The following is a 72,089-nucleotide window of genomic DNA, read 5'->3' on the forward strand; positions in this document are numbered from 1 at the left end:
AGAAGAAGAAGACACAGCCTCTAGTCTAGAGGGCAGAACTGCCAGGCCAGCCCCCTAATGGCAGCGGGACACTTACTGGATGCTCGGCCCTGAAAGCTAGCTCTGCCTGCATGTTCTCATGTACTGCTGAGAACAACCTCATGGAGCAGGTTGTTTTTCCTTTCAGATTAAGAATCTGAATGCAAAAGGGTCAGTCACTTGTTCCTCCTCCTCTCCCATAGGCCCTGTAGAGATCATTTTGATTGAGTTTTTCCAAATGCTCATCCACTCCTGTGCCTGCAGTCAGTGTGCAGGCTGGAGCTAGGCTGGTTTGAGGAGCTGCCTTGGCCACTGCCAGATGAATGGGTATGCAAGCAGAGTCTTTTTGGACAGGAAAGGGCAGTGGACAAACCAGCCTTTTGAGGTTGCTGGGGGCCTGAATGAACCAGTCGTTTGAGTGCATCCCTGGGCTCTGCCGTGCAAGCAGAGCCATTTATTACCTAGTGAACCTGGTCTATATCTAGGACCACCCCATTGTCAAGGTAGCTTTGGACTTGGAGATGAAGTTCCCTGTGGAAAGCAGGCTGACCTGCCTACCTGCCATGAGCGTCCAGATCCCAACCCCAGCCTCTGGAGCTTCCTTGTCTCCCAGCCCTGGTCACTGTGCTGCCATCATCAGACTAACCTTCACTTCTTCCTTCAGACTGTGGGCTCCTTGGGGCACAGGCCAAGTTGTCGTCATCTTAGCATGGGGCCTGGAACTGGCCAGGTCAATGTTTTTCCCGTGGATTGAATGATACTGAGCTCTGGCCTGTGTCCTGAAGATGCTTTATATTCCCAGTCTGGCCTCAGACTTGTTGAGGTTTCAACAGCCCCTCAGACATTCAGCAGCCCTGCCCTGACCCCTCTGGCCTCTCTGGTCCTAGAGTCAGCACTATCTGGCCCTCTGTTTCTCTAAGCCCAGGCCTTTCACAGGTTCTGCTTCTTCAGCCTGTGTGTAGCTGTCAAGGCTTCTCTGACCTCAACTGGCCCCATAGCCTTCTCCACTCTAACTTACTTGCTTTTCAAACCCCAATTCTCTAAGCCAGACTCTTCTTGGACCCTTAATTTTTTTACTAGCCACTTTTGGGCCAGTGTATACCCTGGTCCAATCAGCTGGGACTGGGCTGGTGAGGCCATGTGGCAGCCCAGGCAGCAGAGGATCTGTGCTGGCCAAGTCCCACAGAAGGGCATGGAGTGGGCAGGCTCAGTGATCTGCACCTCTAACCCACTGACAGCCCTCTGCACATGGACGTGGGACTGGGCTCCTTCACCAGCCTAGACTCTGTGGGAGTGGTACCCACATCTCATTTACATCTGGATCTTCAGTGCTTAGCACAGGGTCTGGAGCACAGCACATGAGTAGCCTGAAAACCATGGCAGTGATATAGATTGCTGCATGGTGGGCTGCAGGTCCTCCAGCCAGCTCCTCGAAGACCCAGATTGCTGCCTGAAGCAGAAATGCCTGCTTTGACTGCGCCCACCTGACTGTAGGCCATCAGGGGCCCAGCTCTGATCTGCACAGCTTAGGCGTGGGCACTTTCTATAAGTGTCAAAGTGGCAGCTGTTGCTCAGGAAGGTCTCATTGCTTGAATATTTCAAAGCACTCAGAGCGTCTCCCAATTCCTCCCCTGCCTGTGACTGCATGTGCAGCACAGAGAGAGTAGGCAAAAGACCTTCTGCCCATGGCCCCTGCTCACTTTAACAGGCAGCTTCTCTCACAGATCCTCCCCCTAGCCCCCTGGGAGTGCTACCCAGGGGCCACCTGCAGAGAGGGGAGGGGAATGCATCTGTGCTCCTAGAAGACAGTGTTTTTCCTGTCCCCTGGTCACCATCACACCAGCAGGGAGACCTTTTCAAGCACCTGCAGCTGCTCCTGGGTGGTGGTTACCTGACAGAGTCCCTCTGAGGTGGACCTGGGAAAACTGGGGATGTCATGGAAAGGCCTTTGGTACTGTACCTTCCTAATTCTTAGGATCTGCAGCTGGTGGTCCTCTGAGGGACTCAGGGTTAAGTGCCATCCCCTCCAAGGAGATTTGGATGTAGAGGAATGGGATGGTGTAATGGAAAGGGTCAGAACAACCAAGATTTGAACTGGGGCCCTGGGCAACTAGAGCACACCCCTCTCAGAGCCTCAGTTTCCTCCCCAAGATTATCTTGAGGACACAGAAGTGTTTTAAGTTTTGTAAGCCTGTGTCCTAAGGTGGAGTGGGGGTGGAGCACCCTGCACTCCTACAGTTCAGAGGTCAGTAAATTAGTCTGGGAAAAGGGGAGTGGGGCTCTCCTCTTGGGACAAGGGAGGGGCCCTCTCTGAGTCCCTTTAGTTAAACTGTGAACTCCCCTCAGAGCAGGTATGATCCGTTATGAGAGCCTGGTTGGAAGACCCAGGAGTGGCAGGACCCAGGATGGATCAGAGTGAGCTGTGGGGGCACACGCTGTGGGACTGGCCCCTGCTGGGTCACAGACCCTCAGAGCTCTGGGTAGAACCTGCAAGCAAAAGGGTATCCCAGTGATGTAAATCAGACCAGTGTGCAAAAGTAGATATCATCAACGTGCATATTGAGCAACTACTGTGTGCATCTGGGGAGAATGTTGGTACACTGACAGGCTGTAAGCACATGTGAAAAGCTATGAACTGTATCAGATAGTTGGCGGGTGTGGGGATGTGCAGGAGGATTCCAAGGGGAGGGGTGGTATGTGGGTGGAAGGGGCCATAGCTTAGTGGTGCTCTGCAGAAGCTGATTTCGGTGGGGGAATCATGGAGGGGCAGAAAGAGTGTGCAAGGTCAGGAGGGTGCTTGCTGTGACCCAGGAACCAGATGTGGGGAGTTGGGTCAGGCCAGCAGCAGTGGGAAAGAGAAGGTGCGAGGAAGGAAAGGAATTTGAGAGGAGCAGGAAACCAGTCATGGTTGCCTGAGCAGAGGGAGCAAGGGTGAGGACCAAAAGAAAATTCCCACATGTTATGTCAGGTGCAGGGAGAGAGGCAGAGCTGACAGGACTAGGTACGCTGGCCCCCAAGTGAGAGGTGGGATTGGAGTTGCTGGGAGAGCTTGCTTATGGGCCAGAGGATGTCTGGCTCATCTCAGTACTGCTCATGGGGCGGAATGAATGCGAAGTCCCCCCAGATGGGGACACCATGTGGCAGAGTGGGACCACTCTGGCTTTGATGCAGTCTCGCCATACATCTCTCAGCTGTGTGACTTCAGGAGCAATCCTTAACCTTTCTGAGCTTATATCAGCTATATCATCTCCCTCCACCTGACCTTGAGATGGCAATTACAGTGGCTGTAGTCCAGTTTATCAATAGAAAGGAGCCATGGCTGGACAGACATGGGGACATGGGGCAGTCCCATTTCACAGGCTGGAAAACAGAGGCCCTAAAACAACACAGCTCCCTTACACAGCTGGCCTTTGGGGCTGCTTGGTCCTAGCTCTGGATCCTCCACAAGGATCCTCACACTGTGGTGCTGGAAGTGCCTGGTGGCCTTGTGGTGGCCGCTCCCACCTCCCTATCAGCTGTTAACCTACAAATGCCCTAGTAAGGAAAATATTTTCATTCTTTTATAACACCATTCTCAGGACTGCTTAATCATATTTTTCTTTGTCTTTGAAAACAAGCTCCTGTGTGGTTTTCTATTTTCTTGCTGCTCTTCTAAGGATATTCTAGAACTGAACCTTGCTGTCTGGCACTTCATGCCTTTTTAATTGTGTCACCGTCCTCTGGCTACTTTAGATGGGGTTAGGGTGGGCAGGCGCTAAGCCCCTCCAAGTGCCTCACACCACACTTGACCTCACTTCTATTCTGGGACAAAGGTGTCACCTCATTTTGCAGAAGAAACGGATGTTCAGAGAGGTTAAGTATCCTCCTCAAGGTCACACAGCCTTTTTGATGAGAATTCAAGCCATTTTGATCTCCAAGCCAGGGATAAGTCTGTTAATAAACCCACTCTGCCCTGATCTCTGGCACCAGCCTGCTGTGGTGACCTCAAGCAAGTCCGTTAAAGTCTCTCTGCCCCATGTTCTCTGGGTGTGACAGCCTATTGTGAAAACAGGAGAATGAGGATAAGAGTGACTGTCAACTGGCTATGTGAGCCATTGGTCAGTTTTCTGAAGGGTCTGCTATATGCCCGCTGATGCTGTGGTCTCCCCAACCAGATTATTAGCATCCTCACACCCCTTGTATGACTTGACCCACAGAGGGGCTCATCAAAGATGTGCTTGTGTTGGATTCTTTTTGTTATTGTTATTGGATCTTGATATTATATACTGAAGCCAAGTTGTGACTGATGGAAGAATCTGTAGAGGTGTTTGCTGGAAGCTAAGGGACTGCATGGGTGGGTGGGTGGGAAGGGGAGTTTCTTCACAGAAAGGAAGAAGAGGAACACGTTGCTGTGTGCTCGTGGCACATGGCCTGTTGGGTCCTTTCGCAGTCCTTTGAAGCAGTTGCTTTTACTGTCCCCTGTTTTACAGAAGAGGAAACAGCCAAGGTGACTTAAGGGCAGAGCGCCAGCAGGTATGGAGCCTGAATTTAAATGCAGGTCTGCATACTGCAAGCACCTGGGTTCTCTCCACCCCTCCTCTGGACTCCCATTTGTTCTCTGTCAGTGACTGAGAAAGGGTGGGTGGGACTAGGAACTCAGCTTCCGGTCCATGACCACATCCATGGAATATGGGAGGAAGAGATCAAATCACAAATCTTGGGAGTGAGGGAGAGACACATCCTTGGGGCTACTCAAGCCCCCCATATCCTTTGCATACCTTCTTTATCCCTTTTCTACCCAGTGGATTTGGAGGGAGTGGGCTTGGGATACCATCAGACAACGAGAAACACGATTTGCAGGACTGTGTGGAGGTATCCAGGCCTGAGGGCCCTGCTCCAGAGCTCCCCTCCTCACTCTGTGGCTGGAACAAAATCTCTTCCTTGTGTGGCCTTGGCTTCCCTAGCAGGGATCCCAAAACATGGGATCTGGCCATGCTGCTCAGTCCTTGGGTTGATTTCTTTGAGCTCCAGCTTCTCTGAGCATCCCCTCTGCTATCCCCACATCCTGATAGCCCCTCTGGGAGCTGGGGCCTGGCCTTTCTGCCCATTCTCAACAAACACTCTTGTCTGGAGACAGGCAGGACAATGGAGAGCTACCTTGTCCTGCTGCTGCCCCTGCCACCAGAGCTGCTTATGTGTGACCAATGGGGTTGAGAGGGGCAAGAGTTCTGTGGAGAGAGTGGAGGGAGGGAAAGAATTTTTTTTTTTTTTGCAATGCACAGTTCCTCCCAGCAACCTTCCCTCTCTGACCAATGGGGCCTCTAGGCTCTGCCCTTCACGTTGGGGTCTTCCCCCACCTCCGGCCCTTTGGTTTTGATATGGCTAGTGACCAGCACTGACCACCATCCCAAGCTGGGAAGAGCAATTGGTGAAGAGTGTGTGTACTATTTACTTTCTTCACCCTTGCCCCTTTATTCTCAAGGTCTTTTGATTGTGAAGCAAGGCCCGAGGCCTTGACTGGTGAGATTAGCCCGGGAGGTGGTGGCTCCCTCCTGCTCTCTGTGGTGAAAGCCAAGCACACTTTCCTAAAACCAGCGTCGGAAGCTGTGCTGTAGCCTGTAATTACTGACATGAAGGTCCCCACACAGAGTCTGGATGGAGGCTGCCCTGGAAGCAGCCCCGGGCTGGGAAAAGGCTGAGTGTCAACAGGCCTGTGTTTGAATCCAAGTCACCTGTGTTCTCTGACAGGTCACTCAGTTCCTCCGGCCACAGCTGCCCCTCTGTGAGATGAGGTAACACCGCTTACCTCTTGGTGTGGCTATGAGGATTGATTGGGCTGATGTGTAGAAAATATGTAATGCAGGGCTTGTCCTGGAGGTGATGTTAGGTAATGGTGAGGTGGATGTTCCCTGTGTGGTCCCTCCCTTCGTGTGCCCCTGCCCAGCCTCTTGGCACCTCCTGTTTACTCCCCGAGCCCCCAGATTCTCACCTTTGCCCAGAGCCACATTCGGGCTTGTCTTCCTCTTCCATGTCCCCGCATGCAGAATCCTCTCTTTCTTCTGCCAGGGTTCTTCCTCTCCAAGCCCTCCTCTGAACCAGCTATCCCTCTGGAACGCAGCTGACCAAACAAATTCCCACTAATGTAACTGGTAGTATCTTAGAGGTGAACTCTCCTGTGGGCATTTTATTTGTATCTTAGAAGAATTTTTGTTTTAAATCTTATTTTTCCCAACTGGCATATAGTAGGGTGCTCAGTAAAGGTGGGTTGCCTGAATAAGTGAAAGAACCTAAGGAACAATGTCTAATGGTGGAATTTCAGTCATGTCTTCATGCTTTCAGCCTCTCTGCAAACATTTATTTTGTGTGCTAGATACTGGAGATATGTTGCTGGATAAAACAGCCACAGTCCTTGCCCTTTGGAACTTCCAGTATAGTGGGGACAATCAGTTAATAAGCAAACAAACACATTTCTATTTATAAATGGTGATAAAATTCCTTGGCTAAAAGAATATTGCAGAGTCTATGATACTGTATAACAGGGGCTTCTAATTAAATTTAGGGGATCCTGATGCCACTTAGCAGTGGGATTTCAGAGGACCTTTCAGAGGAGCTAAGGTAAGATGAGATGGAGGCAGAGTGGGGCAGGAAAGATGGCTTAGGGGCCTCTTTGGGCTTTGTGACACTCCCTCTCAGGCCAAGACCTCCAGCCTGTGCCCCGGGCTCTGCCCACATGGTGCCCCTGCCCTGGGAGCCCTCACAGTTTACTATGGGGTCCAGCACTGCAAGCTCCAGGGGCTAATGCCTAAACTCCTGGTGCAGCGGCATCCCCCACTGCAGGCCTCCCCGAGTCTCCAGGCTGCACATTTCACCCTGGCCTGCCTATGACCTGCCCAGCAGATGTCCATGGTGCTCCAGAGGAAGAATGGGTCGTCCTCCACCCACCCAGCGTCTTTTTAAGCACTTGTCATGTCCGGCTTTGATTGCTGTCCTAGATAGCCAGCTTCTAACCAGAGATCAAACCTCTTCGTTCATGCCAACGTGAACAGACATTAGACAACAGACCATTACTTGAAAATACATCTCTTCTCATCTTAGCATTTAGCCAGGGATCACTGGCAGAGTCTTTAAGGCTGTCTCTCCCAGCCCTGAGGGTCAGGCTGCTTGCCACCTCTGCAGCACTGTTCCTCTGCCCTTTAGGCCTGTGGCCATGTGACAGGCCATAGGAGATTTTCTAGCATTTTCCCTGTTCTTGTCTGTGCTGCCTGTAGGCTCCTCTTTATGGAAGCACCACCCAGATTGCTTCCCATCTTCCTCCCTCAAGCCTTTGCTAGTCATCAATCTAAGTGGGTAGGACCTGAGCTTTGAAGCCTGGGTTCTAATTAGAACTGGGTTCTAATCCTGTGTTGAGCACTCGCTAGCCTTGCAAGTGGTAAAACAGGGTAACCACATAATTTAGCATCTCAAGTAGAATCCTTTTGAGAGTGAATTTGACAGAGATAACAGGTATAAGCCAGTGCTGTCCTGGGCAGTGGGAATCTGCTCATCCTTCATTATGTACACAAAGGAGCAACAGCTTCCCCAGATAGGTTTTTTTGGGGGCAGGAGCTGGTTTGGTCTCATCTGGCTCATGGTTCCTTCCTAGTGTCCTGTGCTGGTCACTGGGGGCTATCAGCTGAGTGGGACTGGGCCCTTGCGCTCTTGTCCTTCGCTCCATGCAGTGGGGTCTGGCAGCGCCTGCCTAGGGCAGAGCAAGGTGGAGGAGGTGGGCTGAGAACCCAGCATGTGCGGCAGCCCCAGATGAGCTCCCAGGTGCCCCTTTCTGCTGATAGAGAAGGAGGTAGGAGGGACTGAGTGGAGGGGTGTGAGCTGGGTTAACAGATATGCCGCTTGAGTCTGGTTAAGGGAGACTGGTGCTGTAGCAAGAGACTGAGGCCCGGCAGATCCCAGAAGCTGGGGGGCTGCTGTGCCTGCCATGGGCCACTTCAGACCTTTGGCCTTTTCCTCTTGTAGGGGTCAGGTGAAAGCCAGACCAGCACTTTTTCCTGACATTAGGGGTCTGAACTGCTCCATCCCCCGCCTTCTAATGCAGTGGGGCTCCCTGGGTTTCCATCCTGGGCAGTGATATTCCCAAGGCCGAGGGCAGGCAGGGGGCTGGGCCTCAGTCTGGTTTCAACCTGCTCAGCATCTGGGGGCTGTGCCCAAGGCCCAGGGCTCACTCTGACCCCTACGTCTGGAAGCAGGGCAGAGCGAACCTGATCTCAGGGAGTTATCAATGGGAGAAGCAGCCACCCGAGATTGTGGGGGAGAGGGCAGTGGGACTAGCCGGCTTCTCCCAAGTCTTCAGTCGCTGTGAAAGCCTTCAGCCTGGGCCAGGAGGGGAGGTTCAGCACTCCTCCAGCAGCCCAGCCTGCTCTCTCTGCCAGGTGGCATTCAGATTTGAAGATAACCCTCAAGGGACTCTCAGTGATGGAGACACACCAGGGAGTGAAGTTGGGAGGATGAAATTTTACTTATTCCTGCTCCTCTCCAAGGGCAAGCCTTGTCCCACAGTGGCTGTTGCTGAACACACTGTGTCATCCCCATCTCCATGTCTTAGCAGTGGCCGGATACCATTTGCCTTAAATACATTCCCTTTTCTGCCCATCAGTCAAGGCCCAACTCTAGGCCTGTCTTTCTGGGAGCTCTTTATGCCTTTCCCAGCCCAAAGCCTTTTTCTGCTTGGAATTCCTCCTGGAATGTGTGTCCAAGTGATACAGCATTCGGGCCCATGGCTTGTGCACGTCCCTTGCCATTCCATGAGGGTGTAGTCTCCATAGCCCCACAGGAGCCTCCCACAGCACCAAGATCCATACCCACAGCAGTGAGCAGGGACCAGACCCAGTGCTGACTGTGGCATATGCGAAGCCCCAGGATTAGAGGGGTCATGGGCAGAGCTGTGGGCTGGGCACATCCTCAAATGGGACCTCTCAGAGGTGCCTGTGCAACCTCAGGCCCCGTGCTTGGAGGGGCCAGATTGTTTTTATTCTGTTCAGCATTTGTCACTTGACCAGTTGGCTTATGGGGTTGGTAGCAAACACAGCCCCATCCTACCCAGTGCACTGAGGAATGAACCCACCCTGTCCCAGTTCTCCAGAGGGGCCATTTGTCCTCCTGGACCTGTGCTTGCAGTGCCTCTATTGTGGTATCAGTGGCAGCAAGTTGGCCAGCTGCTCTGCCCTTGAGAAAAGGGTCAGATCACAGGGGCGAAGAGCAACCTTGGAGAGTGATGCTCTGGCTTTAGAGTTCAGGGTTTCTTGGTATAATTAAAGGAAATTAGTTTGCTCTGTATGGGTCAAATATAGGCATATTCTCATGATTGTCATGTTTCTTTCTCCCAGCATTTATCAACTGCCGCTTATTCATTGCCTTGATTTTCTTCAAAAGACAACTATAATCATTCAAAAATTCCAAGTTGGGTCCAAAATGTCAAAGGTAGGTATTGGACTCTGCCATGTGCCAGGTCATATGCCTGAGTCTGTGTCCTTCAACAGGCTGTCCTTATGATGTTCAGCAGGGCTACAGCCAGGATGCAAATGAGCTCCCAGAGCTCCTCATCTAAGAGTGTGAGGAGTGCTAGGTGGAGGAGCTGCTCTTAGCGGGGCAGCCCAAGCATTTCTTAGCATAAGCACTTCTGGGCCACCTGGAGCTTAGACCATCTGTGTCCTGGTCTCTAGCCCCTCTCTTGCCACGGAAATGGTCTCCTGTACAGGTGCTTCAAGTGTGAGGCAAGCAAGGAACCCTAGCCTGATCCATTCGGAGCACGACCTGCTCTCCAGGCCTCACTTTATATGACAGATGGTGGTGATGGACATGTTCATTTGAAAGGCCAGGGGGCATGGTGATTTTATTCTGCCTATATCTGCCATTATTTCTCCTGGGAATACCCCCAGAGTATGCCTACTTTCAATGCTAACACACCCCAGACTGATTAGAGGAATATTGTTGACTGCTTTTGGAAAAGAGGAAGAAAAGCACATTCCAGAGGATACATACCTCTCTTGATACCAAAGTTTCTCCTGTGAAGGTTACCTTGGTTAGCTTTTGGTTGCAGAGTTGAAGACATTTCAGTCTACAATGTTGTAAAAGGCTTTAAAAAATCCTCCTTTGGTATGTTTCTAATTTAACACTGAAAAAATATTTCTATTGTGCCATATATAGTGTAACTTAAAACCTAATAAAAGCTCCAAATTAGGGTTGAGCAGAATGGTTTGAATTAAGTTCAGGTAGAGGCAAGGACACTGTATCTGTAGGCTGGGGCTGCTGGCTCTCAGGCCAAAAGGCAGATTCACACTGGGAGACTGGATCTGCCAAGTCTAGAGAGGAATTGTCTCTTCTGCCAGATTCTGATGCTCTTGGCCCTTGGCCCACAGGACTTTGATGCTGTTGGCACCTGCCCCCGGTGCAGGAAGGGCCTGGCTGTTGCTGTTCATGTCATCTTGGTTGCTTTGCAGGTTTCTCACTGGGGCCGACTTTATTAGATTTGCTGGTTACGTTTTCACTTTCAGGAGGTGTCTTTCAGCTTTTGCCTAGCCACGAAGCTTCCTTTTGAGAAGCTGCTTGTGTTCTGGGCCCCCACCCATGCAGCGAATGAATGAGTGTTGAAGTTGAGTTTGGACGTGGTTGCTTCAGTATCCAGCGGTCCTTCCCTAGCAACACAGGCCATTTAGGAGCACCACCTAAGGCTTCTTCCCCTTCCTACAGGTATGAAGAATGGGCAGGGTTTCATTTCCTCTGCAAGCAGGCAGGGTGGCTGGACACTGTATTCTGGAGCCTGGGGTGTCATCATCCTCAGGCTGCAGAATCAGCAACACTGTTCCATCTCCTCCTGTTCAGCCACAGCAGCCTCCTGGCTTCCAGGGCCTCCTTGTCCCTTGGCTTCCTTACAGAAGCCCTCTGTGTACAGCTAGTCTCCCAGACCCCTGGGAAAAGTCTCCTTTGCTGAGGAGGGATTAGTAATGCTCTTCCTCCTCTTAAAGTCCTCTGCCATGATCAGTGACAGTATTTCTGCTCTGTTACACTGGCTGGAAACATTTGAACCTGAAAGCATTAAGTTCTTTTTTTCCTTTTTTTTTTTTTTTTTTGAGATAGGATCTCACTCTGTCACCCAGGCTGGAGTGCAGTGGCACGATCTCAACTCACTGCAACCTCTACTTCCTGGGCTCAAGTGATTCTCCCACCTCACCCTCCTAAGTAGCTGGAACTACAGGTGTGTATCACCATGCCCAGCTTGAATTTTTTTTGTAGAGATGAGGTTTTGCCATGTTGCCCAGGCTGGTCTCAAGCTCCTGAGCTCAAAGTGATCCTCCTGCCTTGGCCTTCCAAAGTGCTGGGATTACAGGTGTGAGCCACTGCGCCCAGCCTGAAAGCATTAAGTTCTGACAGATCTTCCCATAGTCTCTAAAAGGCAAGGAGGGGTTCTCCTGCTTGGGATCCTATGTTGTATTTAATTATTTAAAAGGATGTGGTCTTACCCCACCCATGTAAGAGGGATGGGGCAGAGTTCCCACTGTTGAGGGAGAGGGACTGTCTGGGTTTTCCATCCCCTGTAGGGTTGAGAACTATCCTGGCCTCTAGCAAATAGCCTTCCTGACCATCTTAGAGCTGTGAACCTCCTTGGTGCTGCTGGGATTTTTCAGGCATCACAGCCAGAGACCTTCTGGAAAAGGCTGTTTAATCTTCACAGCAACCTAGTCACAAAGACGTTCTCCCATTTCACAGAAGAGTAAACTGAGGTTCGGATGTAGGAAACTACAAAACTGGGGAATAGCTGAGCTAGAATCTGGCTAGAGTCCTCCCCACGTTTCCTGGAAATGTGTGACTGAGTCAGAGACCATATGCTGGGGTAGAAGGGGCTGTAGCAGGACCCCAGGGGGGCAGAATTTCACAGGGCTGAAGGCAGAGAGCAGGGATTTGGGGATGTGTTGTAGATAGAGAGATGGTGGTGGTTGGGCCAGTTAGCCTTGTGTACAGGTGCGAATTGAGGGGGGCAGTGAGACATCCCAAGGTAGACAGAGTCTCCCGTTATTGCTTATTTTGTATTTTTCTTCACAAGAAGCAGCCACAACTTTCACATCTCTGGATCTTAAGACCATCTCCCTGGGGCTCACGGGGGAAACCTGTGAGGGCAGGACAGACCCCGGCTCCCACTAGATGGCACTGTTGCAGGACGTTTTCACCCAGGAGCTCTTCTCCGGGTGTGTGTGTGTGTGCACGCGTGAATACCTGAGCTGGACAGAGAGCGTGGGTGTGGTGTGCGTGTGTGTGTTGGGCAGCCCTGGGGTGGGTCTGGCAATGCCCTGGCCCACACTTTGTGCCTCCACTTCTCTGGAATTTTTCCTTAGGACAGAAGTTTCTGCTTCTGAGACATCTTCCAAGGCTTCTGTGGGTCCTGGGTTGTGGGCACCAGATGCCAGGGAGTTATGGAGTGACCAGGACAGGTCCAGCTTGCCTGATGGTCCAGACATCTGTGGGAGATGAGTGAGTCCTGAAATCCAGCCTCAGAGACACTGCAGAGCCCCAGCAGGCCCCACACCTGGGTGGGGCGGTATTGGAGGATCCTGATGAGGACAAGCTTTTAGGGTCTTGAATGTTTCTAATACAAATAGTTGTATTTATTTGTACTGGTCGATTGGTAGTAGCTACTGGAGTGCTCTGTAGAGAAAGCTTCTGAGGCTGGGTCTGTCTTAGAAGGAAAGAATGCTGTTGTCAACCAGTGATGTCTGCCAGAGGCTTGGGACAAGAGTAACACCCATGATATAGATTTCTTCCTTATGTAAGTGATAACTTATATATGAGGATGAACCAGTATGTCAGAGAATCCTAGATATTTAGGACGTTAGAAATTATCCAACTCTATCCAACTCACTCATTTATTTCATAACTGGAGACATTGAAGCACAAATAGGCAAAATGAGTTGCCCAAGGCCACCTGGGTAGTAGCAGAGAGAAGAGTAGAAGGCAGGTTCTTGACCACCAGTGCCTGTGTCCTTCTGGACACACCCTGCCTCTCCAGTTGGTCCAGTTCCATGTTCAGACAAGGTCCTAAATACCAGATTAACTTATTTTATCTGTTGTTTGGGAGTCTTTACACATGGTTGCCAAGAGAAAGCCTCAAGTGAAGAACTCTTTGTGTTTTTATTGTGTCCCCAGAAGATTCTGGCTAGGGCAGATTTGTAAGGCTGAAGCTTGGAGAATAAATCTTAAGAGAGAAGAAAGGAAAGAAACTGGGCTCTGGATATTTGGGAGAACACAAGAACAGAGACATGGAATAGATGTGGTTAAGGGTGGCAACTCCAGTTAAGTCCAAAGAAGCAGGCTGAGCAGACCAGGAAGGTCTGGGTTAGAGGTAAGGAAGCCTTTCCTGAGGGTGCAGGGAGCTGCCTCTGGCATGGGCGGCCTCACAGGCCCTTCTGCACAAGTGGACCCAGTGGGAACCTGCAGAGCCCTGCTGAGTAGAGGAGTTCTTAGGAGTTGGAGCCAGGAGCTGCAGGTTCCAGCTCATCTCACGCAAAGTGTATCATGGGCTGTGCCTGTGCTTCACTTTCCTTCCTGGTGCATGGGGTTAGCCACCTGCTACTGCATGATGCAGTGAGAGTCAAAGGAGATAACGGTGGTCAGTCTGTGTGGGAATAAAGAGTTGATTTAAAAGCAAGCATGGAGACTTCTCCTGAGGCCTCCGTGAAGCGAACCGTAAGCCCTGTTTAACAGTCTTTGTGTTTATAGATTGGACAGTGTGGACATGGGTGTGTACTATAAGAGGGAATAACATTGAATTATTGGAACTGTCCTGTTGGGAGTAGCGATGAGCTGCGTTAGGCACTCTATCTCATTTCATTCTTCTAATAATACAGTGACACATGTAGTATTATTATCCCCATTTTCCAGAAGAAAAAGCTAAGGCTCAGAGAAGTCAAGTTGCATGTCCAAGAATATGCACTCAGTAGGTGGCAGAGCACTTACCCCACCTGCCTGCCCTCAGGGAGGCTGCCATCTGTAAATTAGTCTGAGGGAGGACTGGCATGAGGTCACCTTGTCCAGGACCTTGTACCCATTTCCAATTGTATGTATCATCTGGACTTACCACAGGTGTCTGTGGGTGAATAAGGACCTAAAGTTTACTTGTGGGTGGGTATCATCTGTGTGTGTTTATGCACCCATGCACCTTAGGAAAGGGTGGCCAAGGTAGAATCCAGAACAGGGAGGGAGATTGTATTAGGGCTCTCCAGAACAATAGCGTCAATAGAATGTGTGTGTGTGTGTGTGTGTGTGTCACACACAGTGATGTGCTGCGTAATGATGTTTCAGTCAATGGTGGACTGCATATAGGATGCTGGTCCCATAAGATTATAACAGAGGTGAAAGATTCCTATTGCCTAGTGACGCTGTAGCCATCATAATGTCGAAGCACAATGCATTACTTGTGTGTCTGTGGTGACACTGGCATAAACAAATTATATAATATATACAAATTATATATTATATATAAAATTTATATATAATATATAAAATATATTTAATTATATTTAAATATATATATAATTTATATATAATATATAAAACAAATTATATAATATATACTATATATAATATATATATTTTATATATTATATATAGTATAATATAATATATATTATACTATATAATATATAATATAAATAATATATAATATATATTTATATTTATATATTTTAATTTTTAAAAATATACATATTTTAATATATATTTAAATATAAATATATAATTTTTATATATTTATATTTATATATAATAGATATAATTTATATAATATATAATATATTATTAAGTAATATATATAATATATTATATAAGTAATATATAATATATAAGTAATATATATAATATATTATATAAGTAATATATAATATATAAGTAATATATATAATATATTATATAAGTAATATATAATATATTTATATATTACTTATATATTATATAAGTAATATATAATATATTTATATATTATATATATTATATAAGTAATATATAATATATTTATATATTAATATATTATATATTTTTATATTTTATATATATTTAAATATAAATATATAATTTTTATATATTTATATTTATATATTTATATTTATATATAATATACATAACTTATATGTATATAATTTATATATAAATATATAAGATATAAATTATATAATATATATAAATTATATATTATATATTTATATAATATATAAAAATATATAATATAATATATTATATACATTATATATATAAATATATATATTATAAATATATAATATATGTTTATATATTTTATATATTATATATTTATATATATTATATATTATAAATATATAATATATGTTTATATATTTTATATATTATATATTTTTTATATATATTATATATTATATAAATATATAATATATAATGTAATATATTAAATGTTAAATATAGTATAATATAAATATATAATATATTATATATTAATATATTATATTATATATTATATTATATATGTTATATATTTATATTATATTATGTATATTATATATTATATATTATATTATATATAATATATATTATATAGCTGCACACACACATTGTGCAGCTATGCAAAAATATTTTCTTTATATTCTTATTTTGTAAGCCTTTTTCTGTTTTTAATTTTTTTAACCTTTTAATCTATTTTGTTAAAAACTAAGACATGAACACACGCACAAGGTTAGAGTCACCAATATCACTGACTTCCACCTCCACATCTTGTCCCACTGGAAGGTCTTCAGGGGCAGTAACATGCATGGAGCTGTCATCTCCTATATTAACAATGTCTTCTTCTGGAATTCCTCCTGAAGGACCTGCCTGAGGCTATTTTACATTATATATAATATATACAGTTTTTTGAGACGGAGTCTCGCTTTGTCACCCAGGCTGGAGTGCAGTGGTGCGGTCTCGGCTTACTGCAACCTCTGCCTCCCAGGTTCAAGCAATTCTCTGCCTCAGCCTCCCGAGTAGCTGGGATTACAGGCACCCGCCACCATGCCTGGCTAATTTTTTTGTATTTTTAGTGGAGATGAGGTTTTACCATCTTGGACAGGCTGGTCTTGAACTCCTGACCTCGTGATCCACCTGCCTCGGCCTCCCAAAGTGTTGGGATTACAGGCTTGAGCCACTGCGCCCAGCCCAATGTGTGTTTTAATCTAAGTGTTATTACAAAAGCGTCAAAAAGTTAAAAATTGAAAAGTTTATGAAGTAAAAAAGTTACAGTAAGCTAACGGTAACTTATTATTGAAGAGTGAACATTTTAAAAAATAAATTTAGTATAGCCTAAGTGTACAGTGTTTATAAAGTGTACAGTAGTGTACAGTAATATTCTAGCCTTTCACATTCACTCACCACCCACACACTGACTCACCCAGAGCAACTTCCAGTCCTGCAGCCTCTGTTCAGGGTAAGCAAAAATTTTAAATCTTTTATAGGGTGTTTTTACTGTACCTTCTCTATGTTTAGATACATAAATTCTTACTGTTGCATTACAATTGCCTACAGTATTCAGTGTAGTAACATGCTATACAGGTTTGTAGCTAGGAGCAATAGGCTATACCACATTGCCTCGATGTCTGATACACCATGTAGGCTATACCATCTAGGTTTGTATAAGTACACTCGATGCTGTTCACTCAATGATAAAATTGCCTAATGATGCATTTCTTTAGAAGTATCCCTGTTGTTAAGCAATGCATGGCTGTGTGTGTGTGTGTGTGTGTGTGTGTCTGTCTGTCTGTGTATGTGTATGTGTGGAGGGGCAGGGGGAGAGAGAGAGACAGACAAGAGAGAGCAAGTAGGCTGCAGGCTAAAGACCCAGGGAAGAGGTGATGTTTCAGTTGAGTCTGAAGGCAGTCTGCTGGCAGATTTTCTCCTCCTTGGGGGATGTCAGTCTAAGGCCTTCAACTGATTGGATGAGACCCATTCACATCGGGGAAGGTAATTTGTTTGATTCAAAGTCTAGTGATTTAAATGTTAACGTCATTCTAAAAATACCTTCACAGCAACAACCAGACGTGTTTGACTAAAGATCTGAGTACCATGGCCCAGCCAAGTTGACACATAAAATAAACCGTCACAGAGACTAACTGACATCTCTCCATCCTGGTCATTGGAAAGCTTAGGAGCCTCTTGTTTGTGGACCATAGGTGGGCAGTGGGGAGATTTCTCCTGCAGACAAAAACGCAGCATGCTGACTTCCCCCTGCCCAGCACAGAGCTGAGCCATACTCATGGGTCAGGAGGAAGAACCACTCACAAGGGCATGCACACTGTAAGGTCCCCTGGACTGGGGCTGCTGTCTTGGGGGTGGATGGGGTGGGTGGTTTGGAGGAATATCCCTCTGGATCAGCAGAGCAGCAAATGCATTCCTAGGGAGCCCCACTCTATTAATGGGATGTCCAAAGGAGACTCCTGGGTGTTGGCATGACCCGCAGCCCTTTCTTCTTCCCAGAGAGAGTTAACAGTACATAGGATTTCTAGACCAGGAATGTCGTCTTTCCAGAATGTTCTCAAGCCTTTCCTGTCAGTAACTGTTCATCTAGTAGAGTTCCTGCAGGAACCTGCAGGCTCTGGTTACACCCTTGTGGGAACTGGCTGGGTCCTCTAGGTAGAAAGGGAGGCACTGAGGAGTGGGGAGAAGCTTTAGTCGTGGCATCTCTATGGAGCAAGGAGCCCTGCAGTCTGGCTGCCTAGACCAGCCCAGTTTCTTTGGTTCTCTGAGCCCAGTGAAGACAGGCCTGGTCACACAGATGGCATGTCTTTGACCAAAGGCTTGATTGTGTCCTCATCTGGCAGAGACCAGCACAGCCCACCAGTCATCTCGTCATCTGTTTCTACCTCTGTGAGCTCAACTCACGGAGAAAGGGTATGGTAGCATGGGGAACCCTGGAACACATAGAAGGGAGACATCTAGTGCAACCCAGGGGTTCAGGGAAGGACATTTGAGGAGACATCAGGATAGTACCTGGTGAAGTTGTGTGTGTCTAAGTGTCTATGTGTCCTTTGCAGAGGTCCCGAATTAAGACGGAATATGGCCCAGTCAAGGCCCTGCAAGTGTTCAGTGTGATTGGAACCTTGAGTCGTGGATGGAGGCAGTGGGAGGCAGCACAGAGAGGCAGGTTCTTAGCCTCGCAGGTTACAGGCCAGGCTTGTGAGCAAGACTAAGGAGTTCAGACTCCATCCTACGGACAGCAATGGGGCAGCTTTAAGTTTTTGAGAGCTGACAGTATGGAATGGAGGGAGTGAGGCTGGGGGCTGGGGCCATGAGGAGGCTGTGGTCGTTACCCGGGTGACTGAAAGGAGGACTGTGGCCATGGAGGTCAGGTGGAGGGTGCAGAACTGGATGCCACTGACAGGATGTATTGGTTGGATGATTGAATGTGCAGCATGATGAGGAGTGAGGGGCCAAGCATGATGGAGGCCAGGTCTCTAGCTTGGGGGCTACTTTAATGGAAAGGCCACCACCTTCTTCAAAGGTGTTGGGCTCCCCTTTTCTGAGGCTCCCATCCAGTTCCCATGAGCCCCCTTATTGTAATAGCCCATCACATGAACTTGAACTTGGCTAGGATTGCCCAGTGCCATTGTCAGTTTCTTGGCACACAGCCCCAAGGTCAGCCTGAGATTGGGGGCCTGGCCCAGGGATGAGTGGGTGGGAATGTGGTGATGGGCAAGTTCAGCTGAGGCTGCATAACTCTGCCAGGGCACTGGGGCCGGAGAATGGATGCCCTTCGCAGGGGCTCAGACCTCTTCCTTGACTCCTGGTTCTGGTGCCCCAGGGGTTGTTGCATCTCCCAGAAGGAGGCTGACCTGGCTGTTCTCAGAGATATTTTCTAAACTGCTACCTTGTGGCTGCAGTCTCAAGGTTGGCAGTTACATGTCAGAAAAATCTGCATGGAGTGCCTACTATGTGCTTGGCCCTGTGCTGGGTTCTGAGTGAGAGAGGGAGATGCAACACCTTTGAAGTGTATAGGGAAACCAAGCTGTCAGGCAGAATACACTAGGAGACCAACAGCTGACACCCAGTGCTCAGAAGTGTATTTGGTTGCAGCTTAGGAAAGGGGAAAGGCAGTGTGGACCAGAGTTAAGGAGGTCTCAGGTAGGAGGAGCAGCTTAAGTCTTGTCCAATGCTCATATAAAGTAAGGGAAAGGGAGGTGTTGTCCAGGATGGGGGAATGGTGGAAGAAAGGCAGGGTCCAGGAGTGAGCAATGAGAAGAGTGACTACATACGTGTGTTTAAATTGCACAGGTCTGGCATTGCTTCTTTATATGTTCTCTAAAGTCTACAATGTACGAATTATGCATTTCTGGTTCTAATGGGGTGGAGGGACAACTGGGTACATTTTCCCTTTTGCATCATGAGTTGAGGCAGACAGCTTGGTTTTGCATGGGCAGTGGGTACAGCTCATCTCACTGTGCCACAGATGAGAGCAGGGTTGGAGAGTGCAAAGCACTCCTTGGCCCAGCCGGTGGGAGCTGCTCAGTGCTCCACCCTGGGCTCTGTTTTCATCAGGGCTTCATAACCCACTCTCTCCCCAAGGCCTCTCAGTCTAGGCCAGGCCTGTAGCATGTCACCATGGCAACCTTCTGGAATCTCAGCATGGTTAGAGGCACAGTGAAGTCATTAGATGACCAGTCATGAAAATCGACACCAGGGAACTAGTTTCCAACACCAAGTTCGTGGGTGGGGCATTGGGGTACACAGTGTACAACCTAGATGGCTGTGGTCAGCACTTCTGTCATCAGGAAGGAGCGAGTGGACATCTGGCTGAGGGGCGGGGGGCTCGCTCAGCCCATAGTAGTGGCAGGCAGAAGGATAGCAAGGAGAGTTCTGTGTCATTTCCGAGATGGGGGAAGGTCTGGCCTGGGTCTGACGGAGTGGATGGCTCAGCCAGCTGACAGTTGTGTTGGGTCAGATGCGGCAGTGTTTCCCCTGCTGTTTCCTGAGGCCCATCTTGGCCTCCCCTGACCACATCCTGCCCCTGCAGTATACAGTATAGTGGCCCACAGCATGGGCTGGGGTAGCTTGGCTGGCCCACGGGGCTTGCCTTAGGAGGGCAGCCAGAGGAAGGGCTGTGGAATATCCAACTTGTGTGCTAGGTATGCTAGGTAACTTGATTCCTACACATGAGGGTTTTTCCATTTGTCAAATTGGTTTTTCCTTCTGGTTGCACAGTACAGATAAGCCTGGCTCAACTGTCAGTGGGCCACCAAGCTGCCCTCCTTCCTTGGTTGGCTGCCTCTGCGTTCTTCTGAGTCTCACCTGCCCAGTCTGTTTTCCTCACTTGGGCTGGAGTCATCTTCCCAAACCTGCACCTGGAGAGTGAGCTCCTTAACTCTGCAGCTGGAGACCTGGTCTTGCCCACAGCTCCCACCTCATCACCTCAGCCTGTGCTCATCCCGTCCGTCCCATTGTTTGGAAACTTCTCCTCTCACCCCTCTGTCTCCTCTTCCAGGAGGGTCTCCCTGATCATGCCTCTGTGCTTCCCAAAACATCAGTGCCACTCATTTCTCATTGCCCTGGTCAGGTGGTGCAATATCACCTGCCCTGGTCAGGTGATAGACTTGCCTGTCTATCACCTCTTTTCAGAATGAGCTCTTTCAGCAAGTGAGCCCTATGCTTAGGGGGAGTTTTCTGAACCAAACCCATTATGAACGGGACCCAGGAGGGATGGGGAAAACCCTCTGTGGCTGGTGATTGCTGAGCAGCCTGAGGAGAAGACTTTTGCTTCTCCAGAGACCCCTGGGCAGACCATGCCACTGAAGAGCCAGTAGAGTCAAAACTCACACTGAAGTTGGAAGGCAGATGATAACACTATGAAGTTTCCACACAGAATGCTTACCGTGTGCCAGCACTGTTTCGCAACGTTTGCTTCTTATCTCTAACCGTCACAGGGCTCTGGAAGGTTGGTAGTATCATAAACATTCCTCCGATGAAGAAACTGAGGTTCGGAGAGGTTAGTTGACTTGCCCAAGTTCCCACAGCTGGTAACAGTTGGAGCAGGGATTAGAATCCATGTTGGTGTCATCTCATAGCCCATTTGTTTCCATCACTTCACCCTGGTTCTTTGTGAGCCTGGCTTGTGGGAACAGACCCTCTCCAGAAAGGTCCACTGAAGCCTGAAGAGCATGTGCTGTTTGTTTCTTACCCAGCATTCTGTCAGGGTCCCTGGCATGAGCATCTGAAAACTTATGTAAACTCTTAAGGGCATGAGCCCTGACATCAGGGCGCAGCTCCTTCTCTGTTAGTGTTTCCTAATTGATACTATCCCAGTGATTGCTTTAGAAATTGACTTTGATGAAAAAGCTTTTAATTACATAATGAATTACTCTCAGAGGAACAGGCCGTTGTGTCATGGCTCTGCCACGTGTGGGGCAGGGAGCTGGCTGAAGGGAGTGTTTGGGATGAGTTGACATGCATCCTCCCACAGCATGCCTCTGCATTTTTCCGTGGTGACTACAAGATGGATTTTGGGACTTGAATTGCCCACCGAGATAACACACAAGTATATGGGCCACAGGGAAATATCTGCACCATTTTGCTCCTAGTGGACCAGAGAAAGCTGAATGTGTAAGAAGCCTTGTTTTGAAATGTGTTTTCAAATAAAGGGTTTCATAACAACCACGATTGCAGAAATAACTGCTGAAGGGAATAACTTCCTGGAAAGCAGAGGCCTCCATGACAGTTGGGATTTAAAAGGCTAGACCATATTACAAAACAGTTTTACCTAATCAAAACTCAGCATTGCTGTTCACACACACACACGCACACACACCCCTCTCTTAGGCTGAGGCTTTATTGTTAGCCTCTGATGCCCTTTCATTGGTAGCCTCTGATACTCTGCCAAGGACCACTGGGCCTTTGTTTCAAGGTTTAGGGCAACATAGGGTGCTGAAGTGGACTTTCCATTCTCCTCCTGCCTCCATGTCCCTGGTCTAAACAAAGTGGCTGGAGGTAGCTGCTTGTGTATTGATTGCCTTGAGATTAACTGTATGTCTCTGCCTCCTGGCCACAACTGATTGGATCAGGCATTGAGGCCCAGCCAAAGGCAGCCCCTCAAAGGCCAGCGAGATGGGCTGTTGCAGGATGCTGTTTAATAGAAACTCAGGGTTTGGTATTGTGGTTAATGGGCCCGATCAGATCCTCTCCTCTGTGGTACCTAAGAGAGATAGTTGAGAGCAGGCAGGCAGATAAAAGGCAGAAATCAAGAGTTTTAGAAGCAATGGGATAACAGGATAGCAGGGACTATTGAGAGGGCAGCTGATAGCAACCAGAGGAGACAGAGGAACACCAGGTCATGAGAATGTCAGAACCATGGGAAAACAGTGGCCTCCTGAAGGTAACTCTTGTTGTTTATGGCGCCTGGCTGAGCACCTACATGCAGCCTTACAATAAACATTCATCCTCTTTGGGTCGAGTTTGATTGGTGACTTTATGTAGAATCTAAAACAGTTGATCTCGTAGAAGCAGAAAGTAGAATAGTGGTTACTAGCGTCTGGAAAAGGGAGGAGAAAGAGGGAGGGGGAGAGGTTGGTTTAGAAAGCCAGAATACGAAATCCTTCCCCAAAACCCCACACATCCCTGGAGAGCCTCCGAACCTGTTTAGCTCCTTGCTTCCTAACGGAACCTACCCAGCCAAGGGCCCGCACACATTCTTGCCTCTGTTGGGCACCAGAGACAAGGAAAGAGAAGATTCTGCCGAGGGGAATTGCCAGCCTTGGCACAGTCTCCCTGCCCCCCTTCAATGGGCTTTTGGGTTAGGGAGGGTGGCTTTGAGACCATCTGCTTCTCTGTCAGAGGAAGCAGGGGGAGGTACTCTGCCGAGGCTGGGGACTCTTGGCAGCCCCAGGAGACCTGGTTTCCAGACCAGAAGAGTTTTCCACAGAGGTGGAAGGACACGGTTCTGCTTTGGATTTGGAAAGGGTCTTGCTGCATTTTTCCAATGTTGGTTCAACGAAACTCAAAACTGTTTTTCCTAACGCTTTCTTCCCTTCGTATTTAAGCCACTCTGTATGCGTGGAGAAAGGCAGTACATGTGCTTTTGATTCCTTTACTCTGAAATCATCACCCTTTCTCTCTTGAGAAATCCTGTGTCTCAGAAACCTTCGGAGACATTTAAGCCCTCTCACCCCCTCTTTAAACCAGGACTCTGCATGCTGCTGAAAGCAAATGAATGTGGAGGGTTTCAATCAAGACAAAAGGCATTCCTCCCTGCCCGATCCCAGTGCAGTCAAGGCCAACCTAGGCAGCAGCCACCTTCTCAGGAAACAAGGCCTTGGAGAAATCAGTGCCTGTGTGAAGATGGTGTCGGCTGAAAAGAAGAGCAATGGCGTCAAGTACTAAATGATTATCAAGGGTCAACTTCTGTATCTGTATCAGCTGCAACACACTGTCTTTAATACCCCCAGCCCAGGAGCTCGTGCCTTACATGCTGGCCCCACATTCTGCCCCAAGCAGAAGCTGCAGGGACCTCAGTGTCCACCCTTCCTGCCTCATGTCTCAAGGCAGCAGCTCCTCTCTGGTAACCTGATGGTGATGTGGCCAGGGTGCCGAGATGGGACAGCAAAGATGATGGGCTCTGCACACCAACTCCAGGAAACTCATTCTGGGCCAGCTCTATGCAAAGGGAAAAGCATGTTGCATTCACCTAGGCCAAGAAACAGTGTTGTAGGTTAAGGGCATGGACTGCTTGAGTTCAGTCCCAGCTATGCCACTTACCAGCTGTGGGACCTTGGGCAAGTTGCCTTTGTGCCTATGCTTCCACTTTCCTTTTCCCTCCACCATGAAGATGGGTTAAGAGTCTCAAGGTTGTGGTGACTGTAGATATATGAGTGTGCGTTTGCTATGCTTTACCTGTCTGGCATCTAGCAAACATTCTTCACATGTTTGCTGTTATCAAGATTGTTGTATATGTGAATGAAATGATACGATGTCTCAGATTTGCTTTAAAATAATAGGGAGGCTGGGGAAGTGGGTTGGGGTACAGATGAAACAGGAGTAGGTGTGAGTTGATAATTGTTGAAGTTGAGTGATCAGTACGTGGGTTTATTACACTATTCTTTTCACATTTGCTTTGAAACTGTTCATAAAAATTTCCATAATAAAAGTTCTATATATATATATAAATATATACATACATTTGAGAAAATGATGTTTATAGCAGAGCTTCACTAGACATGGTATGTAGCATGTAGTGCACAAGCTGATTTTAAGTGATATTCAGATGGCCTTTTAAATTTAATTATTATGTATTTAAAATTTAATTAATTATAGCAAGTGATATGAACTGTGATAATGCAGAAGGTTTCCTTTTAAAATAAAGTTCAGTCAAAAAAGTGAGATGATTTGATGAAAGCAATTGGGAGATAATGTAAAAGGAAAAGGTATGTGGATGTTGCAAACATTGTGGAGGTAGAAATTGGACTGCTACAGCTTAGGAAACATCATTAAAGTACTGATGAGAAAGGGCTCATGTTCATTACTCTGAGTGCACATTGTGTTGGCCTTACAGGGTCATTTATCTAGACGGTTTAGCGTGGGGGTCATGGCAGCAAGAGGCAGAAATGAGAGTGTGGGCTTTGGAGATGCACAGACCTCTCTTCAATTTTTGACTCTGCCATATAATGGCTGTGTGACACTGGGCACATGACTTACCTGCTCTGTGCCTCATTTCCTCATATACAAAACATCTTAAAATGTCCTTGGAAGAATTAAATGAGATAATGCTTGTCATGCACCTAGCACAGCGCCTGCCATGTAACAGGTGCTTAATAAATGGAATGTGCTCAAGAAAGAAGTAGAAAGTACAGCTTTGAGCCTCAGAGTCCATGGTCTGAGCATGATCCTCACAAGTTCAAACCTCATTCAGAACAGTTTTATTCCTACTTTTGACACAATTCTAACGAGTGTGTTTTTTGTTCATTTGGCTGTTTTCTCAGTCTGCGGCTCTTGAGAAATGGACAGGAGACAGGTGGGGGCCTGCTGAGCAGACAGAAGTGGGGACCTATGGATTGGCACAGTCAATGCATCATTAGCTACAGGATATATCCTGTGGGTCCTTGGCTTGTTTCAATAACACTGTTGGTGGGTTAGTAATTCTTTGCTTAAACAGCTCTCATCGCAGTCAAGCCAAAATGTGTCTATAATTCTAATAACAGTTTTTATGGAGTGTTTACTATGTGCCAGGGACAATGCTAATTACTCCACATCCATTTTCTGATTTAACTACTGTGACAACCCTCCAAGGAAAGTGTCACTGTTCTCATGTTTGAGGACACTGAGGCTGAGGAGACTGAGGCTGAAAGGATGTAGTGACTTCCCTAGGGTCACACAGCAAGTAAGTGGCAGACCAGTTTAGAACCAGGTGTGATTCCAAAGCCCATGTGCATGGCCACAGAACTCTATCAGCTCTCTATCCAGTGGTCCCCTAACCTTCTAAAGACCCCCCCTTGGCTCTCAAGACCAGTACCTTCCTTGTCCCAGTATGTGGACTTGGTCTTGGGATGGTGGTACAAGGTCCTCATTAGTCCAGCTTGTGGGTACAGCTGCCTGCTGGGAAGGGCACCAGCCAGAGTGTGCAGGCACCAGCACCCAGCCTGGCTGAGATATGGCTCTTCCCAGGCTGGAGACCCTTTAGACATTTGCACTTAAAAGTGCAAGCTCTGCACATCTTCAGAGGAGATGGAAAGACAAGCAGGCTTTGAACATTTGCAGACTATATTTTTAGGTCACAAGGACCTTCCTTTTTTGTGTGTGTGATGGGGTGCAGGGATGGAAAACATATGCCTTAGTTTCTGTCACTTGTGCCCCAAACCCCAAAGATAATGGTTAGTTGAGTTTCACAGTAGCCTGTTAACAGATTTTCAAGTAATTTTCCACTAATCCAGCAGTCCTCTGCAGATATCCATAGGCATCTAGTATTTCCAAAGAGAAAAACATTAGCCCATGGTTTAGATATGGTGATGTTCATTAATTGTATTCACATAGACTTCCGTATAGGGCTATCTCTGGTACAGAAAAAAATGGTGCTTCCAGAAGTCACACTAGGGGATACTCAGCAAATATGAGGCATTTTCACAGGTAAACAGGCAAAAATGCCAGCATTTACATGTTGCCTTTTTAAAGTAGTTCCCCTTAGGCTCTACACTTGTTCAAAGAAGTTGTCATTATGCTATGCTTCTGGGTGGTTTCCCCTAAGTGACCAGCTTCAGAACCTTTAACAAATTCATTTCAGTGCCTTTAATTGAGGCAAATCTGGCAGATTTGGCCTTTATGAAGTCCCAAAGGTCAGATCGATTAAGTCTGTATGTGTGTGTGTGTGTATGTGTGTGTGTGTGTGTGTGTTGATTGTTTTGGGTATCAATTACCACAGTATTGATGCAAAAGAAACCACAAAAGCCTCAGGGACATACAACAGTAACATTATTTAGCTCATGAGTTTGCAGTGGTTCAGCTGATGTGGGCTGGACTTACTCATGCATCTGCTATCAGCTGATCTTGGCTGAGCTTGCTGAGATATCTAGGGTGGAGCTGGATGATGCCAGGCAAGGATGGCCTCATCTGGGTTATCTGGGCTACTCAGCTTTCTTTGATTTGTCTTTCATCCTCCAGCTGGCTAGCTGGGGCATGTTCTTTTGGCAATGGCAGAGGCATAAAGAGAAGGAAACTCCAGTTTGCAAGTTCATTTCAAGCCTGTGCTTCATTCCTGCTAGCATCCTATTGGCCCAAACAAGTTTCATGGCAAAGGATACAAGGAAGAGTGAAGAATTGTGACTTCCGTTTTTTTTTTTTTTTTTTTTTTTACAGTCTGCCACATTGATTAAACTATGGGACATATTTCACTTTGGGAAGCTGGGGCGGGCGGATCACCTGAGGTTAGGAGTTCGAGACCAGCCTGGCCAACATGGCGAAACCCCATCTCTACTAAAAGCACAAAAATTAGCCAGGCGCGGTGGCGGGCACCTGTAATCCCAGCTACTCAAGGCTGAGGCAGGAGACTTGCTTGAACCTGGGAGGCAGAGGTCGCAATGAGCCAAGATCACGGACAATAATGAGCGTCTATAGATCAATAGCAAGATCTATGGACAATAGCAGCATCTTTAGAAGGAAGGGAATGACCTCTCAGGTGACTCCTGGGGAGGCCAGTGCCCTTTTGGATGAAGAGCTGAGAGTTCTATCTTGGGCTTGTTGGATTGAAATAATTTTGCATCAAAAATTTTATGTTGCAGTCCCCAAATGATAAACTGGCCTCTGATGTGTACATTTTTTTTAAAAAATGGAGTCTCACTCTGTCACCCAAGCTGGAGTGCAGTGGTGCAATCCTGGCTCACCGTAACCTCTCCCTCCCAGGCTCAAGTGATTCTCCTGCCTCAGCCTCCCTAATAGCTGGGATTATAAGATGCATGCCACCATGCCCGGCTAATTTTTATATTTTTACTAGAGACGGGGTTTCACCATGTTGGCCAGGGTGGTCTCAAACTCTTGACCTTTTTTATTTCTTCTGCAACAGCCAGGACTTCAAACAACAAAGACTTGATCTTGTTCAATAACTCTCATTTCCTTGGCTGTGCCAGTTAAACCATACCATTCTCCACTTTGGCTGACTGATGAAATCTCCAAGGGATGGGATTAAATGGGGTGTATGACCAATTTGTCACCCATCTCCTGCACCCAGCAACATTTGCTGACCCTTCTGTGTGCTGTGTTAGGCCCTGGGCACACAGAGACAAATAGGAGGAGGAGGGGAAGGAGGGTGGGAATAGGGATAAAAGAGAGGCCTTCATGGGCCAGTGATGATGGAGTTCCATGAATCCAAGAAGCACGTTTAACACAACTGTCTGCACCCAAGGTCAAACATGCATGCATGCATGCACACACACAAAACAAAATGCCAAAGACAGATAAGAGATAGTCAGAGAGTAATAAGGAAGACACATACACATACACTAAATGATTGCATTAGTGTGTGGCAAAGGACATGAGACAGGGAGGGCTAAGTATAAGGATACTGAAAAAGGTCAAAGGATAGGCACCCATCTCTGCCTGGGAGAGCTGGGGCGGGCGCTTCTCAGCAGAGGTAACATATGAACTGAATTTTGAAGGATGACTAGGAATTCACAGGCAGGGTGTGTGGGCAGCATTGTTGTCATCTGCAGAGTTGTGAGACAGCAAGGCTTACTTAGGAGGGGCAGGACTAGTACAGAGAGGCAGAAAGTCTGAGGTTTTGTGGGGAGGGAATGAATGGGGTGACGACATTGGAAGGCTTGGGAGGGCAGGTTGTGATGGTTACACAAGGAGAGCTGGTGAGGACTCTCCCATGCAGAGGCAGTAGGAATGGAATGAGAAGGATGGGAGAGGAACTGGAGAGGTGTCTGGAAAGGACTCAATGACTGGCATGAAGAAGACTCAGAGTTAGAGCTGCTACCTGACTTTGGGTAACAGAGCAAAGTGAGAGGTGTGTGGGAGGAGGTCTTGGTGCACAAAGAGGCAGTGGTGGTCAGTTATGTGTGATGTTTAAATGTAATTAGGGCAGTGTAGTGGAAAGAGCAGTGGTTGGAATCAGAGGACCTAGTTTTAAATTCTGGTTTCACCACTGTGTACCTTTAAGTAAGTCACTTAACCTCTCTGAGACTCGATTTTCTTATCTGTTAAATGGAGCTAATACACAGAGTACTCTTTTTGAACACTAAATTATTTAATATATAAACTTTGAGCACTAAATTAAATGGGCATGGTGTCTGGCCCATTTCAGGTGCTCGATTTAATCCAGATAAGCAGGTAAGCAATTTAAGGAGACAGGGGCTTACTACTGGGAATGATGGTGAGGTATGATCACCCATGAATGTGCTGAGCTACACCCCTGACTTGAGCTGAGCAGGTAGACACGGGTGGGGTATGTTGAAAACTGGTTAGGTGATGAAGACAAGTCAGAGGAGTTTGAAGGCAGTGTGTGTGTGTGTGTGTGTGTGTGTGTGTGTGTGTGTGTATGTGTGGTTCCTGCAAAACAAACCATCTGAACAGGTAGACTCAACGGTTGCTACAACTTTTGGTGCTTCCAGTGGCCCCCCTTGAACTAGGTTCTTAACTCTGTCTTCAAATTTCAGTCTGAAACCAGAGTATTGCCTAGGGGTGGAATTTGGTCTTGTCCGTATACACTGAAGTCAGTGAAGACTGCAAGGAACAGTAAGTCCAGTCTGCTATGAGCATCTGTCAACTCAGTTAAGCACACTCATGAGTAGTCATTATTCCCCTTTAGAACATCAGGCTCCAGGGAACAGAACAGCTGCTCTGCTGGCTTCATCTTTGTGAATATGGATGGGACCTGGTGCCTACAGAGGGCCAATGAGATGTGTGGGGAAGGGAGTGGGTGAAAAAGCTGGAGATGCCCCAAGACAGATAGACAAACAGATGAACAGGTATGCCAGATTCAGAATCCAAGACCACTATCATTTAAGAGGTGCAGCCAGCTGAAATGGCAGGTGCTGGCATCTCCCAACACAAGTTCCACTCCTGATCAGAGGAAACAGTACAGGAACTCCTCCAGCTCTGCCCAGTGTACTTGACCCCCTACCTCTTCAATCAGGCACAGCCTTGACCTGCAGAGAAGCAGCCACGCTGGGTGCTGGGCTCAAAGGCAGCCACTGATGCAGATCAGGGTGTGAACTATTTTAAAAAGCTGCAGTCATATCTGCTATGCTCTAGGGAGCCTGAGAAAGTTTACTGCAGGCAGCAAGTGTCCTTAAGCATCCATTCAAAGCCTTTCCTGAGCACCTACTGTGTGCCCTGCTGTGTGCATGTGCTCAGCACTGTGGGGAAGACCCAAAGAAAGATCCAGCCTCAGTTTTCAGTTGAGCTGGTAGTCTGGCTAGGGGGAGGGGCATCAAAAAATACTACATGGATAAATAGGTAAGGAACAGACAACAATTAAGGTGCAATTAAACACCATTTGCCCATCCACTTATTCATCTACTCAGCAAATGTCTTGGAGCCTCTTCTCTCTGCCAGGCCAGCAATGTCCTTGGCGCTGCCTATTGGAGCTCATGGTCTGGTTTGGAGGTGGAGGTGGGTGCATGCTTGGTATAGGAGTAGACAGAAGCACAAGGTTCTTTGTGGGGAAGATGACACAGCCTCTAGGGTGATGACGTGTTAAAACTGAAAGGTAGAGCAAGAGTTGGTCAGGCTGCTGGAGAGGGAGGTTGTTGGTGGGAGAGCAGTGCCTGGGTTTGAGGCCAGTGGTCCCCTCATTGAGGCCAACCACATCCATAATCACAGACCGACTGCCTTCTTTCTTTTGAGAATGGGGACAAGAGTGGGAAAAGAGTAGGGTGAAAGTCCAGAGTCCCAGAAAAACTCAATCATTCCTGGGCAGGCTGGGATGATTGGTCATCCTAAAAGAGCGGTCTTGCCCTCACAATAATCGGGATGCTCCTAAACCATCCTCCAGGGCTTCGCTGAGCTATGCCTGAGCCAGATAGGTGGCCACACAAGACCAAGAGAGTGAAGGGACAGGGCCTCAGCCCTGGGAGCTCACACTCTGACCAGGTAGGTTTTCAGAGTGCAGTGCAGGTTATGGGGGAGTAGGGGGAGAAAATTTAGCTGGAAAGTCATTTCACTTTTTGGAGCCTCGGTTTCTTTATCTCTAAATGGGAACAATAATAATGCTCTCAAGGGATTGTTACAAGGGTTAAATGATATCATATGTGCGGGGTGCTTGGCTTAGGGCTCGGTGCAAGGTAGAAGCTCATTGTCTGGGGAACAGCAGAACTTCATGTGCTGTATGAAGGGTAGGTCCTGTCACATTGTAGGAGATAGTGAAGGGAGCACCCAAACAGTGTTAGAGTCATAGGCATTGGGAGGACACCTGGAAGAGGGGCCTTTAGCCTGGGTCTTCCCATTCCTTAGTGAAAATGCTGCAGGGAGCTGTTAGTGGCAGGAGCTTCTGTTTACCCATACGTGTGTGGGCAGAAACTCCCAGTGCTGTCTCTCGCCCCTACCTATACTGTGATTTCACTCAGAGACCAGTGGCCCTAGTATCTCCATCTGGATGGCAGTTGCTTAGGGATAAGTTCCTGAAATCCCACCAATCCCTAAAACCAAATGTGCAATTACCCTGTGGTTTGTGGGCCAAGGCCCCAGGGGCCAGGAATCCACAGACGGCAGGGCCTTTAGGGAGTTGGGTGAGGGAGGCTGAAAACTGGGATGAGCCCTGGAGCCACAGTAACCCCTGCCATCACAGACTCCTGCTGACATTATTGTGGGGTGCCATTGTGCTCCACCCAGATCTCTTCAGGGCTGACACGTCATCCCCCAGCTGCTGGAGATATTGCTGCTCATGGCTCACAGCTGCATCCCTCACTGAGCCTTGCCCTCTACTGTAGAAAACTGTCTTATCTAAGGGTATGTCCCCTCCCAGGGTGGCCCATGGGCCAGTGACTAGCTGGTATGGAAATACCAAGGCCCAGCTGATAGGATCAGCTGAGGCCTTGGTTGCAAATTGCACTGTGGTGAGTTTCTTTCTCTGCCTTATTCTGCCTTCCTTCCTTACATCCTTCCTGACATCTCTCTTAAGAACACCCCCAAGAGAACTTCTGCATACAGCTCTGTCTCAGAGTCTTTTTAGGAAATCCAATCTAAAACCATTGGCTCCCAGAGTGGTCCTGTGACTTAGACTCTAAAATATGGTCCCTTGTCAGCTGGCTGGCAATGAGGACCCCATCACAGGTGGGCCCACAGATGGCCCCTGGTGTGCTGTAGAGGTGCAGTTGCTAAAACTTGCACATTGGTGAGCTGGGGTAGAATGTTGTTGGCAGGCAATTTGGGTTGATGTATTATTTCTGGCACTTAAGAGGAATGAGGGAAATGATAACTATGGGGACTATAGAATTGTGTGGTTGTTGTTGAGTGCCGTTCATTTGTTGAAGAGAGATAATGGCAGGCTTTGGGTAACTAATTACAAATTTAAGGCAAAATGGAAAAGCAAGAGAGCCTTGTTAGCATCATTTAAGCAAACACAAATCTTATGCAGCCAGAGGGCAGACAAAACAGAAGACTAGGCTTAATTATAAGAGTAGCAGAACTACAGAAGTCGAATTCTCAATCCCAGTGAGCTTTGCACACCAAGCCTCAGGTTCTTGAGATGGGGAAATCTGGGTAGATACAATTGAGAACCTTGAACTTCCAGATTCTCCTGAAGCTGCTAGGCAGAAGTGCCCTCTCTCTGTTATTAGAAGGCAGTTATCCTCCCTCCCCTCCCACACCTTGTTTGAGTCTTATGTAGAAGCCTCCAGTTAAATGAGGCAGATGCTGCATAAAACAATGCTTAATCCTCTTGGGATTCATCCACACTTCTCCTCATCCAACCAGACCAATAACAAGGGTAGAATCTCAGAGGAGCCAGACTAGGGCGGAGCTGGGCCTGCTAAGGGAGGAGAGGGACTGTACGCTGGTGGCAGGATCTGGCTCATTTGTTCCATGAGTGGAAGGGGGTGGGAGAGTGTGCATGAATTAGATCAAGGTGCTACATTATGGGAGGCAGAATATATAGCTAGATAGGGGAGAATTTATTGATATGGCAGCACATATGGGATTTAATATACTGGCAAAGAACCCAGGAGATGATGCCAATATGCTGCCAGGATGGCTTTTGGAAATTTGGCAAAAGTGACAACCCCCACTAAGTTAAGTAGACATGGCAAACTGCTGTGGCAGACAATGCAGAAGGAATCAAAAGGCTTACAGAATAGAGTGGATGTACTATGTAAGGTTGGAAAAAGTCAACTATGTTCCATGGGAGGGCCAAGAGGACATTCTCTTTACCAGAATGATAAGGAATGTGCTGAGAGGGACATTTGGCATCACTGAAAAGCTCAGTGGACCAGACCAGGGCTAAGGCTAGCAGATGCTGTTACAGCACTGGGCCCCCTTGTAGCAGTGGGGAAGGATAGAATCTCAAATGCTAGAGGCCAAACGGCAGTGCTTAACTATCAGAAGCAAGATGGACCTAACTATGGCAATGGGCGGCAAAACCCAAGTGGCACAGGAAGGCCCTGCCTGAGTAATACTATGGAGATGGTTAAAGGACCAAGGTCTTCCTTCCAAGACAGAGGGGCAGCAAACACAAAAATTCTTTAATGTGTATACACTGTATATCAGTATAAATTTAGGGGTTGATTGGGAGGTGGAGAGCAACTGGCCCAATAAAAAGTTTTGATTTTGCCCGTTTTTCATACCTGAGCTACTTCTCAGGGCCAAACTCCATTGACTGAAGGAAAGCCTGTGTCCCTGTGAGGAAGGACCCTGCAACTCTGAAGTAGCTATACTCAGTAGTAATGATGCCAGATCTTTCTCAAAGTGGCTTATGGCCATTCACTGAGGTAACCATGCACTGGGAAGAATACTCAGACTTCTCAAAAACCTGAAAACATTTTTCAGCCTTTTCACAGGGTCTGAACTGACATTGATACCCAGGGACCCAGTGGGCCATAATAACTCTTCTAGAATGGGGACACATGAGGTCCATGCATGAAGTCCATCTAATAAAGGAAGTCCTTGCCTAGATCTAGCTCACAGTGGGTCCACTGGATCCATGGATCCAGCTGATGGCCATTTCCCCAGGCCCTAAATGTATAATTAGAGTGGACCTCTTGGTAGTTTGCAGAACCCTCACATGGGATCCTTGACCTGTTGAGTAACAACTCAACTAGTGAGAAAAGACAAGTAAAAGGCTCTGAAACTGCCTTTCTCCCTGACCAAGATAGTATATTTAAAAAAAATACCTCATCTTGGGAGGTACTGACATTTGACTGAGATTGTGCTAAGACAAAGAACCTAAAAAATGCCATACCCTATTTTATTCACCAGCCCAACACCTACTATAGTATGGATTGCTGGATTCTGAGGGACAGTACTGTTACCACACACTTAACCAATGATAAAGTCTGACCGGGCCACCTAGCCTGTTGAAACTGGTCAGACCTGGGGATGAGATCATCCTGACTCAGGAATATCACAAAGCAAGGGGACATCATGATCCTGAGGCAGGGTCCACAGGTACTCAGCAGAGCATACAACAAACCACTTCTAATGCTTGCACAGCAGAAGAGCCCAGTTAGTTTCCACCAATCAGCCTCACTCAAATTTTGATTTCCTAATACAGGACAGAAACAATTCTCAGTCTGTTGGCTTTGACAGATCTTCCCTCTTTCTCTTCTTTCCTACAACTCACCTAGAATTTGTGCCAGAGCAGGTTCCTTGTTTGGCAGTAAAACTCAGTCATCAAATTGTGGTCAGATAGTCTTATTTTTATTTCAACACTAAGTATAGTTCCCATTGCAGCTGTGGAGCCAGATGTGCTGTCCTTGGTAGATAAGAAACACAGTCTACAGTGGGTGATGTATGAACATCAGTCTGGCAGTCATGTTGTTCTCCATAGCCATCATGAAGCAGGAGTAGAGTCAGTTTGGATTGACATGGCACAGTCAACAGTATACATTTATGGTCTTGCCTTAGGATGATGTTATTTCTCTCACCTTATGTTATAGTATAGTCCAAAGGGATGTGGGCATTCTGAAGAACATCATGTTGGTTCACTGTATTGATAACAACATGTTAATTGAACTGGATGAGCAAGAAATGGCAAGTAGATTGGAGGTGTTGGAATGACACATGGAGATTAATTCTATGAAGGTACAGAGGCCTTCTACATCTGTGAATTTCTAGGGGTTTAGTGGTCAGAGGCATGCTGGAATATCCTTCCAAAGGACAATCGTCTCTTGCACCTCCTGGCAGAAACAGTACAATTCTTGGCAGGCTCCTGTTGGTTCTAGAGGTAGCTTTTGGTGCACTCAGGAATACTAGCCCGATCCAGTTATGGGGGATAAGGGAAGCCCACAGCTTTTAGTGGGGCCCAGAGCATGAAAGGGGTTTGAAGCAGGTCCAGGCTGTGATGCAAGCAGCCTGCCAGTTGCATCATTTGACCTGATAGGTTCTGTGGAGCTAGCAATTAAGCAGCCAATGACAGAGACTGGTTCATGCAAAATGGCCAAGTAATTCTGCCACTTGATTGTTCAGTGTCTCTTTGGTGGTACCCTGAGCCAAACACAGCCATGAACTAGGGCACATGGTTTGGTAGGCAGAGCTCAGGCCTGATCCTAGATCCCACACACCATCTTGTTCAGATACTCTGGGAAGTACACCACCTGCATGATTGTATCCTTTGAAAACAAGCTGTTCATAGCCCTCTTGTAGTTGTTCACAGTACCTCTCTAAGGGATTCCAGCAGGAATATGTATTCCTGTTTGATACATAAGAAAATTGAGCCATAGCTGACTTGTAACAAAGAGATGTTAAAGGTCATCTGGTGAGTAATTAATTAATTCATTCACCAATTACTTATTGAGCAGTTATTCTGGAATGAACACTCTGTCTGGTACCAAGGTATCCTGCCAAATTAGGCATATTCCTATTCTCAAAGAACTCATGGTTTGGAGTGGATGTAGGAGGAAGGGAAAGTGGGAGAGTCAACAGATAATTCCAACATTGTGGAATAAATATTAGCAGAGATATAAGTATAGAGTGCTGGGTGAACTTGGAGGAGACTCATCTGACCCAGGGAGAAAGAGGGGAGGTAGGAGCAGGGGAGAGAGAGACAGACAGACAGACACAGGGCAGGCCAGGGGAACTTGGTGTGGTTCTGAGTGGCTGGAGCCAAGGTGGGCAGTTTCCAGCCTCCTTTCCTATCAGTAGCTCTTGTTCCCAGGGCAGCTGTCCCTAGAGCTACAGTAGTGGGCGAGGCCCTGGGCCATTTCATTAGGGAGGTTTGTTTTCAGAATCATCTCCTAAGCCTTATTAAGTCTCTTACTTAGTGAGGAAGCAGCAAATCAAGATGACATTTCAAAAGCGGTGGCCCAGCCTGTTCCTGGAGGAACAGCTAAATCCTCACCCATATTAAATACCTTCTCCTCAACAGCAGCGGCTGGGCCATTTAGGGAAATTAAAAGGAGAGGGATGAACAGAGAGTAGGGAGATTAAAAACAAGTGTAATAGTGTTTCCATTCTGTGGCAATTAAAAGCCCTCACATATGGCCTTTTCACTTTATCCTTCTCTTGGCTTATCCTGCCTGTATCTGCATCCACTCAGAGGGCTGGTCATTATGAAAGTGGTTTTGCAAAGAGGTACTCGGGTTTCCAGCTCTCCATCATTACACCAGCCAGGTACTTGGCTGATGGCTGGCTCAGGACTGCGTGTGTCACCGCACGTATGCTCTGGAGACTTTGTACTGAGAAAAATCACCCTGTAGAGAGATTTCTATAAGGCAGCAGATTTCAGAGTTTGTCTTCACTCAAGTAAAGACAACGCATAGCAAAGAAACTGGCTGTCAAACATGGGAAAGAAAGTTTACCTCTGCTGCTTATCAAACAGTGCTAAATTAAAAGAACAACATGATATCACCATTTTTGACCCATTGCATTAACACGGGTTCAGAAAAGAGAACACTTAAATGCTACTAAGTCTGTAGTAGAAAGGGCATGCTTATGCACCGCTGGCAGAAGTATAATACGATGCCAACTTTTTCAAGAGCACTTAGGCCAAATGCATCAAGATTTTTAACGTGTATTAAGAATTCAAACAGTGTAGCAATGGTTGGTATAATAATTTTACTTCTAAAAGTAGGTCCTAAGGAAATATCAGAAATATGAACAAAGAATTAGCCAGGACTATGTTTATTGCAATATAATTTTTAGCATTGAAAAGGAGAACTTAAATACCTAACATGAAGGGATTAGTAAATCAATAATGGTATATGCATAAGAAGAAGAAATGGTAGCCAGTTGTTTCAAATGATCTTTATGAAAGATAAGCTTATGTGAAAATATTATGTTAAAAAGGGTACGAAATACTTTATACAGCATAAATTCTTTCAACTCTCTCTCTATCACCCCCAAGCCGTGCACCCCAGATACACACACCTGCATACGTTAACTCTGTTTTAATAGTACACTTGGTTGACCAATCTGTGGAACTGAGTAGTTGGATTAACTGACACTCTATTTCTTCTGTTAACAAAGCAGCTGATGCCCAGGACATGGGAAGACTTATGGCAAAACAGCCTCTCAATTCTGCTTACACCAGCTCCGCTGTCTGCTTACCATGAATCCATTGTTTATTATTCTCTTAATAGTCTGCCAAATTTGATTTGATAATATATTACAGTGGATTTCTGCTTCTATGTCCACAGATGTGGTTGGTCCATTTTTGAGTGTATGTGTATGGGGGCAGATTTGGTATATGGGTTAAACCTAACCTTGTAAAAGAGCTGGGCAACTTTCTTTTCTTTTTTTTTTAATTTTTATTTTTATAGAGATGGGGTCTCACTATGTTGTCCAGGCTGGTTTCCAACTTCTGTGCTCAAGCAAACTTCCTGCCTTGGCTCCGAGAATGCTGGGATTACAGTCGTGAGCTACCATGCCTGGCCAAAACTTTCTTTACTATACTCTGACTGGATAGCCTGAGAATAATCTGCTTGCTGAAGTCTTGGGACTATTTATCTATGCATACTATCCTCTTGGCCCATACCTTTTTTTTTTTTTTTTTTTTTTTTTTGGAGAAGGGGATAGATCATTGACTATCTTTTCTGTAGCTTCTATGGATAGTGGTGTATTAATATCTTGTATATTTTCCTGATCCAACATTGTGGTTATATTTTTTCTAGAAAAACATAAATTCTTTGGTTTCCTTTTTTATTTTATAATTATATTATTGTTTACTTTCTCTCATGGTAGCTTGTATTCATCCTCAGAAATGTGATTTTAGATTCTAGAAATAATGATAGCTACTTTTAATAAACACAAACTGTGTGTCTGGCACCAGGCTAAGTAGTTTAAGTTCATGTTCTCATTTACTCTTCACAATAGCACAATGGTGTAAGAACTATTATCATTCCTACTTTCTAAGTGAGAAAACTGAGAATAGTAATTGTTCAACACGATCTAATTTGTAGGTGGTGGAGCTGGGACTCAGTTCTACATTTGTCTGATTCTGAGCTTGTGTTCTTATCAGTGAGGTTATACTCTTGAAAAAAATAGGACAAGCAGACAATAAATAAACTCATATGCCACACTGTGATCACCCTTTATTTTTAGGAATTTTCCCTTCTTCAAGCCCGTGCTCTGGATATTTTGGCACAATCTTCCTTGGCCTGTTTTCTGAGCAGGAGCTGACTGGGGAGGCCTGTGCTGGCTGCAACATTAAGTGGACATTTCATGCTTCCACCATTGTTAAGGCAAAATTTATTCTGCATAAGTGAATATTTCCCAAAGAAATGCAGCTTACTTTTGAAAACACCAAAATATTTAGCCATTCTTTTTTTTTTTTTATTATACTTTAAGTTTTAGGGTACATGTGCACATTGTGCAGGTTAGTTACATATGTATACATGTGCCATGCTGGTGCGCTGCACCCACTAACTCGTCATCTAGCATTAGGTATATCTCCCAATGCTATCCCTCCCCCCTCCCCCCTCCCCACCACAGTCCCCAGAGTGTGATATTCCCCTTCCTATGTCCATGTGATCTCATTGTTCAATTCCCACCTATGAGTGAGAATATGCGGTGTTTGGTTTTTTGTTCTTGCGATAGTTTACTGAGAATGATGATTTCCAATTTCATCCATGTCCCTACAAAGGACGTGAACTCATCATTTTTTATGGCTGCATAGTATTCCATGGTGTATATGTGCCACATTTTCTTAATCCAGTCTATCATTGTTGGACATTTGGGTTGGTTCCAAGTCTTTGCTATTGTGAATAATGCCGCAATAAACATACGTGTGCATGTGTCTTTATAGCAGCATGATTTACCCTAGAAGAAAACCTAGGCATTACCATTCAGGACATAGGCGTGGGCAAGGACTTCATGTCCAAAACACCAAAAGCAATGGCAACAAAAGCCAAAATTGACAAATGGGATCTAATTAAACTAAAGAGCTTCTGCACAGCAAAAGAAACTACCATCAGAGTGAACAGGCAATATTTAGCCATTCTTGATGGAAGTAAAAAATAATTAATTGGCAAAATAAAATTATATGTATTTATGGTGTGCAATACGATATTTTGAAACACGTATACACTGTGGAATAGCTAAATTGAACTAGTTAACATATGTAGTACCTCACATACTTATTATTTTTTTGCAATGAAAATACTTAACATCTACTTTTTTAGTGATTTTCAAGTTTACAATACATTGTTATTAACTACAGTCAACATGTAGTACAATAGAATTTTTGAACTTATATCTCCTATCTAATTGAGATTTTGTATTTTTTTTGTTTTTTTTTGAGATAGAGTCTCACTTTGTCGCCCAGACGAGTGCAGTGGTGCAATCTCGGCTCACTGCAACCTCTGCTACCTGAGTTCAAGCAATTCTCCTGCCTCAGCCTCCTGAGTAGCTGGGATTACAGGTGTGTGCCACCACCCCCAGCTAATTTTTTTAATCTTTAGTAGAGATGGGGTTTTACCATCTTGGCCAGGCTGGTCTTGAACTCCTGACTTTGTGATCCACCTGCCTCAGCCTCCCAAAGTGCAGAGATTACAGGCGTGAGCCACTGTGCCTGGCCAGTATTTTTTTATCCAACATCTCCCTCATCTCTACTCTTACTCCCAAGCCCCTGGGAACCACCATTCTACTCTCTGCTTCTATGAGTTTGACTTTTTTGATGGAAATTTTGGAAAATGTTTTATATAATTTGTTTTCGTTTTCTTTTTGAAGTTGAGAATATAATTTAACCTTTTCTTTCTGCTTTTTTTTTTTTTTTTTGAGATGGAGTCTCACTCTGTCGCCCAGGCTGGAGTGTAGTGGCGCCTCTCGGCTCACTGCAAACTCCGCCTCCCAGGTTCAAGCGATTCTCCTGCCTCAGCCTCCTGAGTAGCTGGGGCTACAGGGGCCTGCCACCACGCTCAGCTAAGTTTTATATTTTCAGTGGAGATGGGGTTTTGCCAAGTTGGCTAGGCTGGTCTTGAACTCCTGACCTCAGGTGATCTGCCTGCCTTGGCCTCCCAAAGTGCTGGGATTCCAGGTGTGAGCCATTGCACCCAGTGGCTCCATTTTTTAAGCTGAATTTTTATTGAGATAGTTGTAGATTTACATGCAGTCATAAGAATTAATAAAGGAAGATCTGTTGCATACTTTGCCTAGTTTCCGCCAGTAGCAACATTTTGTAAAACTATAGTATAGTATCACAAGGACACTAACACTTATACGATCCATCAGTATTATTCAGATTTCCCTAGTTTTATTTGTATTCGTGTGTGTGTGTGTGTGCGTGTGTGTGTGTGCGTATTAGGTTCTATACAATTTTATCATCTGAGTAAGTTTGTATTTCCACCTGAACATTTTCAACATCACAAGGATCCTTCATGTCACCTTTTTATAACCAGAGTCACATTTGTTCTGCTCTCTCCATGTTTTTAAATTACACAGATGTATAAAGGTCATCTGATTATGTAGTAAACCAGTTAATTGGAGTATGTAGTAATCTAATTGTCAGACACTTGAAGTCTGAACCAGTGATGATGTTACTGCCATATATATGACAGTACATTGTGTACACACAAACCCACATATAGACATTCATATGTCATCTACAGGAAGCAACATGGCATCATAGAGCATGTCTCACATAGCTAAATCCTAATAGCAGTTATATAAAACAAAAAGTGCTCCTGTGTAAACAACTTGGGGAAACTATACTATGTTTGCCTTTTGGAGATCCACAAGGCACAATAGCATAGTAAGGTCTACAGAGTCCTACAGTGAACAAACGAATTGGTTTCTTGCAGTATTTCCCAAACCTGCTTGACCACAGATTCTTTGGTTATGGAACTCTTGCTTCATCTCTAAAATGTTTCCCACCAAACAAAGTCTTGGGAAAGGTAGAAAAGGGGAAAAGAACAGAAACATGATTTGGCACCAGAAGACCTGCATCTGACTCACATTTATTAACTATGTGGCCCACGCAAGATACTTAAAGGCATATCTTTGAGCATCGGTGGAAGCAAGGGGCAATGGCAATTCCTGGAGGTTTCTCAGCAGTAAAGTGAAGATATGAAAAAAGTCTTTTGGTAAAACATTGTGTTCAACATTTGCAGAATACACATTATTTTCAAGTACACGTAAGAAATTTGTGAAAATTGCATACAGTGAGATTTAAAGCAATTTAAAAGTACTGAAATCCTCAAAGAATGTTTTTTGATTACAGTGCAATTAAGCTAGAAATCAATAGCAAAATGATAGCTGTGCTTACAAGTTAGTATTATTATTCTAAATACTAAAGCAAAATCTGCAATGGATATTAAACAAAATCTCTTTAACCGAGTGATAAAAATATTATATTCAAAACTTGTGGGAAACAAACCTGCATTTATACAGAAATGGATATCCTTAGAAGCATATAAATATGGAAATTAATGAGCTTAGCATCCATCTCAAGAAATTAGGAAAACATCATCATAAAGAACAAAATAAACCCAAGGAAGTAGAAGGAAAAACTTATAGCAAAGATAAGAGTAGAAATTAATGAAAGAGAAACCGAATGTAAAATAGAAGGGATTAGCAAAGCCAAATTTGGTTTATTGAAAAGACTAATAAAATGGATAATACCCTGGTTTTAGAGAGGATGTAAATAAGCAATGTTAGGAATGAAAAAGAGGACGTCAACTTCAGAGCCAAAGACATAGAGAAAAAGAAAAGAGGGTAAACACAACAACTTTATGACAGAATACTTGAAAGTTTAGATAGAATGAACAAATTCTTATAAAAACCCAACTTTCCAAAAATGAATATAAGAAATAGAAATTCTAGTAGTCCTATAATTATTCAAAATATTGAATTCAAAACCAAAAAATGTTTCCACAAAGAAAACATCAGAGGCATCTTCTATAAACATTTAAGCAAGAAATTACATGAATCTTACAAAAGCTATTCCAGAAAATAAAAAAGAGGGGACTCCCTAACTCGTTTTAATGAGACTAGCATAACCTTGATACTAAAACCTGACAGAGACACATGAATAATGAAAATAACAGGCTGATTCCAGTCATGAACATAAAGATATAAAACATAGTATTAGCAAACTGAATCATGTAATATACATTATGCATAAAACATTTTGATGGAGTTGGCTTTATTCCAAGACAGCAAGATTACCTTTATATTTGAAAACAAGTCAATGTAATTCACCAAATTAACAGCAAGGAGAAAGATCATAAGATCGTCTCAATAGATATAGACAGAATATTTGATAAAATTCCACTTATGATAAAAAAGCTATTAGCAGAGGCCGGGCACAGTGGCTCACGCCTGTAATTCCAGCACTTTGGGAGGCTGAGGCGGGTGCATCATGAGGTCAGGAAATCAAGACCATCTTGGCTAACACGGTGAAACCCCGTCTCTACTAAAAATAATAATAAAAAAATCAGCTGGGCGTGGTGGCGGGCGCCTATAGTCCCAGCTACTCGGGAGGCTGAGGCAGGAGAATGGCGTGAACCTGGGAGGCGGAGCTTGCAGTGAGCCGAGATCGCGCCACTGCACGCCAGCCTGGGCAACAGAGCGAGACTCCGTCTCAAAAAAAAAAAAAAATGCTATCAGCAAACTAGGAATAGAAGGGAACTCACTCTGATTAGAGGCATCTACACAAACTACAATCAACACTCTTTAATGGGGAATTACTGAATCCCTTCATCCACTCTTCCCAAAGATTAGAAATGAGGCAAGGATGTCTACTCTCCCCACTTCTATTCAACATTGTTGTGGACGTCCTAGCCAGAGCAGTAGGGTAAGAAAATAAAGAGAATGCATGAAAGGAATAAACAAAAGTCTCAGTATTTAAAGAGGATAGGATTATGTACATAGAATATCCAAAAGAATCTGTAGATAAAATATTAGACTTTTTATAAGAGTTTAGCTGGACACAAAGACTATGTATAAAACTCAATCATGTTTCTATATACCAGCAACAAACCTCCCAAAATTAAAGCATGCTACTTAAATATATCTGGAAATATTAAACACCTAGAAATAAGTCTAATAAAACATCCACACAACTCCTGCAGAGAAAACTATTAAATATTATTGAAAGAAAACAAAGAAGTCCTAAATAAATACAAGGACATACCATGTTCACAGCCTGAAGATTCAATATTATAAAGATATTAGTTCTCAAAGTGATCTATAGATTCAATGTAATTCCAATTAAATCCCAACTGGTTTGTTTCTGTTTTGTAGAATTACAATGTGATTCTAAAATTTTTATGGAAATGTGAAGGGACAAGAACAACAAATACAACCTTGGAGAAAAAAAAGTATGTAGTGCCTCCTCGAGGCCTATTATAAAGCTACAGTTATTTTATTTTATTTTATCATACCTTAAGTTTTAGGGTACATGTGCACAATGTGCGGGTTAGTTACATATGTATACATGTGCCATGCTGGTGGGCTGCACCCATTAACTCGTCATTTAGCATTAGGTATATCTCCTAATGCTATCCCTCCCCCTCCCCCCACCCCACAACAGTCCCCAGAGTGTGATGTTCCCCTTCCTGTGTCCATGTGTTCTCATTGTTCAGTTCCCACCTATGAGTGAGAATATGCGGTGTTTGGTTTTTTGTTCTTGCGATAGTTTACTGAGAATGATGATTTCCAATTTCATCCATGTCCCTACAAAGGACATGAACTCATCATTTTTTATGGCTGCATAGTATTCCATGGTGTATATGTGCCACATTTTCTTAATCCAGTCTATCATTGTTGGACATTTGGGTTGGTTCCAAGTCTTTGCTATTGTGAATAATGCCACAATAAACATATGTGTGCATGTGTCTTTATAGCAGCATGATTTATAGTCCTTTGGGTATATACCCAGTAATGGGATGGCTGGGTCAAATGGTATTTCTAGTTCTAGATCCCTGAGGAATCACCACACTAACTTCCACAATGGTTGAACTAGTTTACAGTCCCACCAACAGTGTAAAAGTGTTCCTATTTCTCCACATCCTCTCCAGCACCTGTTGTTTCCTGACTTTTTAATGATTGGCATTCTAACTGGTGTGAGATGGTATCTCATAGTGGTTTTGATTTGCATTTCTCTGATGGCCAGTGATGGTGAGCATTTTTTCATGTGTTTTTTGGCTGCATAAATGTCTTCTTTTGAGAAGTGTCTGTTCATGTCCTTCACCCACTTTTTGATGGGGTTGTTTGTTTTTTTCTTGTAAATTTGTTTGAGTTCATTGTAGATTCCGGATATTAGCCCTTTTTCAGATGAGTAGGTTGCGAAAATTTTCTCCCATTTTGTAGGTTGCCTGTTCACTGTGATGGTAGTTTCTTTTGCTGTGCAGAAGCTCTTTAGTTTAATTAGATCCCATTTGTCAATTTTGTCTTTTGTTGCCATTGCTTTTGGTGTTTTAGACATGAAGTCCTTGCCCATGCCTGTGTCCTGAATGGTAATGCCTAGGTTTCCTTCTGGGGTTTTTATGGTTTTAGGTCTAACATGTAAGTCTTTAATCCATCTTGAATTAATTTTTGTATAAGGTGTAAGGAAGGGGTCCAGTTTCAGCTTTCTACATGTGGCTAGCCAGTTTTCCCAGCACTATTTATTAAATAGGGAATCCTTTCCCCATTGCTTGTTTTTCTCAGGTTTGTCAAAGATCAGATAGTTGTAGATATGCGGCATTATTTCTGAGGGCTCTGTTCTGTTCCATTGATCTATATCTCTGTTTTGGTACCAGTACCATGCTGTTTTGGTTACTGTAGCCTTGTAGTATAGTTTGAAGTCAGGTAGCGTGATGCCTCCAGCTTTGTTCTTTTGGCTTAGGATTGACTTGGTGATGTGGGCTCTTTTTTGGTTCCATATGAACTTTAAGGCAATTTTTTCCAATTCTGTGAAGAAAGTCATTGGTAGCTTGATGGGGATGGCATTGAATCTATAAATTACCTTGGACAGTATGGCCATTTTCACGATATTGATTCTTCCTACCCATGAGCATGGAATGTTCTTCCATTTGTTTGTATCCTCTTTTATTTCATTGAGCAGTGGTTTGTAGTTCTCCTTGAAGAGGTCCTTCACATCCCTTGTAAGTTGGATTCCTAGGTATTTTATTCTCTTTGAAGCAATTGTGAATGGGAGTTCACTTATGATTTGGCTCTCTGTTTGTCTGTTACTGGTGTATAAGAATGCTTGTGATTTTTGTACATTGATTTTGTATGCTGAGACTTTGCTGAAGTTGCTTATCAGCTTAAGGAGATTTTGGGCTGAGACAACGGGGTTTTCTAGATATACAATCATGTCATCTGCAAGCAGGGACAATTTGACTTCCTCTTTTCCTAATTGAATACCCTTTATTTTCTTCTCCTGCCTAATTGCCCTGGCAAGAACTTCCAACACTATGTTGAATAGGAGCGGTGAGAGAGGGCATCCCTGTCTTGTGCCAGTTTTCAAAGGGAATGCTTCCAGTTTTTGCCCATTCAGTGTGATATTGCCTGTGGGTTTGTCATAGATAGCTCTTATTATTTTGAGATATGTCCCATCAATACCTAATTTATTGAGAGTTTTTAGCATGAAGGTTGTTGAATTTTGTCAAAGGCCTTTTCTGCATCTATTGAGATAATCATGTGGTTTTTGTCTTTGGTTCTGTTTATACGCTGGATTACATTTATTGATTTGCGTATATTGAACCAGCCTTGCATCCCAGGGATGAAGCCCACTTGATCATGGTGGATAAGCTTTTTGATGTGCTGCTGGATTCGGTTTGCCAGTATTTTATTGAGGATTTTTGCATCAATGTTCATCAAGGATATTGGTCTAAAATTCTCTTTTTTTGTTGTGTCTCTGCCTATGTGTGTCTCTGCACGTGAGATAGGTTTCCTGAATACAGCACATTGATGGGTCTTGACTCTTTATCCAATTTACCAGTCTGTGTCTTTTAATTGGAGCATTTAGTCCATTTACATTTAAAGTTAATAGTGTTATGTGTGAATTTGATCCTGTCATTATGATGTTAGCTGGTTAGTTTGCTCGTTAGTTGATGCAGTTTCTTCCTAGCCTCGATGGTCTTTACAATTTGGCATGATTTTGCAGTGGCTGGTACTGGTTGTTCTTTTCCATATTTAGTGCTTCTTTCAGGAGCTCTTTTAGGGCAGGCCTGGTGTGACAAAATCTCTCAGCATTTGCTTGTGTGTAAAGTATTTTATTTCTCCTTCACTTATGATGCTTAGTTTGTCTGGATATGAAATTCTGGGTTGAAAATTCTTTTCTTTAAAAATGTTGAATATTGGCCCCCACTCTCTTCTGGCTTGTAGAGTTTCTGCCAAGAGATCCGCTGTTAGTCTGATGGGCTTCCCTTTGTGGATAACCCGACCTTTCTCTCTGGCTGCCCTTAACTTTTTTTCCTTCATTTCAAGTTTGGTGAATCCGACAATTATGTGTCTTGGAGTTGCTCTTCTCGAGGAGTATCATAGTGGTGTTCTCTGTATTTCCGAATCTGAATGTTGGACTGCCTTGCTAGATTGGGGAAGTTCTCCTGGATAATATACTGCAGAGTGTTTTTCAACTTGGTTCCATTCTCCCCGTCACTTTCAGGTACACCAATCAGACACAGATTTGGTCTTTTCACATAGTCCCATATTTCTTGGAGGCTTTGTTGGTTTCTTTTTATTCTTTTTTCTCTAAACTTCCCTTCTCGCTTCATTTCATTCATTTCATCTTCCATCACTGATACCCTTTCTTCCAGTTGATCGCATCGGCTCCTGAGGCTTCTGCATTCTTCACATAGTTCTCGAGCCTTGGCTTTCAGCTCCATCAGCTCCTTTAAGCACTTCTCTGTATTGGTTATTCTAGTTATACATTCGTCTAAATTTTTTTAAAAGTTTTTAACTTCTTTGCCTTTGGTTTGAATTTCCTCCTGTAGCTCGGAGTAGTTTGATCGTCTGAAGCCTTCTTCTCTCAACTCGTCAAAGTCATTCTCTGTCCAGCTTTGTTCCATTGCTGGTGAGGAACTGCGTTCCTTTGGAGGAGGAGAGGCGCTCTGTTGTTTAGAGTTTCCAGTTTTTCTGCTCTGTTTTTCCCCCATCTTTGTGGTTTTATCTACTTTTGGTCTTTGATGTTGGTGATGTACAGATGGGTTTTTGGTGTGGATGTCCTTTCTGTTTGTTAGTTTTCCTTCTAACAGACAGGACCCTCAGCTGCAGGTCTGTTGGAGTTTGCTAGAGGTCCACTCCAGACCCTGTTTGCCTGGGTATCTGCAGCGGTGGCTGCAGAACAGCGAATTTTCGTGAACCGCAAATGCTGCTGTCTGATCGTTCCTCTGGAAGTTTTTTTTTTTTTTCCTTTTTTTTTTTAATTATACTTTAAGTTTTAGGGTACATGTGCACATTGTGCAGGTTAGTTACATATGTATACATGTGCCATGCTGGTGCGCTGCACCCACTAACTCGTCATCTAGCATTAGGTATATCTCCCAATGCTATCCCTCCCCCCTCCCCCCACCCCACCACAGTCCCCAGAGTGTGATATTCCCCTTCCTATGTCCATGTGATCTCATTGTTCAATTCCCACCTATGAGTGAGAATATGCGGTGTTTGGTTTTTTGTTCTTGTGATAGTTTACTGAGAATGATGATTTCCAATTTCATCCATGTCCCTACAAAGGACATGAACTCATCATTTTTTATGGCTGCATAGTATTCCATGGTGTATATGTGCCACATTTTCTTAATCCAGTCTATCATTGTTGGACATTTGGGTTGGTTCCAAGTCTTTGCTATTGTGAATAATGCCGCAATAAACATACGTGTGCATGTATCTTTATAGCAGCATGATTTATAGTCCTTTGGGTATATACCCAGTAATGGGATGGCTGGGTCAAATGGTATTTCCAGTTCTAGATCCCTGAGGAATCACCACACTGACTTCCACAATGGTTGAACTAGTTTACAGTCCCACCAACAGTGTAAAAGTGTTCCTATTTCTCCACATCCTCTCCAGCACCTGTTGTTTCCTGACTTTTTAATGATTGCCATTCTAACTGGTGTGAGATGGTATCTCATTGTGGTTTTGATTTGCATTTCTCTGATGGCCAGTGATGGTGAGCATTTTTTCATGTGTTTTTTGGCTGCATAAATGTCTTCTTTTGAGAAGTGTCTGTTCATGTCCTTCGCCTACTTTTTGATGGGGTTGTTTGTTTTTTTCTTGTAAATTTGTTTGAGTTCATTGTAGATTCTGGATATTAGCCCTTTGTCAGATAACCAAAACAGCATGGTACTGGTACCAAAACAGAGATATAGATCAATGGAACAGAACAGAGCCCTCAGAAATAACGCCGCATACCTACAACTGTCTGATCTTTGACAAACCTGAGAAAAACAAGCAATGGGGAAAGGATTCCCTATTTAATAAATGGTGCTGGGAAAACTGGCTAGCCATATGTAGAAAGCTGAAACTGGATCCCTTCCTTACACCTTATACAAAAATCAATTCAAGATGGATTAAAGATTTAAACGTTAGACCTAAAACCATAAAAACCCTAGAAGAAAACCTAGGCATTACCACTCAGGACATAGGCATGGGCAAGGACTTCATGTCCAAAACACCAAAAGCAATGGCAACAAAAGACAAAATTGACAAATGGGATCTAATTAAACTAAAGAGCTTCTGCACAGCAAAAGAAACTACCATCAGAGTGAACAGGCAACCTACAAAATGGGAGAAAATTTTCACAACCTACTCATCTGACAAAGGCCTCTGGAAGTTTTGTCTCAGAGGAGTACCCGGCCGTGTGAGGTGTCTGTCTGCCCCTACTGGGGGGTGCCTCCCAGTTAGGCTGCTCGGGGGTCAGGGGTCAGGGACCCACTTGAGGAGGCAGTCTGCTCGTTCTCAGATCTCCAGCTGCGTGCTGGGAGAACCACTGCTCTCTTCAAAGCTGTCAGACAGGGGCATTTAAGTCTGCAGAGGTTACTGCTGTCTTTTTGTTTGTCTGTGCCCTGCCCCCCGAGGTGGAGCCTACAGAGGCAGGCAGGCCTCCTTGAGCTGTGGTGGGCTCCATCCAGTTGGAGCTTCTGGGCTGCTTTGTTTACCTAAGCAAGCCTGGGCAATGGCGGGCACCCCTCCCACAAACTCGCTGCCACCTTGCAGTTTGATCTCAGACTGCTGTGCTAGCAATCAGCAAGACTCCGTGGGCATAGGACCCTCCGAGCCAGGTGCCGGATATAATCTCCTGGTGCGCCGTTTTTTAAGCCTGTCGGAAAAGTGCAGTATTAGGGTGGGAGTGACCTGATTTTCCAGGTGCCGTCTGTCACCACTTTCTTTGACTAGGAAAGGGAACTCCCTGATCCCTTGCGCTCCCCGAGTGAGGCAATGCCTCGCCCTGCTTCGGCTCGTGCACGGTGCGCTGCACCCACTGTCCTGTGCCCACTGTCTGGCACTCCCTAGTGAGATGAACCCGGTACCTCAGATGGAAATGCAGAAATCACCCATCTTCTGCGTCGCTCATGCTGGGAGCTGTAGACTGGAGCTGTTCCTATTAGGCCATCTTGGCTCCCCTCCCCCCAGCTACAGTTATTAAGACTGTGTAGTACTGGCACAAGGATAGAGACATATAGCAATGGAAGAGATGTGAGAATCCAGAAACAGACCATGCATGCGTGGGCACTGATTTATGACAATGGTGACACTGTGGAGCAGTGGAGAGAGGTCTCATCAATAAATGATGCTGGGAAAATTGGTTATCCATATAAGAAAAATAAACTTTACCTTACCTCATCATGAAAATCAAATCCAGATGTGCTGTGTATCTAAATGAGAAATGTGAAACAATGAAACTTTACAAAGATAAGATAGGACAATAGCTTTATGACTTTGAGGGTAGTGAGAGTTTTTTATATAGCCCACAAATCCTGCTAAACATAAAGGAGAAGACTACACTAAAATTTAGGACTTCAGTTCATCAAAAGATACCATAAAGAGAGAAGGAAAGGTGAAGTGACAAAATGGACGAAGATCCTTGACACATAAAGTCAATAAAAGACTCCTCCAGGTCAGTATGAAAAAGGCAAGCAACCCATAGAAAGCAGAGCAAAGGTCTTGAATGGGCACTTCATAAATTATGACATCCAAATGTCTAATAAACATACTAAAACATATAAAAGGTGATCAGTCTCAGTAAGAGGAGTGATGAAATGTCAAATCACAGGAAGATGTCATTAAATACCCATCAGAATAGCTGAAGTTAGAAAATCTGACACTATCAAATATTGGTGAAGATGTGGAACTATAAGAACTGCTCAACATTGCTGGTGGGAGTATGACATTCGTACAACCACAATGGAAAACAGTGAGGAATTACATAGTAGAGTTGAAGATACTCTTAGTTTATGATCCAGCAATTTATTTCTTAGATATATACCCCAAATAAATGTATAACTGTACTCAGGGATAGATAAAAGAATGCTTACTAACAGCGTATAATAAGTGTGGTTTAGTCATATACTGGAATATTATACAACAATGGAAATGAACTAATTATGTTATACGCAACAATCAGGATTAAAAAAAAGAGTTTATCCTTAGCCTAGAAATTAATTTTTACTTAATTTTTTTTTTTAGTACTTAGCATGTGCCACACTTTGTTCTAAGTGTTGGGGATACAGTAGTGGACAAAAGAAAGTCCCTGCTTGAGTAGAATTTAGATTTTAGTGACATAATACAAACAGTGCATCAATAAATATATAACATGTCTGATGATAGAGAGGAAAATACAAGGTAAGAAAATAGAGATTGTCTAGTGCAGCAGTAGGAGGATCTCTGGGGATTGATATTTTATATATATGGGAATATATATTTTATATATAGGGATATACTCTCTAATCAGTTCATTGACATTTAAGCAGAGAGTTTAAGGAAGTGAGGGGGTAGGTCATGTAGCTATCTGTGGGAAGAGCATTCTGGGCTGAAGGAACATCAAATGCAAAGGCATTGAGGCAGAATGTGCCTGGTTTGTTGGAGAAAGAACAATAAGATTAGGGTTGCTGATGGGTTGTAAGCAAGTGGTGAGTGGTTGGAGATGAGCTTGGAGTCATTGTGTAGGGCTTTGCAGACCATTGTAAGACAATTTGGCTTTAAAAAATTGAGAGGAGATGCTTTTAGAAGATTGTGAGCAGAGGAGTTAACAGGGTCTGTCTAGCTATGTTCACACAAAAACCTGTACATGAATGTTTATAGCTACTTTATTTGCAATAGCCAAGAACTAGGATCATTCCAGATGTCCTTCAATAGGACATCTATAGTCTCAGCTGCTTAGGAGGCTGAGGGAGAATTGCTTGAGCCAAGGAGTTCAAGAACCTAGGCACATTGCAAGACAAAAATAAATGAACCAAACAAAAAAAATATGAATGGTTAAATTGTGGTACACATATGCCATGCAATCCAATAAAAAGCAATGAATTAACTTTTAAAATCTTCTGAGACAAGGTCTCACTTTGTTTCCTGGGCTAGAGTGCAGTGGTGTGATCATGGCTTACTACAGCCTTGGTCTCCCAGGTTCAAGTGATCCTCCCACCTTAGCCTCCCAAGTAGCTGTGACCACAGGCATGTATCACCTGACCAGCTGATTTTTTAAAAAAATTTTTAGTAGGGACAAGATCTTGTTATGTTGCCCAGGCTGGTCTCAAACTGCTGAGCTCAAGCAATCCTACCTGCCTTGGCCTCCCAAAGTGCTAGGATCACAAACATGAGCTATTGTGCCCAGCCAAAGCAATGAATTGATACTCACAGCAACTTGGATGAATCTCTAGGATTTATGCTCAATAATAAAAGCCAAATCCCCAATTTTTTATTTGGGTGGAGACCACATATTCATTTTATAGTATTTTATTAAATCATACACTGATCTTTAAGTATTTTTTGAATGAGTTACATTTAACAATGAAATGTTTTTAAAAGTTCTAGCATTTTAGAACACAGTTATATGTTGCTTAATGATGAGGATACAGTCTGAGAAATGCATTGTTAGGTGATTTCACCATTGTATCAACATGATACAGTATACTTACACAAACCTAGATGCCATAGCCTATTGCAATAGCCATCATAAGAAAGAACCAAACTGATCTGATAGACCTGAGAAACATACTGTAAAAATTACATAATGCAATCACAACTATTAACAGCAGAACAGATCAAGCTGAGGAAGGAATCTCAAGTGTGATGACTGGCTCTCTGAAATAACTCAGTCTGACAAAAATGAAGAAAACAGAATGAACAAAACTTCAGATAAATATGGGAAAGAGATCAAATCTATGGCCCATTGGTGTTCCTGAAAGAGATGGGAGAATGCAAACAACTTGGAAAACATATTTCAGGATATTGTCCATGAAAACATCCCAAACCTCGCTAGAGAAGCCAACATTCAAATCCAGGATATGCAGAGAACCCCTGTGAGATATTATATAATACAAGAAGACCATCCTCAAGACATACAATCATCAGATTCTCCAAAGTGAAATGAAAGAAAAAATGTTAAAGGCAGCTAGAGAGAAAAGGCAGGTCACCTACAAAGGGAATTTCATCAGGCTAACAGTGGATCTTTCAGCAGAAATCCTACAACACAGGAGAGACTGAGGGCCTATATTCAGCATTCTTAAAGAAAAAAATTTTCAACCAATAATTTCATGTTTAGCCAAACTAAGCTTCATAAGTGAAGGAGAAATAAGATCCTTTTCAGACAAGCAAATATTGAGGGAATTTGTTACCACCATACCTGCTTTACAAGAGGTCTTGAAAGGAGCACTAAACATGGAAAGGAAAGACTGTTACCAGCCACTACAGAAAGACACTTAAGTACACAAACCAGTGACACTATAAAGCAATCACACAAATAAGTCTGCATAATAACCAGCCAACAACATGATGACAGAATCAAATCCGCACATACCAATACTACTCTTGGGTGTAAATGGGCAAAATGCCTCAATTAAATGGCATAGAGTGGCAAGCTGGATAAAGAAGCAAGGCCCAGTGGTATGCTATCTTCAAGAGACCCATCTCACATACAATGACATCCATAGGCTCAAAATAAAGGGATGGAGAAAAATCTACCAAGCAAAGGAAAAATAGAAAAAACAGGGGTTGCAATCCTAATTTCAGACAAAATGGACTTTAAACCAACAAAGATCAAAAAAAGATAAAGAAGGGCATTATATAATGGTAAAGGGTTCGATTCAACAAGAAGATCTAACTTTCCTAAATATATATGCACCCAACACAGGAGCACCCATATTCATAAAGCAAGTTCTTAGAGACCTATGAAGAGACTTAGATTCCCATACAATCCATAATAGATTCAACACTCCACTGACTGTATTAGACAGATCATCAAGGCAGAAAATTCACAAAAATATTCAGGACCTGAACTCAACACTTGACCAAATGGACCTAAAAGACTTCTACTGAACTCCCCACCCCAAAACAAAAGAATATACATTCTTCTCATCGCCACATAGCACATACTCCAAAATCAACCACACGATCAGACATAAAACTATACTCAGCAAATTCAAAAAACCAAAATCATACCAACCACACTTTTGCACACGGTGCAGTAGAAATAGAAATCAATTACTAAGAAAATCACTCAAAACCATAAAATCACATGGAAATTAAACAGCCTACTCGTGAATGACTTTGGGCAAACAATGAAATTAAGGCAGAAATTAATTCTTTGAAACTAATGAGAGCAAATGTATAACATACCAGAATATCTGGGATACAGCTAAGGCAAAGTCAAGAGGCAAGTTTATAGCACTAAATGCTCACATCAAAAAGTCAGAAAGATCTCAAATTAACACCTAACATCCCAACTAGAAAAACTAGAGAAGCAAGAGCAAACCAACTCCAAAGATAGCAGAAGACAAGAAATAACCAAAATCAGAGCTGAACTGGAGGAAACTGAGACATGAAAAATCATACAAGAGATCAACTAATTTATAAATTGGTTCTCTGAAAAAGTTAATAAGATAGATAGACTGCTAGCTAAGCTAATAAAGAGAAAAAGAGAGAAGATCCAAATAAGCACAATTAGAAATGACAAAGGGGACATTACCGCCGACCCCACTGAAATTTAAAAAAAAAATCAGAGACTACTCTGAACACCTCTATGCACACAAAGTAGAAAACTTAGAAGAAATGGACACATTGCTGGATACACACAACCTTCCAAGACTGAATCAGGAAGAACTTGAATTCCTCAACTGACCAACAACAAGTTTCAAAGTTAAATCAATAAAAAGCCTACCAACCAAAAAAAGCTCAGGACCAGATGAATTCACAACTGAATTCTACCAGATGTCTAAAGAATAGCTCATGTCATTCCTACTGAAACTATTCCAAAAAATTGAGGAGGAGGGACTCCTCCCCAACTCATTCTATGAGGCCAGCATCATCCTGATACCAAACCTAGCAGAGACATAACAAAAAGCAAAACTTCAGGCCAGTGTTCTTGATGAACATAGATGCAAAAATCCTCAACAAAATACTAGCAACTCAAATCTAGCAGCACATCAAAAAGCTAATCTACTATGATTAGGCTTTATCCCTGGGATACAAGGTTGGTTCAACATATTCGAATCAATGAATGTGATTCATCACATAAGCAGAACCAAAAACAAAAACCACATGATTATCCTAATAGATGCAGAAAAGGCTTTTGATACAATTCAACATCCCTTCATGTTAAAAACTCAATAAACTAGGCATTGAAGAAACATACTTCAAAATAGTAAGAGCCATCTATGACAAAGCCACAGTCAACATCATATTGAATGGACAAAAGCTGGAAGCATTCCCCTCAAAAATTGGCACAAGACAAAGATGCCCTCTCACCACTCCTATTCAACATAGTATTGGAAGTTCTGGCCAGAGCAATCAGGGCAAGAGAAAAAAATAAAGGGCATCCAAATAGGAACAGAGGAAGTCAAACTATCCCTGTTTGCAGATGACATGATTCTATATTCAGAAAACCCCATAGTCTCTGCCTAAAAGCTCCTTGATCTGCTAAACAACTTCAGCAAAGTTTCAGGATACAAAATTAACAAATAAAAATCAGTAGCATTCCTATCCACTAACAACATCCAAGCTGACAGCCAAATCAGGAATGCAATTCCATTCAAAATTGCCACAAAAAGAATAAAATACCTGGGAATACAGCTAACCAGGGAGGTGAAAGAGCTCTACAATGAGAATTACAAAACACCACTAAAAGAAATCAGAGATGACACAAACAATGGAAAAACATTCCAAGCTCATGGATAGGAAGAATCAATATTGTTAAAACGGCCGTCCTGCTCAAAGCAATTTATAGATTCAATGTTATTCCTATCAAACTACCAATTAAATTATTCACATAATTAGAAAAAACTATTTTAAAATTCATATGGAACCAAAAAAGAGCCTGAATAGCCAAGGCAATCCTAAGCAAATAGAACAAAGTTGGAGGCATCATGTTACCTGACCTCAAACTATACTACAGGGCTACAGTAACCAAAACAGCATAATACTGGTAGAAAATTAGACACATAGATCAATGGAACAGAATACAGAGCCAGAAATAATGCTGCAAACCTACAACCATCTGATCTTCGACAAAGCTGACAAAAATAAGCAATGGGAAAAGCACTCTCCATTCAATAAATGGTGCTGGGATCACTGGCTAGCCATATGTAGAAGATTGAATCCAGACACCTACCTTACACCACATACAAAAATCAACTCAAGATGGACTAAAGACTTAAATCCAAAACCAAAAACTATAAAAACCCTGGAAGATAACCTATGCAATACCATTCTGGACACAGGAACTGGCAAAGATCTCATGAGGAAGACACCAAAAGCAATCACAACAAAAGCAAAAATTAACAAATGGGATCTAATTAAACTTAAGAGCTTCTACACAGCAAAAGGAACTATCAACAGGGTAAACAGACAAGCTATAGAAAGGGAGAAAATATTTGGAAACTGTGCAAAGGTCTAATAGCCAGTATCTATAAGGAACTTAAACACATTTACAAACAAAAAATAAACAACCCCATTAAAAAGTGTGCAAAGGACATGAGCTGACACTTCTCAAAAGAAGACTTTTATGTGGCCAACAATCATATAAAAAAATCTCAACATTACTGGTCATTAGAGACATGCAATTCAAAACCACAGTGAGATACCATCTCACACCAGTCAGGATGGCTATTACTAGAAAGTCAAAAAATAACAGATGCTGATGAGGTTGCAGAGAAAACAGAACAGTTACACACTGCTGGATGGAGTGTAAATTAGTTCAGCTATTGTGGAAAGCAGTGTGGCAATTCCTTAAAGGACTTAAAACAGAATTACCATTCAACCCAACAATTCAATTTTTGGGTATATATCCCCCAAAATATAAATCATTCTACCATAAGGACACATGCACACATATGTTTATTGCAGCACTATTCACAATATGGAAGACATGGAATCAGCCTAAATGCCCATCAATGGTGGACTAGATAAAGAAAATGTGGTAAATGTACACCACAGAATACTATGTACCCATAAAAAGAATGAACTCATGTCCTTTGCAGAAACAGGGATGGAGCTGGAAGCCATTATCCTTAGCAAACTAACACAGGAAAAGAAAAGCAAATACTGCATGTTCTTACTTATAAGTGGGTGCTAAACAATGAGAACATATGGATAGTAGGAGCGGAACAACAGACACTGGGGCCTACTTGAAGGTGGTGGGTGGGAGGAGGGAGAGGGTGAGAAAAATACCTATTCAGTACTGTGCTTATTACCCAGACGACAAAATTATCTGTACACCAAACCCCCGTGACACACAGTTTACCTATATAACAAACCTGCACATGTAACCCTGAACTCAAATAAAGGTTAAAAAAACGGCTGGGCGCAGTGGCTCACGCCTGTAATCCCAGCACTTTGGGAGGCCGAGGCAGGCGGATCACCCGAGGTTGGGAGTTCCAGACCAGCCTGACCAACATGGGGAAACCCTGTCTCTACTAAAAATACAAAATTAGCCGGGCGTGGTGGCGCATGCCTGTAGTCCCAGCTAGTTGAGAGGCTGAGGCAGGAGGATTGCTTGAACCCAGGAGGCAGAGGTTGCAATGAGCCGAGGTGCAAATCACACCATTGCACTCCAGCCTGGGCAACAAGAGCAAAACTCCATCTCAAAAAAAAAAAAAAAAAAAAAAAAAAAAAAGAATTTCTTTCTTCCGTAGCAAATTAACCTTAGCTTACTATAACATTTTTGCTTTATAAAATTTTTAATTTTTTTTAACTTTTGGAGTCTTCTGTAATAACACTTAGCTTAAAACACAAATATATTGTATAACTGTACAAAATATTATCTTTATACCTTTATTCTATTAGCTTTTTCCATTTAAAAATTTTATTTTATTATTAAAAAAAATTTTTTTTAAAGACTAAAACACTAACACATGCATTAGGCTAGGCCTACACAGGGTCAGGATCATCAATATCACTGTCTTCCACCTTCACATCTTGTCCCACTAAAAGGCTTTCAGTGGAACACTTGGAGCTGTCGTCTCTGTGATAACAATGTCTTCTTTTGGAATTCTTCCTGAAGGAGTGTGAAGGAGTACACACTAAAATAAGGATATAAAGTATAGTATAGTAAGTACATAAACCAACAGTTTATTATCATCAGTCATTTATTATCATTTTCAAGTATTATGTACTGTACATAATTGTATATGCTATATTTTTATACAACTGGCAGCACAGTAGGTTTGTTTACACCAGCCTCACCATAAACACATGAGTAATGTTTTGCACTGTGACATTATGATGGCTATGTCACTAGGCAATAAGAATTTTTCAGCTATTATCATCTTTTGGCGCCGCCATTCTATATGCATTCCATCATTGACTGAAATGTCATTATGCAGCATATGACTATATTTGGTTGGCTGAGCCAGGTCGATTATAGGAAGTGAGAGGCTGAAGGGGGGACCAGGGGATTTTGAACACAATTGATCCCCACAACACCCCTTCAAGTTGGACATTGACATGCCTGTTTTATCGGTGAATTAACTGAGACTCCAAGAGGTTGTCACTTATCTGAGTTCACACAGTTAGTTTGTGGCTGAACCAGAATTAGAAACAAGATATAGGTCTGTCCTGCTAAATGATACAACCCCTGCTCCGACCCCCGAAGCCTTCATTCACAAACACTCTACTCTTTGCCAGTAGCACATTGATGATTGCCAGAAATGCTATGGCTTGAATGGACTCATCTCCTGCTGTTGGGGTCTGACAGTGAGGTAGTTGTCTGTAGTGTTTGGGCTCTGCAGAGGCTCTGCCAGCTGTCTTCTGCCAGGTCTGTGCTGGCTTCAGCTTCTGGTGTATGGCAGGGAGATCGCTCCACCTCCTTTCTCCTATTTCTGATGTTGAAGCATCTTCCAATGCCTGCAGAGCCCCCGATTTACAACATCTCTTGTTTTGGAGATTCAACCCAGGCCACGTGTTTATAAATAGCTTCATGGCAGGTGGCGCCCTGCTGGCTGGTGGGGCCTGCCTGGAGAGGATTATACCTGTACTTTCAACAATGGCTTCCTTGCCCAGCAAAGCCCTCCACACAAACCCCTGCCCCTTGGCCCTTCTGTTTGTTTTGCTTTGCACTGACCTGAAATGGATACCTTCACGGGTCCCTGCAGCGGGGCAGACAGTGGTTGGGACATGTAGGGACAATGGTTGTGCCCACCTGCAGGTCAAGGGTCAGGCTCAGCAGGGCAGCCCTGTCAGTTCTTCAAAAGCAGAGACCTCAGCCCTCCTGGGCTTTGCCCATGGATCAGTGACCAGCTGGCCTGCAGGTGCGCCCAGCTATTGATGTCTCCATGACCAGGATGGGGGTGGTGCTGGGCTATGTGTGGGTGGCTTACCTGGGGATTACAGTACAGCCACAGGTGTCTACTCAATGCCAAGGAAGAGAGGCTGGGCCGGGGCCTCACATGCGCAGAGTAGGGTGGGGGAGCAGGCAGGGGCACCCAAGAAAGAACATCCGCTCATCAGCTGTTCCTTGGCTAAATTTCATGGGACCACTTGCTAATTCTTGGCCATGTTTTGAAAAGAACTTCTCGAAGATTACAAATTTGAATATATTCTTTTTATATCCCAATACAAAATGAATTCTATTAGATTATAGTTAAATAAGTCAGTGCTCACCAAATGGTTCTTTTAGAAAAAGTGAAAGGAGGGCGTTGGAAGAGCTGTGTGTGTGTGTGTGTGTGTGTGTGTGTGTGTTTATGTGTATGTGTATTAGGTGGGGCTTGTGCTGAACAAAAATCCAACATAGAAGGCCAGTGGAGGGGCACTTTATCTATGAATTCACACAAGAAACATTCACTGCACCCCTACTACATGCCAGGATCACAGGAGTACAGAGAGCTTGCTATTTATTCATTCATTCTGCCAGTGGATCAACTAACCAACCAACCAACCAAACAACACTTCCTGAGTGACTATTATGTCCCATATTCTGAACTGGGCACTAAATAAGTAAAAAAAAAAACCCACAAAAAAACCCCCAAAACCAGACAGTTCCAGCCCTCCCTTCAAAGTCTCTCAGTCCTGTGGTTGAGACAGAAATATAAACATAATTGTAAGTGGCTATAAAACACCTTTATTAAGCCATAACAGGGTGCCTGGGGAGGGGTGCCATGGAGTAAATTGTAATTGAAGTAGGTCTTAATGGGTTGCAGAGGAGTTTTCTGGGGGCACAGGGGGAGACGGGAGCTCTAGGCAGACGTGTAAAGACAAGGGCGTTTGGGGAGCTGCATACTGGTGGACAAAGTGAGAAGGGTCTCAGAGCAATGATGCAGCTGGAGGGTGAGGTTGGGAACATGGTCTGGGGCTGACTGTGTAGGGTTTGGTAAGCAGCTGTGCTAAAGTGTTTGGACTTTATCTGGAGGACAAGTGACAGCAGGGCTGGGTTTTAAGCACAGAAGCGACCTAAGAAGATTTGAATGTGGAAGGCTTACTTGGGCAGAGGCAGGGAGGAGGGTCTGGAGGGGACCTGACTGCAAGGGACTGAGAATCATTGGGTGGTTTTAATACTAGAGGATGGAAAGCAGAAGTTCCCTAGAAATGGCCTGTTTCTAGACCCCTGGCTGAGGAGAGGTGGCAACATGACAGCCCATCAAGGTAATGAGAGGCAGACTTTGAAGGTGCAGGTTAAGGCTGGGTGGCTGTGTCCTGGGGTAGGCAGGCCCTGATGAGGATAAGTGTGTCTGCAGCTGGCAAAGTCTGTGGAGCATGAGTGGGTGACTCTGGACCCTTGAGCAAGCCCCAGCTGAGCCTGCTTCCTAGCATCCAGGCAGGACAGGAGGTCGTTGCCTAACTTTGGGGTCTCCAGAGGCTTGAGAAGCCCATGCCTCAGGAGGACCAGCCCATCCAGTCTGCCATTTGTTTCATTCAGTGAACATTAATTGAACACCTACTATATGCCAGATCCTTTTCTAGACACTGGGATCATGGGACAAGCAAGATGAACAGGTTTTCCACCCTCATGGACGGGCACTCTAGGAGGAAATTCAGATAATTAAAAGAGTGATAGTGCTGATGCTAATGCTAACACTTCAGTGCTTACTATGAGCCAGGCACAGTTCTAAATACTTTATAAGAATTAACTTACTTAAGCCTCATAATTTAACTCTTTGAGGTACGTACTATTATTATACCCATTTTACAGATGAAATAACTAAGGCACAGAGTAACTCTTCCATGTTCAAGCAGCTTTTAGGTTACAAGAGCTAAGATTTGAATGCAAACGTGTCCTGTGCCAGAGTTTGTGGTCTTAACTGTCATATAACATTACCATTTCCTTGGGAATGGCTCCAGTATGAACCTCTCCAGGGTGCTTCAATAGCTTTAAGCTAATGCAAATTCCTTAGCCTGCCCCCTAGGCCCTCTGTGATCCAGAGGGAAGCCTCAACCCCACTCTGCTCCTCTTCGCTGTCTGCCCACCACCATTCTCTTCATGGCTCCCTACGCCTGCCATGCTGTCCCACACTGCCCTGCCTTTGTCCATACTTTTCTCTTGGGAGGGAGTAAGAGGCAAGTGGGTTCACTTTTCCAGGCCCAGCTCAAATGTCCTATCCCTTGAGGAAGCCCAGCTGACCTCTGCAGGCAAAGTGATTCATTCCCTGAGCACCAGTGGTGTTGGTTCATCCCTTGATTAAAGCCCATTCTTACAGACATTATACAGACTTGCCTGGGCTTCTGTCTTCCCACTAAACTGTCAGTTTTTTGGAGGCGAGACAGAGTCTAACTTATCTCTGTCCTGCACAGGTTTAAGTAAGGTGCCAAGCAGCACATAATACCAAATACTAATTGCAGATTTAAGTCAAACAACCAGCATGATTTTCCTGAGTACCTACCATGTGCTCAGAAGGAATGACCACCCTATCTTCATAGACTTTATGCATATTAAATAGCGGATTAATTCTGCCACCTATTCCACTAAAGACTGTGGTGGATCAGCTCCTTGGGGGAAGGAAGTATGTCTATCTTAGAGATAAGGCAACTAAGGCAGAGAAAACAAGTAATTTTCTCATGTTCACACAACTTATCTTCTTCACTTTTGAAGCATGTCTTGCTCCAAGGTGGCTAGCAGGTATTTGGCATACAGTAGGTACTAAAAAAAAAAAAAAAGAGGTAGAGAGGATAAATGAATCTACTTAAAAAGATAATTTAAAATATCTTTGGCGGATACTTGGAAAAAATATCTAAATTAAGTTGGAAAATGAGTCCAAAAATTCCAAAGTAAGTTGGAAAGCTCACTTTGGCAGAAGTCTGGAGGATAGAATGATAGAATGGGTGGGGCCACAAAATGCAAAGGGATTGGGATTACTGGCTTGTTTGAACTCCAGATAACAGAACAGTGAAGGTTTTCCTTGATAGAAGACAGGGCCATGGCTTTGGGAGGACTGAAGAGGTAACGGGGGCTTCCCGGGAAGTTCCTCAGGTGGGCTCTGATGTTAGGTTGAGAAAAGGCAGGAAGGATGCTCGAAACCCTCCCAGCTCTGGCTGGGCCATGCACCCAGATTCTCTTTCCTCTGTTCCCTGAGGGTAGCAGACATGTTTTTGTGCCACACCCAAATCCCTTGGGCCTTTTCATCTCAATGTACTCCAGCTGATTTTCAACTCCCGCTTACTCAGGAGAACAACAGACAAGATCTAGGAATAGCAACAAGGCTGGCAGGAGAGAAAGTGGAAACAGATAATGTCCAGGCTAGCAGGGGCCATATACCTTGTAGATCAAGAGTAGGGCTTTGAGTTTTACTCTGAGATGGAAATGCGGGAGGGGGGTGTGAGCAGAGAGGAGTGATTGATGGGATTATGTGCTGCTGTGTGGATTCACACTGTAGCAGTCAATGGTGGAAGTGAGGACACCTGGTAGTGGGGTGGGGGGGGCTTTGTTGTGATTCAGGTGAGAAGGCTTGGTGCTTGGGCCAGTGTGGAGTGATTGAGGTGATGAGAAAAGTGGTTACAGTCTGGATGAATTTAGAAGAGAGCCCACAGGATTGAATGATTCCAAGGTTTTGGGCTCGAACAAGTGAAAGAATGAAGAGGTCATTAACTAAAATGAAAAGACAATGGAAACCACAGGTTTAGGGCTACTTTGGACATGTTAAATTTGAGATGCCAGTCACCAAATCCTGACAACTTCCTGCTAGGCATTATTACCTACTTTTAACCAACAAGGAACCTGGAATTCATGGAAGAGAAGCTGCTTCCCTGAAGTTACACAGCTAGGGAGTGGTGGGGATGGGACGTTTTACACCTACTTCATGCCAAAGCCCCTGCACCAGCTACTATGTTTTTCCTATCTTGTGGGAAGCTGGCTTTCCTCATGTTTGTCCTAAACTTCCTTCCCTCTCTCAAGCCACTTCTCCTACTCCCAGAGCCCCCACATTACGGACAGCCCCCTTCTTACAGTACTACTTTTAGTCTCACCCATTCCTCAGTGGCTTTACCCATCATAACTGTGAGTTTGAGACTCCATGGTGGCGAGTCATTTCTGTTATTTTATGTGCCTATGGTTGTTTTGTCTGTTTTTCTCCAACTTATTATTGGTCATGGATTTCTTGTCTTTGGTTCCTGGTTTTAGCTCAAGAACCCACTATAATGTTAATATTGTTCCTCGGGGAAAGGCCATTTTAACTTCACTAGTCTGTTTTTAACCAGTTTCCAGGAATGCCCCATGGACAAATGAAGGGCATAGGGGAAGAGGTGTCAAGCCTGTATGCCCCTTTGCCACCTGTTGGCCTCTGCAGAGACTTGATTCTCCCTCTATCTCTGTATAAAAGGGCTCAGCTATTCTGTCTGGATCTAGAGGCTTTCAAGTCCAAATGTCTTAGTGATGGGAAAGAGAAAAAGCGTTAAATGGCTCACCTGCTAGTACTCAATGATAGTTACAGAAATCCTCCTGTGTGTGGCTATTAGATGGATTGCTGAGTTGATGAGAGGAGGAACTCTGGGACCTGTGCCTCTGGGAAATCAGAATCTTTCAGAAGACTGGAAGAGAAAATCTGAAGGCAGCAAATCTCAGGTGTGTAAACTAAAAGGTATCTGAGACAGGTCTCAATCAATTTAGAAAGTTTATTTTGCCAAAGTTAAGAACGTGCTCATGACACAGTCTCAGGAGGTCCTGATGACACGTGCCCAAGGTGGTCAGGGTAGAGCTTGCTTTTATACATTTTAGGGAGACATAAGACATCAATCAATATGTGTAAGATATACATTGGTTCAGCCCAGTAAGGCTAGACAGCTTGAGGCAGGGGGTTCCAGGTCATAAATGGATAAGAGACTAAAGTTATATTCTTCTGAGTCCTTGATCAGCCTTCCACTAAAAACACGATTTAGTCTGTCTCAGTGAATCTGCACTTTTACATAAACAATAGGGCAGAGGAAGCAATCAGATATGCATTTGTCTCAGGTGAGGCACAGAGGGATGATCTTGAGTTCTGTCTGTCCTTTGTTCACAAGGATTTTCCTTGTGGGCAAATTGTGAGGGAGGTACGTAGCTTCTTAACTCTGTAGCTATCTTATTTAGGAATAAAATGGGAGGCAGATTTGCCTGACGCAGTTCCCAGCTTGACTTTTCCCTTGGCTTAGTGATTTTGGGGTCCTGAGATTTATTTTCTTTTCATAGGTGCTAGAACAGAAAGTGAGGACTGAGAAGCTGGAAAAGAGAGATGGCTGATGCTGAGTGCTCAGAGGTGGCTTCTGGAAGAAAAAGACTTGAGCTGAGATGGTTCAAACAGGCAGGAGTGAAGGCATTCCAGGCTGGGAGCAGAGTATGAGCAAAGGCAGGGAGATTCCTGGCAGTGACTGTAAGTCCTGAAAACGGCTGTGACAGTCTTCCCAGTGAATGGCAACAGCTCCAGAGTTTGCACACAGGAGGGATTGGGGGGCAATTTTGATGAAGGGGAATGTGTTTTTATAGCACACACACAGTTTCTTCTTGGACTGTGTGCTGACTGGAAGCAGGAAATAGGGGGAGAGGGTAGAGCAATCTGATGTAGATGAGGGTGGAGGCAAGGGCCACCACAATTCACTCTGTGGTGGCATTGAAACACACAGTGTGTGTGTATCCACAATTCAGTGATTGCACACTTAAAAGTTAATTGTAAAACTTTAATAACACACACACACACACACATGCACACACACACACAGTGTGTTTCAATGCCACTACAGAGTGAACCGGATCTAAATAGGACCCACCTATTGTGATTGGTTGATATATCAATTTCAAATCTGAAAATACCCCCTTTCTTTCTCCTCTTCCCTCACAGTTTATTTTTTGAAGAAACTAGATCATTTGTTCTATAGTGATTCAAGCAGTCTGGGTTTGGTGGTTGACATGCTCCTTTGTCCCCAGTATTTTCTGTAATTTGGTAGTTAGATCTAAAGGCTTGATCAGATTCAGGGTCAGATTTTGAGGATCATTAATTATAAGAGGTGCTGTGTAGTTCCAGTGTAATGTTTGTCTCTTCCTCTTTGTGTTGTTGAAGCCATTGCTCATACACTGGATCTGTTTCATTAGAGGCTGCAAAATGCTGATTTTACAATTTTATTGTTCCCTCCACATTTATGAGCTGGAATACTTCTATAAAAAGAAACTTCCCCATATCAACTATTTGGGTACTCTGAAGTATAGTTCACATAGATAAGGCAAGAGAAATGCTTGATTTGGTTACCAATTTTCAAAATAATGAGTTGGTTCCTAGCATCCTCCAAAGTTAACCAATGAATTTTTTATATCTTTATGATCTCATATATTTTAATGTATTTGATGCTTTGTTATTTCATGGCTCATGTTGTTCTTATTTGGGAATTTGGAGTTTTGAGTTGGTGGCATAACCACACAGAGAGGAGCCATTGCTAGCTACTCCCCCAAACACGGTAATTTGACTGTTTGTCCCTAGTAGAATATACCCGATAGACAAAAGGAACTAAAAAAGAGCTTACACTATTTTCATTAGTTATATTTTTGTTGGTATTATTAGTATTGCTAATTTAAAACTTTTGCATGTGCCATGGTAGGATAAGGCAGGTAAGTAATTATACAGTATTGGTGCTTTTGGGAACCATGAGTTTCAGCAAGAGAGAAAGGAGATACATGGGCAAAAGAAAGAAAAAGTGAGGTTAAATAGATCCTGTCTAGTTTTAAATTTGAATAGGAAGTATCAACAGGGGCTCAGAATTTATTTTATCTTAAAAAGAAGAATTTCGTAGCTCTGTCCTCCAAAAAGGTTCAGAAACAATGATTAAACCAGTATCACCAAGCACTACTCTCAAGCACCACGATTATGATCTCTGAAAAGAAACTTCTAAAGAGGATTTTTTTTAAGTTGGAATTTAAAAAAAAGCAAATCAGAGCAATGACATGGTCATATATGAGCTACATTGAAGCCCCTAAAATATTATAGGGTTGGTAGGAGAAATCCTCTGGCAATACTCAGCAGACAGTGATCCATACAGGTCAAGGAATAAGGCAGGCCAGGCACAGTGGCTCACACCTGTAATCCCAGCAATTTGAAAGGCTGAAGCAGGTGGATTGCTTGAGCCTAGGCGTTCAAGACTAGCCTGGACAACATAGCGAGAACTTGTCTATACAAAACACACAAAAATCAGCCTGGTGTGGTGGCGTGCACCTGTAGTCCCAGCTACTTGGGAGGTTGAGGCTGGAGGATTGCTTAACCCTGGGAGGTCCAGGCTTCAGTGAGCTATCATCATGCCACTGCACTCCAGCCTGGGCAACAGAGCAAGACTCAGTCTTGAGGAAAAAGACTCACACTGAAGTAACAGCAGATTCCAGGTCTGAGGCAGGAAATGCACAAGATGATTTAGATCAGAAAGAAGGAAGGCATCAGTGATGAATAGGGTCGTATCAAAAGTATAAATTAACACCTTAAATTATTACCATCAGGAAAGACTAAACAATTCCTATATTCTCCATTGGCTAAGGATAAAATGCAGTTGCAAAAAAATTCTAACAGTTTTGGAAACATCAAGTGATGGAAGAGAACTGACACATGCAAATGAACCAAGAGCTTCAATTATGTATACTTAGTTCCCCTGATCAACTCTCTTCATCCAGCTCCCTAACTGTATTTTTATGACAGCAATCATGGCAGTAAAATCATTTCTAAGTTTGCCTTGCAGTTGTTGATTAAGAGTATTGAGCCTTGACAAAAATATTCTAAACAAAACATCTCTGTGAGCCACTCATTGACATTTTGGTGAAAAATGACTTTATTCACCTTAATGAGTCTTCTGCTCTTAGTCATAGCACTGTTGATATTTTCCTCTGTGTTCTGTGGAATACTGTGTTGGTGGAAAAAAAGATATTTTCCTCTACACCAGTCTCAAGTTTGAAAACCTAGAGAGGCATCTTCTTATTAAGATAGCACACGTCTGTGTGGTAAAGCAAGCTTTCAGAACAACTTCTCATATTATTAAAAACTGGCCCTAAGTGACAAGAGTTTAAATGCTAAGTTTTCTATACTACATTTAAATGAAAAGCTTACCACTTTAAACTCAAGAGCAGATCTTTCACAGTGAGGTATGCTTCATGTGTGTGGCAGGTTCCAAGAACATCATTGTGTGCAAACAGTGGTTCACATTTTCTGCCATTTTTCCCATCAGAGATTTGGCTCACCTGTGCTGGGAGTCTGTGCCGTTTCTTCCCAGTTGATGCTGATCTTTTCAGATTTACACATTTTGTGAAAATATCTTCACCTATTGTTTTACCAACAATCACTTTATAAATTGACATGACTTCATAGACACTAGAGTTATGGTGAACAAAGACTGGTAAAAGGGCCAAATCATTAATATGTGTGTTTTCATAACCATGGTCTCCCCTCAGTTCTTAAGTCTGTCTTTTTTAACCCATTAAAACACACTGGTAAGCAGTGTAGCTCAGTGAGGGCACCCTTTCTGGTTGCGTGGTCTCTTTTGATGCAAATAGAGATGTGGTCCTATATACAGTGAAGCTTCTCACCCACTTCATTTTTTCTATTTAAGCTCCAACGTCTGGAACATTTCTGAAACAGACTCAAAACTTTAGGATAACTTTTCATTCTTTTTCTTTTTTTTTAATTATACTTTAAGTTCTAGGGTACATGTGCACAGCGTGCAGGTTTGTTACATATGTATACATGTGCCATGTTGGTGTGCTGCATCCATTAACTCGTCATTTACATTAGGTATTTCTCCTAATGTTATCCCCCTCCACCCCACCCCATGACAGGTCTGGGTGTGTGATGTTCCCCGCCCTGTGTCCAAGTGTTCTCACTGTTCAATTCCCACCTATGAGTGAGAACACGCGGTGTTTGGTTTTCTGTCCTTTGCTGAGAATGGTGGTTTCCAGCTTCATCCATGTCCCTACAAAGGACATGAACTCATCCTTTTTATGGCTGCATAGTATTCCATAGTGTATATGTGCCACATTTTCTTAATCCAGTCTATCATTGATGGACATTTGGGTTGGTTCCAAGTCTTTGCTGTTGTGAATACTGCCGCATTAAACATACGTGTGCATGTGTCTTTATAGCAGCATGATTTATAATCCTTTGGGTATATACCCAGTAATGGGATGGCTGGGTCAAATGGTATTTCTAGTTGTAGATCCTTGAGGAATCGCCACACTGTCTTCCACAATGGTTGAACTAGTTTACAGTCCCACCAACAGTGTAAAAGAGTTTCTATTTCTCCACATCCTCTCCAGCACCTGTGGTTTCCTGGTTTTTTAATGATCGCCATTCTAACTGGTGTGAGATGGTATCTCATTGTGGTTTTGATTTGCATTTCTCTAATGACCAGTGAGATGAGCATTTTTTCATGTGTCTGTTGACTGCATAAATGTCTTCTTTTGAGAAGTGTCTGTTCATATCCTTCGCCCACTTTCTGATGGGGTTGTTTGATTTTTTCTTGTAAATTTGTTTAAGTTCTTTGTAGATTCTGGATATTAGCTCTCTGTCAGATGGGTAGATTGCAAAAATTTTCTCCCATTCTATAGGTTGCCTCTTCACTCTGATGGTAGTTTCTTTTGCTGTGCAGAAGCTCTTTAGTTTAATTAGATCCCATTTGTCAATTTTGTCTTTTGTTGCCATTGCTTTTGGTGTTTTAGTCATGAAGTCCTTGCCCATGCCTATGTCCTGAATGGAATTGCCTAGGTTTTCTTCTAGGGTTTTTATGGTTTTAGGTCTAACATTTAAGTCCTTAATTCATCTTGAATTAATTTTTGTATAAGGTATAAGGAAGGGATCCAGTTTCAGCTTTCTACATATGGCTAGCCAGTTTTCCCAGCACCATTTATTAAGTAGGGAATCCTTTCCCCATTTCTTTTTTTTGTCAGGTTTGTCAAAGATCAGATGGTTGTAGATGTTTGGTATTATTTCTGAGGGCTCTGTTCTGTTCCATTGGTCTATATCTCTGTTTTGGGACCAGTACCATGCTGTTTTGGTTACTATAGCCTTGTAGTATAGTTTGAAGTCAGGTAGCATGATGCCTCCAGCTTTGTTCTTTTGGCTTAGGATTGACTTGGCAATGTGGGCTCTTTTTTGGTTCCATATGAACTTTAAAGTAGTTTTTTCCAATTCTGTGAAGAAAGTCATTGGTAGTTTGAAGGGGATGGCATTGAATCTATAAATTACCTTGGGCAGTATGGCCATTTTCACGATATTGATTCTTCCTATCCATGAGCATGGAATGTTCTTCCATTTGTTTGTGTCCTCTTTTATTTTGTTGAGCAGTGTTTTGTAGTTCTCCTTGAAGAGGTCCTTCACATCCCTTGTAAGTTGGATTCCTAGGTATTTTATTCTCTTTGAAGCAATTGTGAATGGGAGTTCACTCATGATTTGGCTCTCTGTTTATCTGTTATTGGTGTATAGGAATGCTTGTGATTTTTGTACATTGATTTTGTATCTTGAGACTTTGCTGAAGTTGCTTATCAGCTTAAGGAGATTTTGGGCTGAGATGATGGGGTTTCTAAATATACAATCATGTCATCTGCAAACAGAGACAATTTGACTTCTTCTTTTCCTAATTGAATACCCTTTATTTCTTTCTCCTGCCTGATTGCCTTGGCCAGAACTTCCAACACTAAGTTGAATAGGAGTGGTGAAAGAGGGCATCCCTGTCTTGTGCCAGTTTTCAAAGGGAATGCTTCCAGGTTTTGCCCATTCAGTATGATATTGGCTGTGGGTTTGTCATAAATAGCTGTTATTATTTTGAGATACATCCCATCAATATCTCGTTTATTGAGAGTTTTAGCATGAAGGGCTGTTGAATTTTGTCAAAGGCCTTTTCTGCATCTATTGAGATAATCATGTGGTTTTTGTCTTTGGTTCTGTTTATATGATGGATTACATTTATTGATTTGCATATATTGAACCAGCCTTGCATCCCAGGGATGAAGCCAACTTGATCATGGTGGATAAGCTTTTTGATGTGCTGCTGGATTCAGTTTGCCAGTATTTTATTGAGGATTTTTGCATCAATGTTCATCAAGGATATTGGTCTAAAATTCTCTTTTTTTGTTGTGTCTCTGCTGGGCTTTGGTATCAGGATGATGCTGGCTTCATAAAATGAGTTAGGAAGGATTCTCTCTTTTTCTATCAATTGGAATAGTTTGAGAAGGAATCATACTAGCTCCTCTTTGTACCTCTGGTAGAATTCGTCTGGGAATCTGTCTGGTCCGGGACTTTTTTTGATTGGCAGGCTATTAATTATTGCCTCAATTTCAGAGCCTGTTATTGGTCTATTCAGGGATTCACCTTCTTCGTGGTTTAGTCTTAGGAGGGTGTATGTTTCTAGGAATTTATCCATTTCTTCTAGACTTTCTAGTTTATTTGTGTAGAGGTGTTTACAGTATTCTCTGATGGTAGTTTGTATTTCTGTGGGATCTGTGGTGATATCCCCTTTATCATTTTTTATTGCATCTATTTGATTCTTCTCTCTTTTCTTCTTTATTAGTCTTGCTAGTGGTCTATCAAGTTTGTTGATCTTTTCAAAAAACTAGCTCCTGGATTCAGTGATTTTTTTGAAGGGTTTTTTGTGTCTGTATCTCCTTCAGTTCTGCTCTGATCTTAGTTATTTCTTGCCTTCTGCTAGCTTTTGTATGTGTTTGCTCTTGCTTCTCTATTTCTTTTAATTTTGATGTTAGGGTGTCAATTTTAGATCTTTCCTGCTTTCTCTTATGGGCATTTAGTGCTATAAATTTCCCTCTACACACTGCTTTAAATGTGTTGCAGAGATTCTGGTATATTGTGTCTTTGTTCTCATTGGTTTGAAAGAACATGTTTATTTCTGCCTTCATTTCGTTATGTACCCAGTAGTCATTCAGGAGCAGGATGTTCAGTTTACATGTAGTTGTGTGGTTTTGAGTGAGTTTCTTAATCCTGAGTTTTAATTTGATTGCACTGTGGTCTGAGAGACAGTTTGTTATAGTTTCTGTTCTTTTACATTTGCTGAGGAGTGCTTTTGTTCCAACTATGTGATCAATTTTGGAATAAGTGAGATGTGGTGCTGAGAAGAATGTATATTCTGTTGATTTGGGGTGGAGCGTTCTGTAGATGTCTATTAGGTCTGCTTGGTGCAGAGCTGAGTTCAAGTCCTGGATATCCTTGTTAACTTTCTGTCTCGTTGATCTGTCTAATGTTGACAGTGGGGTGTTAAAGTCTCCCATCATTATTGTGTGGGAGTCTAAGTCTCTTTGTAGGTCTCTAAGGACTTGCTTTATGAATGTGGGTGCTCCTGTATTGGGTGCATATATATTTAGGATAGTTAGCTCTTCTTGTTGAATTGATCCCTTTACCATTATGTAATGGCCTTCTTTGTCCCTTTTGATGTTTGTTGGTTTAAAGTCTGTTTTATCAGAGACTAGGATTACAACCCCTGCTTGTTTTTGTTTTCCATTTGCTTGGTAGATCTTCCTCCATTCCTTTATTTTGAGCCTATGTGTGTGTCTGCATGTGAGATGGGTCTCCTGAATCCAGCACACTGATGGGTCTTGACTCTTTATCCAATTTACCAGTCTGTGTCTTTTAATTGGAGCATTAGGCCATTTACATTTAAGGTTAATATTGTTATGTATGAATTTGATCCTGTCATTGTGATGTTAGCTGGTTATTTTGCTCGTTAGTTGGTGCAGTTTCTTCCTAGCATCGATGGTCTTTACAATTTGGCATGTTTTTGCAGTGGCTAGTACTGGTAGTTCCTTTCCATGTTTGGTGCTTCCTTCAAGAGCTCTTGTAAGGCAGGCCTGGTTGTGACAACATCTCTCAGCATTTGCTTGTCTGTAAAGGATTTTATTTCTCCTTCACTTATGAGACTTAGTTTGGCTGGATATGAAATTCTAGGTTGAAAATTCTTTTCTTTAAGAATGTTAGTATTGGCCCCCACTCTCTTTCGGC

The 72,089-nt window shown here is 43.6% G+C and overlaps 1 long non-coding RNA gene across 1 annotated transcript; it reads left to right on the forward strand.

Annotated features, from left to right (window-relative positions):
* The first annotated feature begins 4,383 nt into the window (after positions 1–4,383).
* LOC130541361 (uncharacterized) lies at positions 4,384–24,392 on the forward strand. The gene is made up of 3 exons (XR_008955405.1): positions 4,384–6,612; positions 9,375–9,468; positions 23,203–24,392. It is a non-coding gene; the product is annotated as an uncharacterized LOC130541361 (long non-coding RNA).
* Positions 24,393–72,089: the final 47,697 nt, after the last annotated feature.

The sequence above is a fragment of the Pan paniscus genome, chromosome 2 (genome assembly GCF_029289425.2).
Source record: "Pan paniscus chromosome 2, NHGRI_mPanPan1-v2.0_pri, whole genome shotgun sequence".
In the NCBI taxonomy this organism is placed as follows: domain Eukaryota; kingdom Metazoa; phylum Chordata; class Mammalia; order Primates; family Hominidae; genus Pan; species Pan paniscus.